At 46.3% G+C, this 72,089-nt stretch overlaps 1 protein-coding gene across 5 annotated transcripts; it reads right to left on the reverse strand.

The window, feature by feature from the left end:
- Nucleotides 1–552: 552 nt before the first annotated feature.
- On the reverse strand, nucleotides 553–43,774 carry PDGFB (platelet derived growth factor subunit B). Of its 5 annotated transcripts, none has more exons than XM_033161849.1 (8): nucleotides 43,605–43,774; nucleotides 31,108–32,145; nucleotides 14,252–14,348; nucleotides 7,086–7,175; nucleotides 5,259–5,464; nucleotides 3,052–3,187; nucleotides 2,765–2,897; nucleotides 556–1,219 (listed from the first exon to the last, which is right to left on the reverse strand). In XM_033161849.1, exons 2-7 carry the CDS (start codon nucleotides 31,195–31,197, stop codon nucleotides 2,797–2,799), a joined length of 720 nt encoding a protein of 239 aa, XP_033017740.1. In that variant the 5' UTR covers nucleotides 31,198–32,145; nucleotides 43,605–43,774; the 3' UTR covers nucleotides 556–1,219; nucleotides 2,765–2,796. The 5 variants fall into 5 exon arrangements, with proteins under 5 accessions (XP_033017741.1, XP_033017740.1, XP_033017736.1 ...); XM_033161845.1 differs by having other exon boundaries at nucleotides 2,765–2,936; XM_033161848.1 differs by having other exon boundaries at nucleotides 557–1,219; nucleotides 2,765–2,933; nucleotides 43,605–43,773.
- Between the last annotated feature and the right edge of the window lie 28,315 nt (nucleotides 43,775–72,089).

Consider the following 72,089-nt stretch of genomic DNA (forward strand, 5'->3'; position numbering starts at 1 on the left):
GTAATAACACTGCCTTGGAAATAAAGTCGCACACAAGGGACCTGTGATATTGGGCTGGGCTGGTGGTAATCACAGAGTCATACCAACGATCTGCTCAACCCGCAGCTGCTTGACCCCTGATGAGCAGCAGCTCTCCCAAGATCCCAAGCAAAGGTCTCTTTCTCGGTCTACACTGCCACTTGAGATCGCTTAAACAGAGGTGGCATTGATTGTCATTCAAAGAACATGCTATAATACGGTTATTATGACTAACCCACCCACCCCGTCCCATTAAAATATAATGCCTCTCTCATGGAAACGGGGACTGCAGGTCGGGTTGGGGCTCCAGTTTATCCAGTGGTGGTAATCCTCACTTTACTGAATGCAAATCCATTAAGAAAATATCATAGCGAGTCATTCAAAAGAAGGTGGGGGGGTTCAAATTCCAGCTGCAATAGGAGAGTAGCAACAGGACAAGTCAAGCCCTCCATAATCATGTGCAAAGAAGGCCTCTTTAACCCTAGCAGCTCCCTGGATGGGTGCGGGGGGGGACGGACACACCAGTAGTTCCCTACAGTACGGCTGCTCCATTCCTGTTGGCTTTCCCCACTCCCAGCTGGAAGCAGAAAGCGCTGTTGGACAAATGAAATTTGCTTTCATTGTTTCCATTCCCAGAGCATGGCATGTTTTAGTGGTTTTAAAAAATAAAACATATATATATATATACATATACATACATACATACACACACACATTAAAGATATCTAGTCAGACATCACGATAGAAGTCCTTAGTGCATTTGCTGTCACTGGTTGCCACTCTGACTGCCTTGACTTGCCATCAGTTGCGCTGTAAGCTGCCTGAGCCCAGCTAACAGTCTGGATGGGAGCACGGAGGAAGAAAGAGGGTGGAAATCAAGCCTCCTCCTTCAAAAGGAGATCAGGGCCACAAGTCTTTGCCCGTTTCCAGTGCGTTTGCTCCAGCAGGCAGTATATTGTCCATCCAGATGGCTGTGTTTTCTTTCTTCCATTTATTTCCCACCCCGGTTTCTTCCTTTGGGGAGAACGCTGAAATGCAATTAGGTGAGAAGTCGAAGGGTAAACTTTGGTGGGAGAACGTCCAGCGAGCAAGGGATCAGGAAGCACCATTGGCCGTCCAAAAGTAGCATTGAGGCGGATGGACGGAGAGAAACTCTGAGGACCCCATGGGGGTAATACAGCAAATATATTAAATAATAAACCTGGAAGAAAAGCAAACAGAAAAAGTAGGTTAAGAGTGCATCATGTGCTCAGTTCATCCTAGTTATTCTTTATGATGATGTGCTATGCCCTGCCTACATAACTGACAGGCTGCTACTCTTACACATTTATACAAACATACTTATCATCCAGTTTGCTTACTTTAGTCTCAATCTAAAGTTTTGGTTTCTATAGAATTTGGGGTTTTTGCTTTTTGGAGGGGAAAACAATGTGGTGGTAGGAAGAGTAGCTAGGGGCGATGGATGGAGTGCCATAGAATCATATAACTGAAGAGTTGGAATGGACCCAAGGGTCATCTAGTCCAACCCCCTGCAATGCAGGAATCTCAGCTTAAGCATCCATGACAGATGGCCATCCAACCTCTGCTTAAAAACCTCCAAAGAAAGAGCGTCCACAAACCTCCCTAGGGAGACTGTTCTAGGGCACAAATGGGCATGCTCTTATTACGCTCTATTTAATCTTAGAAAAGTCATTTTTGCTACACTTAAAGCCATTTTTGCACAACAACTCTCTCATCAGTCTCAGTTGGCATGGCCAATGGTCAGGGATGATGGAAACATCTGGAGGGCAGCCGATTCAGGAAGTGATCTATCCCATCTCAAGAAGTAAGCTGACAGACCAGTCCGTTTGTTCCTTGCCTTTGATTAGGTCTTCCCAATCAGCAGAACTATGTGTCTGCTACACCTATTACGCCTTCCTTCCTGGACAGGTGACAGACCGCTAAGCCTAATCAAAGCTGTGCACAGTCACAGTGCTCCTTGATAAGACAAATCCCAGTGGAGGAAATATTTATTCCTTGTCTCTTCCTCTCATTCTTTGGCTTCCTAACGTGAATGGCAAATTAAGTTTGATTTTTCTCGTGACTCACAATGGAACAGCGTTTTTAATGATTCTGAGCTACATGGGCTTGATGAGCCCAACCGTCTCCAACTGCTTGACAATGTTCGTTGTAAGAGGCAGATTTGCAAAGCTACTTGGGCACCTTCTGTTGGTAAACGTGTTGCCTGCTGGATGGCCTCACATTGAGACTACCACACCGTGTGCCTGATTGAAACTTATGCAGCAAAGTGGGTGGGTGGGTGAGTACACAGCGACAGGCATGGAAGCTGCAAGGAGGAAACTTCCAATGGGGACATTAGCTGAAGTAGGCTTCCTCATGAGTAAACATTGCAGCAGGACCTTTGTTACGGGACACGCAGGAAGTTGCCTTATACTAAGTCAGACCATTGACTCATCTAGCTCAGTGTTGTCAACACTGACTATTGGCTCTTCAGGGTCTCAGACAGGAGGACACCTGAGATTGAACATGGGATCTTTGGCCTACAAAGATGTGCTCTGTTGCTGAGCCACGGTCTCCCCTTGTGACAGAGCACAACTAATTTCTGCGTGAAACTGTTGTTTTAATTCTGCTTCCAGCCAACTGCCTGTGCAGGAGCAAAGGGCATCTGTGCAAAAGCACGCGTGGCATTCTTGTGATAGAGGTTCCTGTGCATTCACAACATGGCAGCTGTGTTTGTCGCAGTTACCTGACATTTGCACTTTTGCCCGCCGGCATCTTCTATGCTGGGAAGATTTCTTTCAGGGCCTTCTTATCGTGCACGTGCTTGAACTTCCGATGCTTCCTCTTTTGTGGCGGCAACCGGTGCGCTCGTGTCCTTGCTGGAAGAGAAGCCCGAGTGCTCAGTGGCGGCCCACCTGCTAGGAAAGGAAGGCGCATGACATACACACTGGCAGGCAGCAGCTCTTGGAGATATGCCTCCCCTGACGTTACTTCTGACTCTTCCCCACCCACCCAACCCTCTGCAATGCTCACCTCTATGCTCACGTGAGTTTGGCCGGCTGAACACTCTGGGTGATACTGCCTCACATCGACATTCCAGGTGGTCTTCCAAGGCCACAATGGCTTTATTAAAGACTGGTTTCTTCCGGACAATTTCAATCTTATTTACCTATTGGAAGAGATTAAAAACAACACAAATCTGTTGTGTGTATATATATAACATTAACTTCACATCAACCAGCACCATCGATGTTATCTATTTATATACATTTTGAAGCCCTTTGCAGCTTTTAGGTGAAATGCGGATATGGCAAAGTTCTTAACAAGTACCAAAATCACTTGCTCGGGCCTTCAGGATCATTTTTTTCTGAAACCAACCCAATAATCATGAAAGTGCATTGTGAGATGCACCATGATCTAGGAATTGTGAAGCTTGCCATGTCAGATCCTATAATCGGGATAAGTTGGCTCCATAGGAATGGAAGAGACGGAGAGTGCATTCAGCCCAACCTCTTTGAAAACAACGGTCACCCATCCATCTGTGCCTGCCCACCTACCACATTGTGTTTCACAAGTGCAGAGCAGGTGCGTTGCAAAATGATGTCTGCACAGCGAATAGGTCCATGTCACTCCAGATAGCTGTAGCATTGCTGCTGCTTGCAAGGACCAGAATGGGGCAGGGCGGCAGCAGTGTGCACAAGTGCAGGAGCATTCGCATCTGCAGCCGGAAACATGATACTTCCTTGCCCTCGCTGCCCCTCTGCAGCGCTCCATCACAGTCCTGGTGCATGGCAGCACCACTGCAGCCAGGAAGGTGGCACAGTGGTGGTACTCGTACTTTTTTTCTCTAGAAAAATAAGTACAGGTACTCACCATGTTATAGTAAGTGCCAAACTTTTTAACAACAACAACAAAAACCCATAAAACAGGTGCCGTTACTGCGTACCCTTGAGTGCCCCCTGGAGAGAAAAAAACCCAAGCACTGGTGGCACTCAGTTCATGTGCCACAACTGATTATAGGACGAGGGAGTCCAAGTAATAACTGCTGCTTACATCTGGAAAAGACGGTAACTCTGCTGAAGGCAATTGGAAGTTAACACTGAGCATAGAGCTGTTTCCTGCCTGAAGACTTCACCACAACCAATTTTTCTCTTTTTCTCTTAATGCACCGCTCTGCACACGTCAGGACACATGCTTCTGGCTAGACAAACATTTCCAACCAAACAATGCAGGCACCTCTATTTTCAGAGGAAGCATTTCCAGGTCACATTTTCTTGGCTGCCCTTTGACCTCTTGTTTGCTTTTTTTCCACGAAAACAACTCCCTCTCTTCTCCCTCCCCGCGGCCCCATTTCATTCCCTCTGTTCAATGTGGCTTTCTAGAGAAAGGAATTTCCTGGCAAATGGATGGTGTAATATCTTCCCACCCCCATGCCTTCTTACTATGGAAGACCCCCCGGAATCCTCCCTCGTGCATAGGTCAATCAAGGGGATTTGCATTGTATTTTTAAATGGTTTTTTAAAGTCATATGTCTGGGAGGAAGTGCAGAGATCACTTATTGGCTGGATATTTAGCAGGATCATAATGAGAGGTCAGCTGGCAGGTATCCGCTTACAGCACATCCAGACAGGAGAATGAGGAGTTGCTGCTGGCTTAATGGAGTATTTGCTGGGAGAGCAAGTGCACTGGCATGGTAAAGAAGAACAGGTCAGCATCTTCAGATCTCCAAGTGCTACCCTTAGCTGCGAGTTTTAAGGCTTTTTTCAATAGTCCTATTAAGTCATTCCCCCTCACGTGTTTTTAATCACATGATTAAAAACAAAGGCATGCAGTGCAATTCTACGTGTGCTGCTTACTCGGTAGGTACGTTCCACTTACTAACTCACAAAGTAAGTTCTATTGTGTCAAATGGTACCTTCTCCCAAATAAGTGTGCTCTAAGGTGGCAGCCTTAAAATCTACACTTCTGCCTTGATATAAAGGCCGTAGGAAGGAGCTTTTTGCATTATTACAAAGATGCATCATGTTACACGTTTTCCCGTCTTCATGGGATGAAAAGTTCCAGGGCCAGTGCTACTGGATTTAGTTTCCTTTAGCACTGCAGACTCACTTTAGTAAGAAATATGCAAGCAGAGCATAATGAAAGTACGAAGACAACACTTTTCAGCAGGCTGTTCCTTCCCCATATAAATTTCACTCCCCAGCCCCCGACTCCCAAAGCAGGCCTTTGTCTTTGTCTACCTGGATGTGGCGCTCACGGACCCGCGTGGCGCGGCACTGCATGTTTCGGGTATTGCAGCACCCTGTGCACCGCTGCACTTCCACACATGGCGGCCACACCAGGAAGTTGGCGTTGGTGGGATCCACCATGGTCCGGGAGATTTCAAAGACTTCTGTCCGTGTCTTGCACTCTGCAATTACTGCTGGCTCCACAGGTTCTCCTCCAACTGGAAAGATCCAAGAAAGAAAAGCTGTTGGCTTAATCAACAAGGACTATATTCTTCCCTATTCCATTCAACTGCCTGCCCAGTTTTAATGGGTATCTCATATTACCCACACCATCATCTGCGGAATCAAGAGCACTGTTGCATTGACATATTGGCCTTGTGTGAGATGGCAGGGCTATAGACAGATGAAAATCCAAATTCATGTTTATGGAGAAAAGTGTGGGGAAACAATGGTTAATTTCTCACACATCCTTAGAAGCTACTAGGAGCCTTGGTAAGTCTCTTGCAGTTGTCAAAGAGTGGAGGGTATTTCAGGCAACAAAGAACTGCGTCATTCTTCACCAGTGTGGTGTGAGAGCCAGTGTGGTGTAGTGGTTAAGAGCGGTAGACTAATAATCTGGTGAACCAGGTTCACTTCTCCGCTCCTCCACATGCAGCTGCTGGGTGACCTTGGGCTAGTCACACTTCTTTGAAGTCTCTCAGCCCCACTCACCTCACAGAGTGTTTGTTGTGGGGGAGGAAGGGAAAGGAGAATGTTAGCCGCTTTGAGACTCCTTCAGGTAGTGATAAAGCAGGATATCAAATCCAAACTCTTCTTCTTCAAGGCCCTGACATTTGCCCCTCTGCACTGAACACCTGGATCACTCAGTTGGTTAGAGCATGGTGCTAATAACACCAAGGTTGCAAGTTCAATCCCCATATGGGACAGCTGCATGTGCCTGCATTGCAGGGGGTTAGACTAGACTAGATGATCCTCAGGGTCCTTTCCAACTCTACAATTCTATGATTCTATTAAAACTCCTTAAAAACAACATCACCTATTTCTGTTTCACTCCAACTGCAGAACTTAAGGCTTTTCCATTGCAGAATCTGAGTGTTGAGTTTTCTTTTAAGGAATTAGAATCTCGGGGGTTGCATCCAACTCAGTTGCACTCAGAGCAGACCCATTGAAATTACTGGACCTAAGTTAATAATGCCCATTATTTATTATATTTCTTTCCTGCACTTCCTCCCAAAGCAGTTCAGAGCAACAAACAGTGTGTCTGCTCTGAGTGTGATGAATGCTGGACCCCCCCCCCCCCATATCTCTTGGCTAAATTGCCAAGGTCAGAGAAACAGGGTGGTAGTCAACTAAGTTTTACTCAGAGTAGACACATGGAAATTAATGGGCCTAACCCGACCATGTCCATCAATTTCAATGGTCTACTCTGAGTAAAGCTTTGTTGGCCCTCACCCACAACTTTAGGAGTTGAACTCAAGCATGCAGCCTTACCACTCCGGAAACGCAACACCAAATGAATACTATCCCATGTAAAAGGTATCTGTTTTATCTAACCACATTTGTAACCCTGTCCTTCTTCACAACAACCCTGTGAAGTAGGTGAGGCAGAAAGGGACTGAGAAGGGACTGGAACTCAACTTTTCCAGCTCCTAGTCCAACACAATCTACTACACCAAGCTGGCTTTGATGGGATGGCACCTAAAGTTATAAGAAAGTGCACAAAGCTGTCATTACCTGAAGAGAAAAACACAGTGATACACATGGTTTGTGGTCTCTACAGGGCCAACCTTGTGCTTAAATTCCCTCACATAGATTATATATGTCATGCCTGCAACTTACCTAGACTTCGTCTTCCTCGGAGAAAAGAAACAGGATTTTGACCAGGATGTATTCTGGTAGTATTCAGGTATGAAGTTGAGCTATCTTCTTCTGCAAAAGAAAACACACACACACACACACACACACACACACACTGTAATTGACAGTAATGCAGTGGAAAGGTTACATTATCAAAGTATGTACATGGAGATAAACATAATTTAAAAGGAGGAGACAGGAGAGACGCTAGTACAGGTAAATTACTACTGTGTCTCCTTAGGGTAATCATTAGGAAGGTCAATGAGGGTTAATTGCAATGAGTGTAGTTCTGGAAGTGTGTAGGATAGTTCATACCCTTTCCAGTAACACCTCCATAATCTGCAGCCTCTCTCCCAACCAACCAAATGTATATAAATTGGTTTATTTTCCGGGGACTTGCTCAGTCTCCATGCTTTATTCTGTATATTTGCCAATCACACACAAAGAGAAAGAGAAAGAACATGCAAGTGCAAGGAGCAAAGATAAATCTTAGAAAGGCAATAGAAATGTAAAGGAACTTGATCAAGGGCCACAAGGAAGACGCACAGTGATGCCAAGCAAGGAATCTCTACCTCTTCAATAATGGGATCCTTTTACAAATGTAACCCTGCAAATGTACCTTGCAATTGTCAGAATAACAAGAAACACTGCTTTAATAAATAAATAAAATAAAGGCAAAACTAGCTGTTGGATAGCTCAGTTGGTAGAGCACTAGACTTAATCTCAGGGTTGTGGGTTCAAGCCCCACATTGGGCAAAAGATTGCAGGGGGTTGGGCTAGATCACCACCATAGTGCCTTCCAACGCTACAATTCTATGATTCTGTTATTCTATTAGGAATCCACATTCTGTACCAGATGCCAACTTTCATAAAATTGGGTTTGTGGGAAATAAACAGCTTTTAAGAGTATGCATATCTCAGCAGCATAGCCTTGAATGGTTGAAATGGAAAATGCTACACATTTCATGTGAACATGGGTAATTCACAGAGCAGCAGTGAGCAAGCCCTGGGCGACTTCCATGGAATTCAGTAACAAGCAGTGTGCCAAAGACGTTCACTTTAAAATATATTTCTCTACATTCCAGGAAACATGTTTTTTAAAATATTTGGAGATGTTATCGGCTAGCAGAATTTTAATGTTACACCATATCTACCTCCCAAATTACTAAGATTTTTTCCTTCAGCATTCCAAAATACCATGCATGTTATTTGTTTTGTAAATTGTTCTAAGCAATTCCCCCAGTCTTTCTCTGCCTGGGAAAAAGGGGCTTTTGCACAAAATGGAGAGTGGAGAGTAGCTGGAGAGCAACCTGCAGACTGAATCACAACGAAGACCAGTCAAAGATTGCAGCCTCTAAATAAGGGAGCACCTATTGTGCCATCCGAAAGAGCAACAAGGGAACTTCAACAAACCTGTACATATAGTGGAAAAACCCTATTCCGCACCTACTGTACAGGTGCAGCCGGGACTATGCAAAGTATAGCACAACCCAGAATTGGGTTGACTGGCATCAACTCTCAAACTCTTAGGCACTGGTGCAGATCTTTTACATCATCTGCTATTTTATTCTTTTGAGTGGATAGGCTAGGGACTGAACCTGGGATCCTTTGCATGCTAAGCATGTGCTCCACAATTGAGGTATGCAGTTCCTTCCATCTCGCTGGCTCACAGGGTAAGAAAACCATATGTTAATTTAAATATATATATATATATATTCACAAAATATAGAACTGAAGAATAAAAGAAAAAATGGAAGAAAAGGGAATAATTGATACATTACATCCATCCATAATTCTATTCCATCAACTTCCTGTCCATCCTTCCATGACTCCCTAAAGTTTCCCATTCCTGCTGCATATTCCATTTTTCTAACTATTTAAACATTCAAATTCTTCTCATTATAAACTATAACTGCTGAGCTTACTCCATACTGACTGAAGTTCTAATATATTCACCATGTTTTTTAGGTAGTCTACAAATGGCTTCCATTCCTCTTTTAAAACTTTTCTCTTCTTGCTCTCTAATTTTGGTGGTTAAGCTTGCTAATTCTGGATATTCCATTAATTTCATCTGCTGCTCCTTCTTTGTAGGCACTAATCTCCTCTTTGTGCATATAGGATTCTCGCTGCTGTAGTGGCAAACATAAATAAACCTATTGGTTTACTTGGTACCGCGGACCTCATTATTCCTCACACAAGCATATGTTAAATTTTAGGCACTGAGGGTAGCCTGCAAGAGATGGAAAGGCCTGCCAGCTTTCAATTCAGTTCCCTATGAGCACACCCATGTGTTTTCCCATCGGAAATGCTGGATAGAGCAATTCCCGTCACACCTCCCTAGACTTTCCCTGGAGCTACCAGTCCCTCTAGACTAGTCTAGAACAATGGCAATTTTTGATGATAGATCCTGCTCAGCTGTAGGTCTTTCCTTGTTTGAACTACTCGCTTTGTAAGGGGAAGCAGGACAGGTGCCAATATTATGGGATTCATGCGGATTGGCAGGCTCAGGGAACTGATGGCCTGTGCTTGTCTATAGAACACAGAATGAAAACAAGCTTTATACACACACACACACACACACACACACACACCACCAGCAGCAGCAGACATCTTTATGGCCAAACAAACCACAGCCACAAATTTTCTACGTGGGATTCAATATCAGTATCCCGGGGGTGGCGTGAAGGGGCGTGAGATTAACCACCTTGCGGAAGCTAAGCAGGTCAGGGTCTGGTGAGTGCTTGAATGAGAAACCTGGGAACTACTTGCATACGGCTTTGGGTTATGTGACGTAAGAAAGGCAGGGGATATAAATAAAACAAATATTTCTCTCCCTCTCTCGCAACACTATAACTCTAGGACAGCCAATGAAATTAAATGTTGGGTGATGCAGGACAGACAGAAGAAAGTACTTTCACACAGCACATCCTTAAACTATGGAACTCGCTCCCACAAGAAATTTGGATGTCTTTAAAAGAGGGTTAGACAAATGCATAGGTTCTACTGCACTGTCAGAGGCAGTGCGGATCACAAGTGGGGCAAGTGCTGATGTGCTTTCGGGCTTCCCACAGGCAACACCCCACTTCCCAAGGATATGTGAAAGATTAGTCACTGGAACAAAACTGTTATCTCTTATTCGTGCGTTAGGGCCTGCTAGACTCTTCCCTGACCCTCTTCCATCCCCCATTCTCTGGAATTTTATCAGGCTAGGGTGGGGGTTGCATTTGCGCAAAGGTTAAACAGACAAGGAAAAAAATAGCCGTGCTGTTGACTTGAAACAAATCTTCTATTGAAAAACAGAGTTCTCCCCTCGACCCCACCCCCTTTCCCCCAAGGGTACCCTTCGCCTCAATATATGGGCAGCGCAGCTACTACTGACGGAGAGAGCACGCCCAGCCTTGGAAAAGCCAGTGCTGCTAATTTTGGAAGCCATGCTATTGTACGGCTTTGTGGAATCCAAAGGGGGGGGGGGGAGACCAGCCGCTTTTCTCTAAGGGGAACAATAGCAGAGCACAGCTGGTGCCCTCCCTCTGCCTTTCCCTCCTCCACTCACGGGCATTTTTGAAAGGGAGCGGGAATGCTTTTGAGAGCGCGCCAGTGGTCCGACTGGCATAGGAAACAAAAGCAGGAAATTCTGTTCCCCCGTAGATAGTGTCTCGGCAAAGATTACAAAGCTACAAACAGTCAAACACAAGAGAGAAGGCCGGGGGCTGGGGGGGGGGGCAGGGAGGGCAGGCGGGAGCAAAAAGGCTATAGTAGAATGGAATTCACTCTGAAGAAAACGTTTATAAATACATTCCAGGGCCAACCCGGTGGCCGTGACGTGTGCTCACATTCCTGCACGTGCCAACAAACCTCCTCGCTCCGGCCGCTGCTGGGTGACCTCAGTCATGTGGGCAGGTATCCCCAGAGCCCCACCACAAAGCCAGGAAAAAAAATCCATTATCCAGCCACCATGATAAAGCAGCAAATCTGCTCCCCTCCAGCATGTTGCTCATTTCTTCCTTTCCACAGGGGAGAAAAGAGCAGGATTCTAAAAATGAGACAGGCCAGCTCTAACTGCACTATGAATCATGGAAGGCTATAGATTTTTCTAGTGCAGAAACTGATGCAGTCCCCAGACTCCTGGAGACCTTTGCCCTAATCTAAAATAAACACAGCGTGGGGTTTGTTTGTATTGTTTTTAAGTGCTAATAATAATTCAGGAGGGAAAGGAGAAATCTTGTTAAAAATAAAAAAAACAGAGCTATTCATTAGCTAGCTAAGCCTTGAGGGTATTTCTTAATGTTCCTTTGCACCTCCTGTATCCACTTCATGCCTGCCACACCCTTGCAGTCACATCCCAGCTTGTATGTGAGTCTAGGTTTAAACTACAGTAGCCTTAAATGCATTTTGACCTAAGAGCGGTGCCTACTTACGCAGAATTGAAAGTACCGGTAATCATAATGCATGGGGAGCTATGCTAACCACGTCTATTCAGACTTAACAGAATTCAATGGGACTTGCTCCCAGATAAGTGAGGTTAAGACAACAAACTTACTCAGAAGTTCAGTAGGGCTCTCCCCTCCACATAAGAGTGCTTAGAACTGCAGCCTTCTCTGTCTGTATGCCAGATAGCACTTCATTAATCCTAGCAACCACCTTTATTATTCACAGATTACTGATGAGAAAAGTGAGGCAGGTCACATACGCACCACGCATATAAAGCACATGGCTTCCCGCAAAGAATCATGGGAACTGTAGTTTGTTAGGGGTGCTGGAAATTGCAGTCGTGTGAGGGGTAGCCTACGCTACAGTTCCCGGGGTTCTTTGGGGGAAGCCACTTGCTTTAAATGTGTGGTGTGGATGTGATCGTGATCAGGAGCAGTTGCTGGAAACTGCAGGAGTGGGTGAGGGCTATTGAACTTGGGTCTTGTTTGTGGGCTTCCCACAGGCATCTGGTTAGCCACTGTGAGAACAGGATGCTAGACTAGATGGGTCAGTGGCCTGATCCAGTAGGCTCTTCTTACATTCTTCAAAATACTTGGGTTTCCTAAGGCCCTTCTAGCAAGTCCACAGCTGAGGTGAATTTTAAATTTAAGATATCTTGGCTCACAGCTCATGCTCTTGGCTGCTCTCCTACGGCAACTATGAAGGCATGGAATGCCGGGTGGAGGTGGCATCTGTGTGGCATTTGTTCAAAAGAGCCATATAGCAACAGCTATATTTGTTAAGTCTGCATGAGCCATATTTCATTCAATAGGTTACATGTTAAGCTGTGTTTCAAAATGTTTATCTCTATGAGAGGTATGTTTTATTACACTTGCCGCCCTATTAAACGTTTCCTTCATCTAGATTTGCCTTTGGCAATTCCTAGTGAATACTGTTGAGCTAAAGTTTCTCAGAAAACAGAAGGAGGCGGGCTGGCGGTGGGGGGGGGGGAGGAGAGAGAAGAGTTCAGCAGCTAGGAGCCAGGACTCCTCTGCTGTTACATGCCACAATATTTCCATGTATAAACTACAGTCATCATGCAAAGTAAGTTCCCAGAGGATCTTTCTTTCTTTCTTTCTTTCTTTCTTTCTTTCTTTCCTTTTTTATTTTTTTGCAACCGTGCTAATCCTTTAGCAAAGGGCAGCTTCAAACATTACATAATTTACAGGTACGCTGCATTGGCACCATACATATGTGAGAGCTTAATGAATTTTTACTGCTGAGCACACATGTGGGAGGGAGCTGTGATGGGTCCCCACTCCTCATCTCTCATACACTTGGAGTACCTTGGGCATGTAGCCATCTCACATGATACATGAGGTATAATGGGCTGAAAAGGACATATATCCCATAGCGCCCTAGGTCCGGTTCCACCTCCTGCTCAGACTTGTCTGCCAGCAGTGGAGCTGTCTCCTCCACTGCTTTCCATATAGATTGTGCTGCAACCGGCATAATCTTGCTAGAGTTCCCAGGCTTCTTGCAGGACTTCCAGTTGGCAGAGTTAACATTCCTGCCACTATGGCAAGGGGGCTCCAGCTCATCCTCACTTGTGGCTCTGGACTGGGGGAATGCATGGCTCTGTGAAAGGACCACACGTGTATTCCTGTTTTATTTACTGTATTTCACCACTTGAGATGATGGACAAGCAGGATGAGGAAGCAGTGTCTGGATCAGTTGCATGGAAGGTAAGACTATGATCCCAGACGTTTATTTGCCCATACATTCAACCTTTCCATTTTTTGGCCCATGCACCCAACCTTAGGAGAAGGGCTGTAGCTCAGTGGTAGAGGATCTGCCTTGCATGCAGAAGCTCCCAAATTCAATCCCCAGCATCTCCAAATAGGGCTGGGAGATCCTCCTGCCTGAAACCCTGGGACCCACTGCCAGTCAGTGTAGACAATACTGAGCTAGATGGACTAACGTCCTGAGTCAGCTTCCCGTGTCCCCCATTTTTGTTGTTTCCATCATGCACATTTCCTAGGAGATCCACTGGGCATACCAAAGCTGCACTATTTGTCTCCGTGGAAGCAATTGCCCTTTCTGTATACTTTTAGATAAAAAGCCGCAAGCGTTTCCTCTCCTGTGGAACGTTTGCAAGGTAGTCTTTACAACAAAGCAGCACCATCTTCCTAAACACCTTGCACCCTCAGCCCACAATTGAGCTTGCGATTCAGAAACATACACCCTAGATCAGATGCCCAGGACAGAGATATAAGCAGGGTGCCTGACTGTCCTGTGGATAAGTTGCCACACACTCACTTTGTGAGCTGTGTGGAAAGGGATTCAGCAACCCAGATGGAGTTAGCAGTTTTAAATTAAGGTAGTGTAAATGACCCACAGACACACTGGGGGGGGGGGAATGTGAGCAGGAATTGGGAAGATGCATGGGATAGTCTTGTCCTCCAGTTCACAAACACATTTTGCAGTTCATTCACCCTCGTCCATTTGGTGGGCATGGGAAGGGGTTCAGGCTGTGGCCACAGCAGATGTGAGCAGGATGGCTTGATCTGAATGCCCTTATTTGTATACAAAACAATATTCTACAACAACACATTTCTTATCTGGAGTGAGTGCCCGCAGTGGCATCTTGTTGGGTGATATATACATTTGTTTTTGTCTTACTGTTGCTTTTGACTGGGGTTTAAGGAAGAGAAGCATTCAGTGTTGAGGAGATTTACCTACGGAGTCTATCCGGAGGACCTGCTGAAGGTCTCTGATGGAGCGCAATGAGCTGTCACTCAGCAATTCATATATCTCTTCAGGGATGGGGTCTCCCTGCCAAAGAATAAAGAGAAAGAGAGAGAATAACTGTTAGGGTACTGTAGGTGCCATGTGCCAGTATTGTACCAGCTACTTCACATGTATCGCAGAGAGAGGGACTAGCAGTAGCAACACGATGAGACAAAATGTGCACAAGATTGTTCTAAACGGTGGAATCAGAAACCTCAGAGGGTCCAGAATCCATGAAAAAAATCCCTCTCTTTCTACAGTATGACACTTGATATATTGTACAATCACATGCCAATGAATTCTGAGCAGTTTGTTAACAGGCAAATCATCTGGAAGAGCTTTTTGCAGTGCCATCCTATGCATATGCATGAAAGTCCACTTGTGTTCAGGGGAGCTTACTCTCTTGTAAGTAAGTTCAATTTTCCAGACTTATTGTACACCTTTCTAGTGTCTTTCAAAGGAAAAGCCTATTATATGCCCCCTTGCTATCACGTTAACTGTTTGAAGATGTTCTCCAGGTGTTTGTCAACCCTTGCTGATTTTATAGTGTTGACCCAGTATATGGAGGCTATGAGAACTGTTAAAACTTAAAGCGCAGAAACGGATGTTGGTTTTTCTTTGACAGCTTGATTTCTTCTTTTTGCTTCAAACAAACCATGAGTTTATAACCAAGGTTTGCTCTTGGTTTGCCTCTCATTGTTTGCCTGGGAGAAACAAAACACAAGCCCAGGTTTGTAACACCAAATGAAACCATAACTCCATTTCTCCTGGGCCGTGTCCAGAAAGTGGTGTTGGGGGATGAGTGTTCAGACCCCTGAGCTCTCACTTGTGGGGTGCCTCAGGGTTCTGTCCTCTCCCCCATGCTTTTTAATATCTATATGAAGCCACTGGGAGAGATCATCAGGGGGTTTGGGCTGGGTGTTCATCAGTATGCAGATGACACCCAGCTCTACCTCTCTTTTAAATCAGAACTGGTTGGAGGATGGATGGCAGCTAACAGATTGAGGTTGAATCCTGACAAGACAGAAATACTGTTTTTGGGGGACAGGGGATGGGTGGGTGTGGGGGACTCCCTGGTCCTGAATGGGGTAACTGTGCCCCTGAAGGACCAGGTGTGCAGCCTGGGAGTCATTTTGGACTCACAGCTGTCCACGGAAGCGCAGGTTAATTCTGTGTCCAGGGCAGCTGTCTACCAGCTCCATCTGGTATGCAGGCTGAGACCCTACCTGCCTGAGGACTGTCTCGCCAGTGGTGCATGCTCTAGTTATCTCCTGCTTGGACTACTGCAATGTGCTCTACATGGGGCTACCTTTGATGGTGACCCAGAAACTGCAATTAATGCAGAATGTGGCAGCTAGACTGGTGACTGGGAGTGGCCGCCGGGACCACCTAACACTGGTTCTGAGGGATCTGCATTGGCTCCCAGTACGTTTCTGAGCACAATTCAAAGTGTTGGTGCTGACCTTTAAAGCCCAAATGGCCTTGGTCCTATGTACCTGAAGGAGCGTCTCCACCCCCATCGTTCAGCCCGGACACTGAGATCCAGCGCCGAGAGCCTTCTGGCTGTTCCCTCATTGCGAGAAGTGAGGTTACAGTGAACCAGAAGAGGGCCTTCTCGGTAGTGGCACCCACCCTGTGGAACGCCCTCCCATCAGATGTCAAGGAAATAAGCAGCTATCCTATTTTGAAAAGACATCTGAAGGCAGCCCTGTTTAGGGAAGTTTTTAATATTTAATGCTGTATTGTTTTTAACACTCGATTGGGAGCCGCCCAGAGTGGCTGGGGAAACTCAGCCAGATGGGCAGGGTATAAACAATATTATTATTATTATTATTATTATTATTATTATTATTATTATTATTATTAGCACGGGAGGAGTGCAGTCGCCACAATCTTTGACCTTGAAGCTTGCATTTTGTTTGTTCATGCAAAGCCATAGTTTGGTTTAGCATTAGATATGAACTGGGCAACAGCCTATAGGTGTTTCTAGATATTGGATCTCCCTATAGAACAGATATGTTCTGTAGAACAAATGTTATGTGTGGGGCAGACACCAATCAGCATATGGGTCACATTCATATCTTGAGATAGTTCACATAGCACAAAACGGAAATCCGCATGAGGCCAACATGAGATATGCTAATTTTGTACTTTGTGTATTCAGTAACTTTGCAGGAGGCATTAGGCAAGAAGGAGATTAAGCAGGGGATGGACACGGGCAATTGATCTAGGTTTTCAAGGAGAGATTGCCTACATCGATCCAATATTCAGTTACAATTGCGCCAAGTGTTTGCCAAGATGTTGTTACACACACACACACACACACACACACAAAATCTCCAGGGCAGACTTTTGGAATCCATGAATTGAAACACAAGTAAAGTTATGATGAATGGGGGGCAATTCAGCCCCCCTCATATTTGTGTGTACACGCAGCCTCTTCAAATACACTGGACACAATTCACCATGAGGTTCTCCTGCACAAGCCCAAACTGAAATAAACAGGAGCTATGCAAGAACATGGAAGTGCTTTTCACTGGCTCCCATTAATTTCAGTTAGGGCTTGTACTGGTGGATTGTGGCAATTGTGAAATAAAACGCTCTGGGTTGTATCTGTATTCAGAGTGAACCCATTGAAATGAATAGATTTTTGTTATGACTAGCTTATTCCAGTGTTTCTACTCTGAGTATCATTCAGTCAGATATAACCCTCTGTATCCATAGAAACTTTCCTTATATAGAGCCAGACCATTAACCGCTCATGTCTGTACATTGACTGGCAGCAGCTATCCAAAGTTTCAGACAGGTGTCTTTTTGGGAATTGATCCCAAGACCTTTTGCACGACATGCCTGTGCTTTTCCATTGAACTGAACTCTTCTTTTCGCTATCAAAGTAACAGTTTTTCATTAAAATATGCAGTAAATTAATTGCAACCTTTTATTAAATGATAGGGTCGCCGTCCGTCCGTCCGTCAACCCCCCCCCCCCGCTTTTCAATATATAATCCCCCTAAAGTCAAAAGCCCAACCCTGGCTGCCTAATATTGCATCAGCTCTAGTTAAAGCCTAACTGCAGAAACAATAAGGAAAAATACTGCTCCATAAATGTTTCTTCATGGCTCATTGTGCTCCCTATTGTCTTTTGTGACCGGGGGGGGGGGGGGTTGTGCTTCAACTGTTGAACTGGGATGTGAATTGCAATGATTTGTTGCTGCAGCCTGGAGGGACATACCATGTGGATTAAACAGATTTTGCACAGTACTTTGCAGTTCAAAATTGGGCTCCACAGAATCATGAAATACAACAATTGTATGGTGTTTATTTTGATACAACCATATTCCCATCCCACAACTACTTTTCCATGGCTTGCCTGTATGATCAGGGATATACCGGTATATAACATCAGGTCTGGAAGAGAACAGAAATCATGTATCAGGCACGATCCTTCACAGACCTGTTCCAACTTCACAGAGACCAGAAGTCTTCCAAATAACAAGCCTGGGTCAACAAACACTTGTTTGCATGTGCAAGGTACCCCAGGGTCTTTCACCAACATTGAACTTTACACTTCTCTATGCTACGCAAGCACACACACACACAACTTCTGACCACATTCAAGTAATGGTTGGATTGCCAAGCATTTGAGACTGCATATTCTTCTATGTACCAGTTATGCAGACTGCACTATTATGCAGCTTTAAGGTGCAACAGAAGTATGTTAAGGGCTTCACATTAGCTGGAAGGGCGGCGGCAGCGGGTTCTCTCTTTCCAGTGGGATCAGGGGACTTTTGGTCAACAGTGACAGCAGACTGTCACTGAGTTTGAAAAAGGATCAGGTACTATTGAGATACTATCGAGGGCCAGTGTGGTGTAGCAGTTCGAAAGCACACCAGTGCAAGTAGATAAATAGGTACTGTTGCAGCAGGAAGGTAAACGATGTTTCCGTGCGCTCTGGTTTCTGTTGCAGTGTCCCGTTGCGCCAGAAGCGGTTTAGTCATGCTGGCCACATGACCCAGAAAGCTGTCTGTGGACAAACACTGGCTCCCTCGGGCTGAAAAGCGAGAGGAGTGCAGCACCCTAGTCGCCTTTGACTGGACTTAACTGTCCAGGGGTCATTTACCTTTTATTTACCTAGCAGAGTGTTGGACTAGGACCTGGGAGATCAGGGATCAAATCCTCACACAGCCATGAAGCTCACTGGGTAACCTTGGGCTAGTCACCATCTCTTAGCCTAACCTACATCACAGGGTCATAAGAGGGGATTAAATGAGGAAGTGGTAGAACCATGGATGCTATCTTGAGCTCCTTGGAGGAAAAGGTGGGCTAAAAATGCAACAAATAAATAAAAGTCATTTAGGCAGTATTTTGTTCATATAAGGGACAGCAAAAACACAAGGGGAAAGTAAAAGTGTCACGGTGTTTCCCCCTCCCTCTAGCTCAAGGTCAGCCTAAAAATGACACACACACAAACACACAAAACAACAAGTATATGGCAGGCTGACACACAAGGTGATGGAGGACAACCATCGCCTGAACAACTTAGGAGATATTTGGACCCTAGGACTAGGAAGCTTTGTAATGGTGAGGAGATAGAGGTATGACTGTATATTTGTGCGTTTGTTTGTGTTACCTATATCTGCAGGGCGATTGTGGCAATGAAGAGCCAGTCCTCACTTACAAGCAAGTTAAACCATCCTGCCTTCCCCCAAAGAACACAGAGAGTAAGGTACTGAGAATTTTCTGTAGCAAATCTCTGGTCCTGCAGAAAAACCCACAGTTCCTAAGATTCCCCAGGGGAAAGAGAATAATTGTTAAGCCAGTTGGCAGTGGGGTAGATATGTCCAGAGAACACACATCTCCCTCCGGAATAAGTAGCTGGGGGAAATAGCATGAGTGATGCCATGGTGAAATACTGCATATCCTGCTCTCAACACCCCAAGAACTGTATTGGTGTGCTTAACCAGGGAAAACAGATAAACAGAAACATGTAGAAAGTGTTGCACCTGCCAGGAAAAGCAGTTGTGACTCAATAGAGCAATTACTTGGATGACTCTGGCGCTTCCTGATACTTAATACATGGAATATAGAACTTTATTTTAAACTCAGGAACCTCCGAGACATGAGCAAATGCTGAAGGGCTACTGAGAAGTGCAATATGCTCCTGTGAGAACAGGGGAGGAAGGAAAATTGGGTGGATGTTTATGGATCAATGCTCTCCTGGAGGAATTGCAAAAGAAGATCATGCGAGGCCAACATGCAAAAGAACTGATTACATGAATTAGAGCTCCACTCCCTGTTCAGAGAGGTGGGTTTAGGTGCCAAGTTTTCCTTGTCAGAGATGTTATCAGTAGGACCAAAGCATGTCAACACACCCAGCTTGTAAAGTACATTATCCTCTGTCTCACAGAGGGGCTTGGGCCACAAAGACTCTTTATTCTCTCTTTGGATCATTTCTGAAGGCTGAAGCTCTATGAAGACTTGCTTAGCAAAAAGTACCATTGAGCTCAGATGTACTTTACCAGTAAACATGCTTCGGATTGGGCTGCAAGGGTGTGCGTCTGCACAGAAGGGCTTCATGTGTGAATTAAGGTGCTTCTTTTACTGCTTTCTACACTTATCAACAGGAAACTGGATTATTTCAAACTGTCCCAGAAAGCTGATGTCACAGAGCCCAGTTTAGAAGAGGCGTTGTGGGCAGGCAATTATACAGTACATACAGGTTCCAGACAAGCAGACATTCATAAGCCTGATAAGGAAAGGTGCCCAGTGCAAACAATGAACAATCCACTCATGCACATGAGTCTGTGAATTAGCTGGGAGAAAGGTGGAATGGCAACAAGGAGGCAGAGCCTGTCCACGAGCCAATCAGGATAGCTGGAGTTACTTTCTTCTCTGCTTTTGGAAAGGTATATGCCCAGAACAGGTTAATGATCTCCTTTTAACTGCTCTGTGGATCAAAGAAGACTCTTGCCTGGCTGGCTATCAAGTGCCTAAAGGCTGGCCTTGCATTGCTGCAAGGCTGCAAATTCCTAGCCCAGTGATTTTTATATCTCTTTGTCTGCCTTGCCTTCCCTTCTTATGGTTTCCCCAGTGGACAGTATGTACTGGCAGGCACAGCCTTATTATGGCCGGTAGTCACAAGGCAGCAGCCACACAGCCAGTACAAGAGCGCACACACACACACACACTTTTTCAACAGCGGCTCATGGACTTTGCTTGTGAGGGCTGGGCTGGGTGGAAGACAATGCCAGGAACCAGATGCGGAGCGTGTGTTCTACAACCCAGGGTAGTCCCTGCAGTAAACTTCTTGATATGAGCATTTGAGCCAGGAATGGAGTCTTGAAAGGGGGTTTCTGTTCTGCTGCCCTGGCTAGAGCATCAGGCAGTGCTGGTCCAAGCCATTCTGCTGTCTGAAGCAAAGCCCACATGCCCCCAGCCATGCTGAAGGCAACACTTTGAAAAGTCTTACTGCACCATTTGGACACCAGTTCCCACCTTCATCTATCACTCCTTTCTCCCTCTCACTACAGTGCATGGCCTCCCCAAGCCACCCCCCTAACAACACTCTAAATTCAGCTTTAAAATATTATAAAGTCTGCATTGGGGGTGTTGTCAGCAGGTGGCTCAGGGAGGCGGACCACTGGGTCTTTTGGATCTGGACCCCAGCTCTTCTGCCTCTTTCCTTCCCTTTTTTTTAAAAAACCATGGGCCTGCCTAGGATTATGCTGCCTATACTTTCACCGACCCACATCTTCTATTCGCTGCCCCCTCCCAAAGCATATCTTTAGGGAAGTTTTTAAACTGTGATATTTTAAATGTATTTTAATATTTGATGGAAGCCGCCCAGAGTGGCTGGGGAGACCCAGCCAGATGGGCGGGGTACAAATAAATTGTTGTTGTTGTTGTTGTTGTTGTTGTTGTTGTTGTTGTTGTTGTTGTTGTTGTTGTTAATCTGTTTCCCTTGAAGCCTGCCTGAGACACTTGCCAGCCCTGATCCCTGCCATTCCTGCTTTCCCATTGCCAGCACCATTCATCAGCCTGCTTAAATTCAGCAACCGTGTGCCTGCTGCTGCCTGCATCACCTCACCTAGCACAAGAGAACAGTGGCAGGAAGTTTTAGGAGTGCGTCTCAAGTGTTTTTCCTGGTCCTACCTGGAGCTGTTTGGGATTGAACCTGAGACCTTCTGCATGCAAAACAAATGCTCTACCGCTGAACTGTTGTCTTGCCTCTGCAACCCTTGACAATGGTGCTTACCAGAAGTAGATCTATTACCGTAACCCTCCTTCATGGCAAGACCGGTCCTTACAGCAGGTCAGATTCATAGTATTGATCTTTATCCAGGCCAATCCAAAAGTTTGCAATGTCTGCCAATCGCAGCGGACACATTGCATATTCCCTTCTGTTTCTTGGGGACTCTGGAGCCATGCACTTTTGGACTGCTTAGCAGCTAAGTTCCAAATTTGGACTATTTTCCTTCCCTCTTTGTTGCCAACTAATCTGTGCAATTCAGTCTAACTAAAATCATAATAAGAGATTATCTTAGTTTCCCAAGTTCTAAAAGAGTCACATAGTTTTGGATTATTTCAACCACTTCTGTTCTACAACATCTACTGCTCTTTTAGCCTTAAGAGTAGTTCCCCCCCCCCAAGGTGACTAGTACCCAAGGCCACCCAAAATATTTTGGCACTCAAGGCAGAAAATCTTCCAAGCATCTCCCTTCCTGGCAGTAAAATACAGCAATAATAAATTTGCTGCCTTTTCATGGCATCCAAAATCAGCTGCCCAAGGCACCTGCTTCATTCTGTCAAATAGTAGGGCCAGCACAGAATCGTTTTCCTCCCTCCTTGACATTTTTAGTGTCATGGACCATATATAATGAAATATGTGAAGGTAGGAACGGGAAAAGGCAGCCAGTTTAGTACCCTGCAGGCATGATATAATAGACTGTGATCAAGGGAAGGCTTAGGAGCCACACCTTTTTGCCAGATCCATATGAATGTGGGAGTGCTGCAAAGTCCTGGGAAGTTCCCATGAAAAAAGGCAGGCATGAGCTGTGCAGCTCTACAACGTTCCCCATAGCATCCCCATTACAGCTCAGTAGTTCCTCGTGGTTATTCTGAGGTTCCAGCCGGAAATATATTTCATCCTGACATCATGGCCCCAAGGAAACAAAGATTGTGAAACTGGAGTCTGGGGGTGGTAGCAGAAGGAAGAAGTTCTCAAGGCTCAGAGAGGAACACCAAGTGCATTTCTGCGTTCCGTTTTATTTGAAAAGTCATTCTGAGTATCTAGAGTGTCAGGCCAGTGTCATGGAAGATGAGATGGAAAAGGACGCCTTCTGGTTTGCAAACTGCAGGGAAAAGCTCTAACACTTTACCTTGCTCCCAGTTTGTTTCTCTTGTTCCAAGAAATAAGAGCAATTCAAGGAACTCCTGGCCTACCTCATTAAGGAACTGAAAGAGAGACAAAAGCCATACATGCCCTCTTGGCATTGGCTCCTCTCCTCCCTTAAGGCAGTTTAGTTCATCTCTAAACAGATCCAAGCTCCCAACTTTGCAGTTCAACCTGTCCCTTGAGCTACTATATCTTCCTGCTATATTTTTGGAAAGGAGTGGATTCTGTTTAAGCCAAAACAGTTCCTTTCCGCATAGGAAACAAAATGATAGCGTGAAGCGAGTAGGAGGGGGAACCCTAAACTGACAACCCGGAAAATGCGACCCAGGCAATGCCAGGTTGAAACCCTCACTTTTGCCAACCTGAAAGCCCACCCACAAGGTCCCAGCCGAGCCTTTGGAAACCTGTGCCTTACAAGTGATTAACTGCTGCAGCTCTGTGCTATACCAGGGTGGGGTGCATTCTGCACACCTGGAGGAATGGAAGAGCAAAGCAGATTTTTAAACTTTTTTTTGAAGATGTTATTTCTCAAAATTGTGCTTGGGGTGGTGGTGGGGAAGCACCGTGACATTCCTCAGCATGGAGTAACATCAACGAGTCCCAGCAGAACCTAGCAAGAGATACACAAGCTGACTTAACCCCCAAAGGCCATGGGTTCATCATTTGGGGGAAATGCCTTTTAACCCTTCTGTTGCCACACTCAGCAATGGGTGGTCACCTCTGGGAACCTGGCAAACTATCTCCCTTTCATATGTCAGTGAAATCCTCTCCCTGAAGTAGTCTGTTCTTCATGAAGAGAGAAGTGTCATTTTAACCAATGTCTTGTAAAACAAGAATTCTTCCGTTTGGATTTCCAATCTCTCTCTCTCTAGTATTGCTTCACCTTTGACATTCTAACCCTCCGTCCTCGCCAACCAAGATGACCAGAGGACCTTTACTCCCAGCTATCCTTCATGCAAATGGCAGGTCTTCAAACAAAAGCAAACTGGAGGGATTTCCCCCCCCCCATCAGCATGATGCACTTTTGGCGAGTCCTGGAAACGTCACTCTCTCCTAGTCCCGCACATCAGCTGATGGAGAGGAACACACACGTACACTCTGCTTTGCTGTTTCGGGTGCCGCATCATCTGAGCAAGCTTCACACGCTCTTAATTGCTCTGCTCCTCTAGCATACAGGGATTTCCTAGCAGGCAGGTGCTGTCTTCTGCAAGGGGATACATGTCTGGTCAGGGGATGGAATTCCTGCAATCTAATCCCAGATCCAAGTGACAATGCGTATGCGCGAGCATGTGCCTGTACGTGCCGGGGGATGAGTACGCAAAGTAGGATTGGGCCAAATGGCACGGGGGACACGTTTCCTTTCAAACCTAGATTACGCGATCCATCAAGGAAAGACAAATGTTTACTGCTTTGGGAAGAAATACAATCGGCTGCGTCTATACAACTGCAGTGCAGCCCGCATCTCCAACTGCTTCCCTTTAGGCCCGGATAACAATGGGACAGCCAGGGGAAGGAAGGCTTCACACCCACTCACTCCCTTTCCATCACATGGGGGCTGACTCTAATGAAGAAGGAGGATTTATATCAGTTTGGTGGGAGTTTTAAAGAGAGGGGCTTTCCCACATCCACTACCTCACTTGAATCTATCCCACCAGACTCCTACTGAGGAGTCACTGGGTAAATTCTAAAGATTTTTGCATCCCCTCCTATCTTTGCAGGATTGCCAGTTGCTGTTTGTGCCATAGATGCAAAAACAGGGTGTGTTCTTAGGATTTATTGAGCCCAGCGCAAGGGAGTGGAGGAAAACATCCAAAACTGAACAACACTGAGCTGGCACAGACCTAGTCCCAGTACACCAGGGGTGGGGAACCTCGGGCCTGGGGTCAACTGTCGGCAGCCCTCCAGGCCTTGCTATTTGACCACACCCTTCACTACCCTTTCACTGCACCTTCCTCCAGTTCTTTTGCTTGGCTGGAATGTGTGTTTGAACTGTAATCATGCCATTTGCTTACCTGGATGAGGAGTTGTACATGCAGATACCTCTGACTTTTGCATGACTGGACTGTAGCCTACTGTACAGAGCTACTAAGTCACAGGAAACTAGGCAGAGGGCCTTCTCAGTAGTGGCACCCACCCTGTGGAATGCCCTCACATCAAATGCAAACAGATAAACAACTACACAACTCTCCAAAGACATCTCTGTGTGGAGAAGTTTTTAATGCTCAACGTTTTGCTGTGTTTTTATGATGTTTGAAGCTGCCCAGAGTGGCTGGGGCAACCCAGGCAGATGGGCAGGCTAATAATAATAATAATAATAATAATAATAATAATAATAATAATAATAAATATAATTATAATAATTTGTTGCCCCAGCCACCACTGACATGTGCCTCCAAGAAGGTTGCCCATGAGAAAATGTGGCCTTCAGGCTGAAAAATGTTATCTCCCCCACTATTCCCTGCAGAGCGCCAAGTCAAATAAAAAAAGTAGGGATAAGGTGTCACAGAAATAATTGGCTGATTAGTGAATGGCTGGGAATTGGGCTACATTGGGAAAGGAGGGGTGCTGTGTTGGGGCTCTACAACCAATGTGCTGCCCCAGTGACTACCACTGTCGGAACAGTAGCTTGCAAAAGAAGTGTGGTAGATTGCAGGACATGCAGAGAAGCTGAAAAAAATGTAAAGTTGTTCTGTGATAGTAATGCTCCAGATGAGGACAGCAAGGGCCTGCAGCATGCACTTGGTTCACTTCATGGACTTCTGCAAGTAAGTCTATGAGGCAGCAACCCAGCTTTACCGTGTAGATGGAGCTAACCTGGTACCCTACAGATTTTGTTGGACTCCTGTTCTCATCATCCCTAGAGAGTATTGCAAAGGTCAGTGATAATGGGAGTCATTGTCCAACAACTCTGAGGACACCAAGTTGTGGAAGGCTGCCATTTGTTTAATTTGGAGGACAAGTTTTGAGTCATTCAGATATGGTGGTGGCCAAACCAATCCTAGACCATATATATATAAATTGTGCATTTGGAAATAACGTGAAACAGATCTGAACATATTTGAGCTCTTGTCACATGATTGAATAAACTGTGCCTATCTCTGCTCCAAGCTGATTTGTGTACAAATTGTTTTATTAAATTTATATCCCACATCTTCCTCTAAAGGAGACCACAATTTGTGTGTGTGAGCAAATGTGTTCTCCCTGAAGATTACCTGCAGGCATGTCTATGGGCTGCTCGGAGATCCATGTCTCACCTTAATTTAGGTGAACCCTTGAAGTGAGTGTGCATCACACTATGCAAGCTTACAGTGTGAATGGTGTACTGATGATGTCTCAGAAAGACTTATTTTGCTCCATAGCAGACCCCATTCTGTTGGTGTATTCCTTGCTATACCATGTTTCAATGGCAGAGACTGTGCCTTTACTTGCCTTCATTAACCATCCTGCATACTTTTGGATGCTTAAAAACAATATATTCATGGTGCTCACTTGCAGGTGCTTTCTCAGTTCATACATGTTTGCTTGAATAGGACCGGAATAGCCATGAAGCTTAATGAATGGTTCACAAAGTGATTGTAAACAATAGTAGTATATGTCTTGGCATAAAAAGGGGAGGCAACATTTGAAAGGTTTATTCTTCCCATTACGCTTTAGCCACAGTGGGACAAATTATCTCTTGCCATTAACTAACCTAGACATTTTTACTTAGATACCAACCTATAAAGCAAATAAATGAATAGCACTTATTATGTTTGTATTCAGATACAGAACTCTTTGGAATATATATGCAATAAGAACTGGCCTCAGCTCACATTTTTTAAAGGAGAATTTATATCCACCATAGTTCACTGATAATGCAACATGTACATGTCATGCACTTTGATATCTATAACCTGAGATCAAAGTAGACTGCAAGATGTAGCCTGGTTTACAGCCGACTAGCCCCAAGCCAGAGAAGCGGATCTCTGCATGGTCTAAGAAAAAAAAGTATAAAGGCAACTCTCCATTTACCCAGGAGTTACATTCCGAGGCACCACACGTTTAAGTGAAAATGTGTATACTTGAAACAGCATTGGGGGAAACCTGCAAGCACCCTCTATTAAACTTCTAGAAACCCTTGAAAACCCCTTTAAAAAAAAAACAGTAGCACTTATCAGACACCAAATTTCACCACAATCGCTCCCTCCAAACCTCCTTGCTCAAACATCAACTCTCCCCAGGCCTCAACAATTGGTGCAAGGGCTCCTGGGATTGCACTTACAAAGACTCGTGGGATTGCTAGGTGCTTTTTGTGCCCTTTGGGGCTCTTTTAGGGCCATTTTTGCCATTTTTAAAGTCGCTTCCAGGTTCGGGTGCATAAATTGGTTGTTGCCTGTACTACAGAATTGCCTAAATTACATCATCTCTTCATCGGTAGGATACAAAGGAAAGCTAACATTCTGACGAAGAAAGTAAGGTACCTTATAACCCAATCCTATGCCATGGAATCCAATGGAGCTCTTTCCTTTCTTTCTAGGTGTGGTCAGAATTGCAATTTTAGTGTAGTATATTATAACATTTTTAAAAATGTAATTACAACAAAATAAAATATACTGCACTAAACAAATGTTTATGATGGGTGTACAAAGTGATGGTGTAGGTTGGCACTGTAAACTTGCAGCCACTCTTATTGCAGGGATACTTCCCTGGAGTTACAGGTATAACTATACCAGTGCAATAATGTTGAAGCATTGTGTAGGTGTGTGAAGATTGACTTATTAATATACCATCCTTCCTCACTGGAGTTCAAGCCAGGATACATAGAGTTCACCCATTTTATTGCTGCTACTTTGTGACTAGGATAAATACTGACTAGCCCAAGGTCACTTAAGAGAACGTCATGGCTCAACGGGAACTTAACTTAGACCTTCTCAAATTTGGAATCAAACCTTCTCAAATCCAAACCCAACACTCTCCAGTACTGGCCTTCATTTATTTTTGCAGATGCACCACAGGCAAAACCAACTTGCCAGGTACAACCTTTTCCTACCCCCCACACCTTCATGCTGAGAAAAGCTTCACAAGTTGAATTTCTTCCATGACACTGTTGGAATGCTGGAGCTTCTTTGGTGGGGTAGGGAAATAACTAAAAACCACCCAGATCGGCCTGCAGAGCAAAAATGAACACACTCACAAGCAGCAGGAGAGCAAGGAGAGGCAGGCTCACCCCTACCATTCCACAGAAGACTCTACCTTTTTGGTGTCATGAAAAGGCAGCAAATTGTTAGTTATTATTGCTTGCTTGCTTTCTCCTAAGAAATGCTGTTGGGGCATTTCCCCGTCTTGAGTATAATATGGGTGCCTATTTGTGTCACAATTTGCTGTGCCACCTCAGGCAATTGCTGGTGCCAATTTTGCACCCTGGGCAAGCCTAACCACTTCCACACGTAACCCCCCCCCCCCGAAAATGCTAATTGCAATGTCACAAGGAGATGTCGAAATAGAAAAGTAAGATATTATTGGAAACTTATAAGATGCAACCAAAATGTATAAAACTGTGCACCTCCAAAGGTCAGTACCGCGCTCCTGTGAGGTCTGTGCAAAAGGCCTAGCTGGGACTCAGGATAGCACCGGCCCCCTTGGCCTCAGGCAACAAAACGCCTTCCAGCAGGTCCCGAGAACAGCGGGAAAGCAAGGAGCGTGCAGGACACACGGGCCGCCCCGGCTACCGTTGCCTCGCGAAGACCTCCCTGTGCAGGGAAAGCCCTTCCCCTCCCACGGCGTGTTGCTTTGGGTCGGGAAAGCAAGAAGGATCCTGGCGTAGCAGGAGCAGGGCGCGCGCCGCCCTCTTCAGACAAAGGTGAGCTGCCGGGGGGGGGGGCGCGCTCCTGATTCCCCTGCTTCTCGCGACCCCCTCGGGGCGGGAATGGGAGGCCCGGACGACGGGGGGAGGGCGGGGGGAACGCGTGACGCGCCTCCTCCTCCTCCCTCCCTTGCGCGCTCTCCCAGAGAGAACAAAAGGAGAATTCTTCGCGCAGGTTTGTGGGCACAACAACCTGAGGCTTGGCTGCTTCCCAAGCCTTGGCTCCCAAACGCCACACTCCTCCCCACCCCACCCCCCTCCAGAGGAGCAAGCACTTAATGTTATTTACTTAAAATATAAAATGAGCGGCGCTGATAAGCCAAGGCCATCTGGGGTGGGAAGTCGAGGCTGCAGCCCTGAAATGAAGAGGCGCGCCGTGGTGGCTTAGGGGGAAGGCAACTCTGCCCATGCCCAGAGCTGCTTTTGTTTTCCGGGTTTGTTTGTTTTGTTTTGTTTGTTTGTTTGTTTTTTAAGCTCTCGGGCGCTGCCTTCCTCGGCTGGTGAGCCTTGGCACAAATTAAGCTCTGGTATGACCCCCTAACCCCTTTGACCCCCCCCCCTTTCCTGCTTCCTATTTGGAAAGGGCGGCGTGGAACCGCGTACAGTTTGCTGATGCTTGCCCGTGCCATGCTCCGGCTTCCTCTGCAAATAACATGACTGCAGGATTAGGACGCCCCCTGCTCCTGTTCCTGCTCTTTTCCTTCTCTGGCTCCAGATCGAAGCAGGAGGCGCCCCAAAGTCCAATAGTCCTGCCTCCCGGGCAGCGATGCAATGCATTCCCCTAACAACCTGCTGCGTGTTTCCAGACCCCTCTGGATATATTACTCTGCACATGCTCGCTAAAACAAGGGCCTTAAGTTACCTCTGTAGGTTGACTAACGAGCACATGCTTGAGATCGCAACAGCCTTGCGCCCTGCATTAATTAACCTGGAATATTTTACCGCGCCGGGTTCTTTTGTATTCACAACCGGAAACCTCACTTTGCCATTTATCCCGGAGGGTGAAACTGTTGAGAAAATCGAACCCCTTTTCTCTCTTGAGCTGTCAGGGTTGTGAGAGGTAACTCACCAGTGCTAAATGAGCCTGAATATGCCTCAGCCTGAGAGCTGAGTTCAAGTTGGGGTGCCATACACCACCTCCTGGTGGTGGCCCTCAAAACAAACGACTTGGGGTCCCACCTGGTGTAAATCTGGTGTTTGTTTTGCAGTGTCCAATGCATGGAATGTAGATCTGTTTTTTAAGTTGTTTTAATCATTGTCTTATATTTGTTGTTAGCCGCCCTGAGCCCGGTTTCTGGATCGGGAAGGGCGGGGTAGAAATAAAACGTATTATTATTATTATTATTATTATCTCTTCAAAGTGAAAATGAAATAAAGCAGCACTGGCCCTTTAATAACTGCTCCCTAGCTCAAGTCTCTGCATTCCCTCTCTTTCCTCTTGGGCATTTCTTTGGAACTGATACAGGATCCCTCGGCAGTTTCCAACTTGGAACAGCTGGAAAACCGTGCCCTCCGCTAGTAAACCTCAGTTGGAATTCAGCTGCCAGCCAAAACTGCAATATCCAACTCCCTTAAGTCTGACCTCTTATCCTGGGAGAGAGAGAAATTCTCTGCGCTTTCCAATTCAGTCTGACTCCCCCAGGCAGTATGATAATATTCTGCCGACTCCTATAAACTACCAGAGACTTTCCCACCCTCATTGCAGCAGCAGGTACCTGGGCAGAATTCCCAGGTAGAAATGCCTGATTTCATCAAAGGCCTATCTCACTGATCCTCTGGGGCTATCTGATATGGTTTCTTTGTGGAAGAGCTGCTTTACCTTTGAGGAGCCTGTAAAAATCCCTAAGATGCCAATTCATGAGCCACCAAGGCAGAGGGGCTGGTACAGTGCCCTGCAAATAAGAACTCTTACTCCCTAAAACTATTGGAAGAACTCTCAAAACGTTGGAACAATGATAAGTATTCGTAGATGTGTGTTATCTTACATGATAATATCAGTGTTGGGACATAGAATGAACTGGATAATCTGAAGATTTGGTCTGCATAATCAGGGCTCTACAATGCCTAAACACCAGAGGGAAAGCAGTGAAGAGCAAACTACTTTTTCAAGCAGGTTGCTCAAGTAATTAAAAGTTTGCATGGAATGAAACCCACAAGCCTCCTTCAATAATACACTTTCTGTTTGGCTACTGATTAGATTAAGGCTGCAATTTAATTCACATCTGCTGAGGCATATATCACATTGAATTTGTGGGAACTTAAGAGGCATAGGATTGTGCTGCAATGCTGTAATCCTAAACATTGGGTTCGAAAACGTATTTCTTAGCAAATAGGGTTTCTTCCAATGAGGCTTTCTTTCAAGTTAAAAGAGATTAGTTTCCTTGATCTTGGGGGGGGGGAGGGAAAGACCCCCTCCATGCGTTAAACACTTTTGTACACATACATTGCTGATAATCACCTGTGCAGAGTGATCTCCCTCACTTGCTTTCACACTTTTATCACAAGTCTGAAGTTCACCAGGTAGGTGTTCCTTTCTCATTTCTTAAGGAAATACAATAAATTACTCACCTCGCTGCTGACGAGTGGCAGGTAGCAGAAACACACGAAGAGCACTCCGAAATTCATGCCGACTCCAATTCCCAGAAGTTCCAGACACATTGAAGGAGAGGTGGGTTATTTTTTAAGAAAAGAAAAGAAATAAGGTTCCTAGAGTTCAGGCACAGAGGTGAGAAAGGGATACAGTCTGTGGTATCATGCACAGGGGGTCCTGCGCTTTCTCATTTCTCCTGTGCAAACGTTTGTCCTCCAAAAAAAAATAACATGCACTCTTACTTAGGTAAGATATCTCTGAAAGGCTCTGAGGAAAAAATAATAATTACTGGTTACCTTTCTGCCTCCTCCTTAGGGGAGAGAAAGCATAGGTATGAATGTAGAAGGAATAAAATGGGGGAAATGTCCCCATTAAAACTTGCACATCCAGAGTTGGTCTCTTGCATACCCCATAACTTTTCTACAAGAAGTCTCTCAACATTTCCCTTGAATTGGCAGTTCGCATGAAATCAGGGACTTTTTTTAAGGACAAAAGTGTCTGCTGGCAAAAGCAAAATTATTTGCAGTATTCCTTCAAAATCTTTTAAGCTTCAAAAGGTTAAAAACTTCCCTCATTCTTTCTTGTTTGACTTCTTGAAACAGTTCCGGCTCCCTTCGGTTTGAATCTCTTCTTTGCTGTTAAATTTCTGCTGGAGGCTTCTTTCCAAAGAGCACTGGTAGCTTTGGTCTGGTGAGAGTTTGAGGCTTGAGTTGTTATGTTTGCAGACAGCCAGGTGAAGAAATAGCTCTGGAGAAGCAGCCCCTCTGTGTGTTAAGTCTTGCTAAGTCTCCAGACTGGAATTGCTGCTGCTGATCTCTTGTACTGTATTCTTGTTGCAGCAAGAAAGAAAAAGGTAAGCTCTGGTGGGAGGAGAGACAGCACCAGGGAGAGAGCTAGCATGAATCTGGATTTTAGCCTGTGAGAAAATAAGGTGCTAGCAGTTCAGTTGTTCCTTCTTTTATAAGAGAAGAGCAAGAAAGGGGTGGAGACGGGTCTTGCAGGAACTCCTCTCTTGGCTGTGAATCAAAGAGAGAGGGGTGTGGAAATTCAGCACTCCAGATTTTTAAAAGATCTTCAATAACAAACACAGCAAATGTTGAACACTGTTGTTTTCAAAGAGGTGAACCTGGGGAAATTGTGATAAAGAGAGGGTGGGTAGCTCTCATCAGAACATGGTTGTGTTAAATGCTCTTGGCACCTAGTATTCTCTCTTGAAGCTCCTACTTTTTTTTTAAGACAAGATTAATTTGTGTTCTTTCAGCTCTGCCACCTCAGTGGTTCTGAAAGAAGAGAGAATTTTTAATATCTTTGATCTGCATACTAATGGAGAAGAGAGCCAAAGAAATCTTTAAAAGTTGTTACAACAAGATCCCTGCAAAGGTTGGCACTTGGCATTACTTTCAGTGCTGGAAGGCAGTTTGTTGCATAGTAATTTCCACAATGTAATAAACATCCAAGCTTTGGAAAGTTGAGCCAGCAGATATTTGCTGAGGGAAGTAGGGGCAATTAGTTAATAGGTGAGAGCAAGACAGAGTCATCATTTTCTTTTGAAATTATAACACCATTTCCCCCACTTAAACCAGGGCATGTTTAATGTTATATTTTCTCTACTCTAGTTGTGCATCCGTGTATAGAAAAGTCGTACCAGTCACATCTCTTTAAATCTATACCCCATTTGGCAAAGCATCAAGACCCTCCTCTGCTAATCCTGTGTCTCAGACAAATGAAGTTGCCTTTTTACTGAGTCGGACCATTGGTCCATCTAGCTGAGCATTGTGTGCTCTGATTGGCAGTTGCTTCTCAAGCAAAGGTCTTTCCTAGCCTTACTGTTTAGAATCCTTGCCCAAAGGAAAGGCTGTTTTCAGAGCCGACCTCATCTACACATAACTTCGATGATTACAGTGTAATGACTACATTAGGTGATCAAGGTAGGAATTTGGAGTGGGAAGGTCAAAGGCTGATTTGGAGTGGGAAGGTCAAAGGCTGATTAAGGCCAAGGAGAGTAAGGACATCAGAGAGACAGGAGAAGAATATGCAGTGGAGAAATCAGATGTAGATCATCCACAGTCAGATGCACTAGTCTGAACACTTTCTGCATGTTCAGCCACCCTCAACTCAGCACACTTAAGCAAATGTAATCACATGGCTTCTGACTGAGCCAGGGGTTTCCTGCAGGTTATTGACATTTCAGGGGTGGTCTAGTGTATGTCCCATATGTGGAATTTGCAGTGCATGCATAGACATAAACACACAAAGGATCCTGCATTTGGGGAGGGGCACAGTGTCAGTGCTGCAGGGGATGAGTTGGAAGCCGCATGCATCTGTGGTGGTTGCTGCCAGCCACTTCATTTCTCTCTTGAAGCAGAATCATTCCTTGCCCTGCCATTCCCCACCCTCCTGAAGACCACCTCTTGAGTCTTTAACATGCCTTGCCTTGCAGAAGTTTTCTAGGCTTTGCACAAATGGCCCATGAGACTGAGTGACGTTTGAAATCCAGGATGGGGAACCTGTGGTGCTCCAGATGTTTGACCACAACACCCCTCACTCCTGGCCGCAGGTTCTCCATTCCTGATGTAAAGCCACCTTGTGGCTCCTTTGCCCTGGTGTTGGGTTGTGTACACATTACTGGCTTAAAACACAGTGAAGTCATTTCCCCTGCCCTCCGTGCTTCAAATCACATTTCCACATCGTCGTATGTAACAGTACAGTTGGATGAGTTTCCAAGTCGCTGTCTGTGCACACCAGTGAGCAGAGGGTGTGTGTGGATGTCTTCAAATGGCTTATGTTTTCAAACTGAATCAAAGATGGTTGGGGGGGGGGCGGGAATGCATAAGAAAGCAGTATTTCTCAAGACACTATGGGATAGATGTGGATTGGGTCTCATGTCTATGCACATGGCTTCAGAAACCAGCAACTGGAGCGCACTGGGTGCAGAGTCATCAGGAGTGTGTGCACAGCCTTAGTGTTTGAGTGCTTTTTTGCAGAAAAAGTTGGGTAAGATGCTATCTTGATACAGGTGCAGGAGACAAGGGGTCATGATTACACCTCCCCTGGCTTTGAGGAAACCTCACTGTAAGCATAGGGGTTTGCTCCCACACTTCCCTTTCTCTCTTGAGTCATTTCACTGTTATCATTTCTTCACCCCTTTTGGGGTTGATGTAATCAAGGATTCAACAAGGAAGTGTTTTTTGCTGGGAGGAAATGGGTTGTGTGGTGGTTGCAGGCAGGGTTGGTGGTTTTTTTTTTTAGTCCAATAGTGCCTCCTCAGTTCTGTTTTAAATAAAAGCACCATAAAGCTCTATAGATGCACCAACATCCTCTTAGCCAGAAAAGCCCACACTTACCCTATCCAGACAGCTCACACATGTTAAGAGAATGACACAGCTACCTCATTCTCTTTTTCTGTCACAGAGATATAGTCAGACACATGTTGGATTATAGAGCATGCTCTAATTTCAGCTTTATACCTCTGGGATTTAGAAATACTTTACAGTGCAAAAATTAAGCGGAGCACAGACATCTCATGCTAAAGCTGACAGCCTGCCTCTGTATCAGCTGTGACAGGCACTCAACCACCAACACCAGAATTTCATTACAGTCAGAACACTGAGTCTGCTATCTGTGTGGTGCCCCAAGACCCATCAAGGCATTCCCTGAGGCTCTGCCATTGTCTGGCAGACTGGCTTAGCCATTCATTTCCTTAAAGGCTCCATTGTGATTCCACCTAATCCAGTACAGCCTCAGGATTCAGAGATTTACATTACCATGCATAGCTGAACTGGATACATGCATCCCCAGGCCCTCTTTTATATGGATTATCTAACAGAGCCATGGCTCAGCAGTGCAGCATTTGCTGTTGCATGCAGAAGGTCCCAGGTTCAATACCCAGGGAGACCTAGAGAGACTCCTGCCTGAAACCCTGGAGAACTACTGCCAGTCAATGTAGACAAATGCTCAGCTCGATGGTCCAATGATGTGACTCAGTGCAAGGTCGCTTCCTGTGTTCCTAGTAGTGCTGGAGAACTAAGTCACAAGGCTATGTTCTGCCTCTGCAGTTGGAGGCAGCAATGCTGCTGAATACCAGTTGTGGGAAACCACAGGCAGGGAGAGGGCTCTTGTGCCTAAATCTTGCTTGCTGGTTCCCCACTGGACTAGATGGGCCATTGGCCTGATCAGCAGGCTCTTCTTGTGTTCTTAGATGCTTGGGAAAGGCTAGAGGGGATAAGGGTTGATGAGTGCTTTTTCCTTGAACACATGAAGCCAACTTTCATGGAGTCAGACCACTGGTCCGTCCAGCCCAGTGCTGCCTATTCTGACTAGCTGTGATTCTCCAAGGCCTTGATAAGTCTTAACCCTGCTGGCATTAAGATCCTCCAGGTGGGTTCATGAAGAGGTACCTAATCCACCAAGTCCTCTTGTGGGATAAAACCATCCAGCTCTTGATTCTACCATTCTATCCTGCTCATTGTCACCTTTTGACAAGTTAACCCAACTTGGGAGAGGAAGATTGCTAGGGAATAATTAGCTGCAGTCCTTAGCATACTTGTTAGGAAAAAAGTCTCAATCTAACTTTCCTAACAAGTTCTGAAGGCCAAACTACACAGTCTGCAACCCTTCAGGCCCCTCTAGACGACCTGTTTGTCCAGCATTCATCCCAATATACTGGTAGAAAGCTCATGTACAAGTTAGTTTATGTCTGGTCTTTGTTTTTTATTTTCCAATTAAATCATAATCCACAGAAATTAACATAAATCATTAATTGCCAAAATAAATGTCTCTGGTGCTGGTTATCTCCCAAATTCATGTGGCAGTGATTTACAAAACATGTACCAGTATATCTCTCAGCAAATTTTGCATTATAGCCAGTTAAATTATATCCAGTCTTTATTGAGCATTTGTTCTGATTTGTTTGTAAGCCAGGTTTATGACAATGAGCATTCTTCTGTAAGAACACAAGAAGAGCCTGCTGGATCAGGCCACTGGCCCCTCTAGTCCACCATCCTGTTCTCACAGTGGCCAACGAAATGCCTGTGGGCAGTCTGCAAGCTGCGCACGAGTGCAACAGTACTCCACCCACCTGTGATTATCAGAGAGATATTGCCTCTGACAAAGGTGTCCTGATCTGCTTGTCGCTTACCATTACAGTGGTACCTTGGTTCTCGAATTTAATCCATTCCAGGAGTCCGTTCAACTCCCGAAACCATTTGAAAACCAAGGCACGACTTCCGATTGGCTGCAGGAGCTTCCTGCACTCAATCTGAAGCCATGTCAGACATTCGGCTTCCAAAAAACGTTCGCAAACCGGAACACTTACTTCCGGGTTTGCGGCATTCGGGAGCCGATTTGTTCAACGACTAAGCCCTTCAGGAGCCAAGGTACCACTGTGTTCATTCACCCCACACTTTTCAATTCATTTCCCCATTATTTTCCAAAACTCAAAAAGCCTGTGTGTGTGTGTGTGTGTGTGTGTGTGTGTGTGTGTTTAAAGTGGTGTTTTTTCACTAGGGAAATGGAGCACCTTAATCCACTTTAAATGTGGAAACTTAAATTTTGAATACTGTACATACTTGCATCCCTCCAGCAAAATACTGATAGTCTGAAGAAGCTTTTATGTATCTTTTAACACTGGTATAACAGGGTCTCTGGATCTAAAATATACTTTACAGATTACCGGTAGATATGAGAAGAAACATTATTAAATTTGAATGCCTGTTGGAGCAACTGTGGTAGGTGTTGTTTTCTTTTTGGAGATTTTAGTAATGCTGTTTGTATTGTACTGTTTTATTACATGTTTACTGGCTGGTTTTCTATAAGCAGTGTTGATTATATATTTTACAGAAAAGGCAGGATATACCGGTAAATAAAATTACAGTTTTGAGGAATGTAAAAATGAGTGTGCACGCCAATTCTTTTTATATGGACTTTGAAAAATAAACCTGTGGACTTCGATGTTTTTATTACTGAATTTATTTTTTATTATTATTGTATACTGCCTTGTGCATCCTGAAGGAAAAGTAGTATATTGTGCAGTGCTTTTTTTTCTTAAAAAAATGTTTAGAGGTACTCTCATTTTGACTCAAGAAAATCACCATTTCATAGTTAAAAATGGGGGAAATAAATACAGTAAATGGACAAAAGTACAAAGCTTAATAAATTGTTTAGGGGTTTGCGAACCCTTGTGTACCGCCAGAAAAATAGCACTGATATTGTGTATATTTTAATAATCCGCTGTGTAATTCAGTGGGAGCACTGCCTAAAGAGCTTTACCCTTATTAATATATGCTAATGACGCATGTAGCTGAAAGTCAAGGCAATATGCCTTTCACATGTATGTACAATTGGTATATTTTGCTTTGTTCATTTGGTTAATTTCTTGGCCAAATCAATTATCATAGTGGCTACATTACTTGTACTTTAAAAGGTGCTTATAGCCCTTCGCAGCATCTTAAAAAGCAGAGACATAACCTTGCCGACAAAGGTCCGTATAGTTAAAGCTATGGTTTTCCCAGTAGTAATGTATGGAAGTGAGAGCTGGACCATAAAGAAGACTGATCGCCGAAGAATTGATGCTTTTGAATTATGGTGCTGGAGGAGAATCTTGAGAGTCCCATGGACTGCAAAAAGATCAAAATTATCCATCCTTAAAGAAATCAGCCCTGAGTGCTCACTGGAAGGACAGATCCTGAAGTTGAGGCTCCAGTACTTTGGCCACCTCTTGAGAAGAGAAGACTCCCTGGAAAAGACCCTGGTGTTGGGAAAGATGGAGGGCACAAGGAGAAGGGGACAACAGAGGATGAGATGGTTGGACAGTGTTCTCGAAGCGACTGGCATGAGTTTGGCCAAACTGCGGGAGGCAGTGGAGGATAGGGGTGCCTGGCGTGCTCTGGTCCATGGGGTCATGAAGAGTCGGACACGACTGAACGACTGAACAACAACAACAACAACAACAACAGCCCTTCCATTTTAGACTAGGCCCCCTTTGACTGGACCTAACCATCCAGGGGTCATTTACCTATACCTTTACTGTTCCTTTAGGCTGCAGTTCCATGTGCACTTGCCATTGAGTAAACCCTGTTGAATTTCGTGGGACTTACTAGGCATGCGTAGGTTTGTGCTGTTGGATCATCAATTGTTGGCATCCGTCTGTCTTGAGAGACAATGGAGTGCGCTTCCGGGAGTGAAACCAAACCACTGCGTTAGCAGCACTGAAGTGACCTCTCTGGGTCGCAAGCCTGGGCTGTGTTTATGGAGGTCCTGGGCTGCTCAGACGTCAAGACCCCCTTTCGGCCTCACTGATGTGGTCCAAAAGAAAGCAGAGCAATACATTTGGCACCAGCTTGGCTTGTAGGAGTTGTTGGAAGGAGGCGTACAAGGTGCCACCCAACAGTCTTAGAGACTCCACTCTGGATTTGTGTAAGGTTTACTTCTTAGCCTTTTCTTCTCCCAAAGATATCCTGCAAGACAGCTGAGGTTAAGGATCAGAGTTTTCCTTCTCCTAGATGGGCTGCCTTCCCAGATCTGCCCCATCTGCTCCTCACTTCCCTCTACAGCTTGTGCAGAAACCGCCTTCTTATCTGTTGGACTCACTATTGGTCTTATTCGCTCAATCCCCCAATCCTGTCTTCGCACAGGGGGGAAGTCCCTAACTCCACTACCATCACCTCGTTTAGCTGGCCAGTCGAAGCCACTTCTAGGAGCCACAGGTGAGAGCTGAGTGCATGCTGGAGACCAAAGGTGGACCAACTACCCCAAAAGAATCATGATTTGTCCCGTCCCCCCACCAGAGGTACTACCCCTCTCCTAACACCCCATACACCCTTGGATCATCTAGGCATGTTTTTTTTCCAACTATCATTAGTTCACAATTGGCCGTCTCCTTATCCTGGGGTTAGGGAACTTGTACCCCTCCATACTTGGTTGAACTACAACTCCCATCATCCCTGGCCAATGGTCATGCTAACTAGAGCTGTTGGGGGCTGAAGTCCAACAACACATGGAGGCCCTCAGGCTCCTGCACCAGTCTTAGCCCTAAGGGCAAAGTATGTTCTGTGGTAGGACGTCCTCTGAAGTTCCTTTTATGTATGTATCACATGGAGCATGTGTAGAGAGTCCAGGACATAAAAGTGGCACTTGTGACACAAGAATATAGGAAATCTCAGGTTACGTTTTTGAGCCCTTGGCACACTGTCTTTTCCAAATCCGGTTTAATTACGTGGGAGCTGAGATGGGAAGAAGGTTATTTATTTACACGTGGATGATGCTGTGAGGAATTTTTAGAAGCATGGCTGTAGAGAAGCTAATTCTTACTGATTCTTCAGACAATGAGGAAAAGGATGTTTGGAAACAAGACTGTCCACCTATAGCACTGGATGGGGCCAGAAGTAAATAATATTCAAAGCCTTTTAAGGATTTCAGTAACTATTTATTTAACATGGGAAGGGAACGGATTGTCTTTCCCTGAGAAATCTTTAGAAGGGTTCCAGGCCAGATTTGGACAAGGTGGAGGGAGGGAGGCAGCCAGATAATGTATAGTAGTGTCTCTCTTGGAGGACACCTTGTGGAGTGCCACAGAGCTGGGCCTTTTATGGGAAGACCAAGTTCAAATCCTTGCTCAGCTGCCATCTCATTGGGTGTCCTTAGGCAGGTCAGTGCCTCTCACCATCTCCTATTTTGCAGGCACCAAACCACTGGACACTCGCTTGGTTCTCCCCCATCATCATTCTCCAACTAAGGTTGGTTTTCACTGACAACTTAAAATGTTCTTGCATGCTTGTTTTGATCTATTTCCCCCCAAACTAAAAGTGAATACTTCAAGCTGCTTGAACTTGTGTGCAGAGCATGTTTGCTATGAGAAAAGAGCATTTATTTAGTGTGTGGTTTTTTAATGGTGCTGCTTTACATTCAGTAAACATTACATTGAGAGCCAATGTGGTGTAGTGGATAAGAGCGGTGGACTTGTAATCTGGTGAAGCGGGTTTGCTTCCCTGCTCCTCCACATGCAGCTGCTGGGTGACCTTGGGCTAGTCATACTTCTCTGAAGTCTCTCAGCCTCACTCACCTCACAGAGGATTTGTTGTGGAGGAGGAAGGGAAAGGAGATTGTTAGCCACTTTGAGACTCCTTAGGGTAGTGATAAAGCGGGATATCAAATCCAAACTCTTCTTCTTCTCTTCTTCAGTGCCTCAGTAATCCTTACAATGGGGGGTGGGGAACCTGGGTCTCTCTAGATGCTGTTGGACTATGACCCCATCTCCCCAGGCCATTGGCCCTGTGGACTGGGGCTGCTGGGAGCTGGGGTCCAACAACATACAGGTGAAACTCGAAAAATTAGAATATCGTGGAAAGGTTCATTTCTTTCAGTAATTCAACTTAAAAGGTGAAACAAATATATGAGATAGACTCATGATATGCAAAGCAAGATATGTCAAGTCTTTATTTGTTATAATTGTGATGATTATGGCATACAGCTGATGAGAACCCCAAATTAACAATTTCAACTTTGGGGTTTTCATCAGCTGTGTGCCATAATCATCACTATTATAACAAACAAAGGCTTGACATATCTCGCTTTGCATGTCTTGAGTCTATCTCATATATTAAACTCCAGTAGCCAATGAAAACAATTGCTTACATAAATGGACTTTTCCATGATATTCTAATTATTTCGAGTTTCACCTGTATGGAGGGCTACATCCCTGTATTGCAAATTGAGAGATGAGGTGGAGAAAGAGGAGCTTGCTGGTGCATAAAGCCAGTTCTTATGAATGCAGTCCTAATGCATCCTGTTCTCACAGTGGCCAACCAGATGCCCATGGGAAACCTGCAAGCAGGACATGAGCACCACAGCACGCTGCCTACCTGTGATTCGCAGCAGCTGGGATTCAGAGACACACTGGCTCTGAAGGTGAAGGTAGAACATAGCCGTTGTGTGGCTTGTAGCTGTTGATAGCCTTATCCTCCTTGAATTTGTCTACTCCTTTTTTAAAGCCATCCATTTTAAAGCATAATCCTCTTTTTGAAGCTAATGGCACCATAAGCTGCAGTGGCTTCCTCTGCCTTTCAATTAGGGGAGAACCACAGCTCCTCTGCCAGAAAGTAAAATTTAAGAAATCCATAGAACTTACTTTGCTTGCATGCTTTGTTTGAGCTACTTGATGCCTCATAAGGCATCAAGGGAGGGACTGGAGGCCAGCGGTTTGAACACTCTGTGAAACAGGATGCTAGACTAGTGGGTGGGTTCTTCCAGTAGCTTTGGGGGCAAGTCCTATGGTTCCACATCTATGGCTCATTGTAGCAGAGTGGCTGGTCTACAAATCAGGAAGATCCTGCTGCTTTAAAACTCCCCTCTGTCATAAACTCATTAGGTGGCTGTAGGCAAGCCAATCTCTTGCAGCTTCGGCCCCCACCTCCCTTTGCAACATATGAAGAATTGCAGGATTGTTGCAAGAATTATACCCAAATGATGCATTGCAAACCATTTTTTTTTTTGTGGAAATGATTGCTCAGTTAGCCTAGGCCAGGGTGACCCGTGTTTGGGAAATTGTAGCCCAAAGGCAGCATTTTAGGCATAAAGCAGGGGCGTGTTGACATAGTGGATTAGAGAATTAAAGGGTGCTTTGCATTTGAATAGACTATGATGAATTCTAGGAACTGGAAGCATAAAAAAGACATTTGAGCTCAGGTCTTTTCAGGTATCAAAGGATTATAAAGCTACTGAGCAAGATGCCACCTAGGTGGAGATTTGCTGCATAAGAACATCAGAAGAGCCCTGGCCAATGACCCATCTAGCCCAGCTTCCTGTTATCACAGTGGCCAGATGCCTATGGAAAGCCCAAAAGCAGGACCTGAGTGCATGACATGCCACCAGCAGAGTTGTCACACCTTTGAACTCTGTATTTATTGACCTAGAAATACCATCCTCTGGTTGCATATAGTCACTAAAGTGGATGAGAATCCCTGCTTTATACTGGAATGCACTGGAAGTAATGAAAAGCTGCACTTTTTAGCAGCTTTGATTACTAGACCCCTTGGATGGCTGAAGAGTTCTCTAAGGAGCACCTGGTCCATGATGGGTCAACTTGACTCTTCTGCTTTACCATGCAGTTTTATGAATAGCTACTCAGAGGTAAGCCCTATTAAGTATAATGAGACTTCCAGATAGGTGTGTATAGCATTGCAACCTAAGGACATAATATTCAAGTTATTCCAGCTGGGGGGGGGGACACATCAGGTTAGGTGGCAGCCTTGCGACTCCCACAAAACTGCCACCAGCACAACAGATAAAGCCTGTAGGTTTGCATATCACTCTGGCAGAATGATCAAAACAGGATATGTTGACCCCAACCTGCAAAGCCAGACTCCAAAATTAAATCAGGTAGGAATTTTTTAAAGTTTCTTTAGAAAAAAAACAACCAAACTTCTAAATATTATAGGAAAATAAAGTACAGCTTTACAATCAAAGCAAAAATAGAAATGTGGTCAAAATAGATAAAATTACAAAGATGATGCAACAAAAAAATTGACTTGTTATTTGAATCAAAGCCTGACCAAAATAATTATATGACAACAGATAACAAAAGTGTTGAAGACCACATGCATTTCAACCCAATTGGTCATCTTCAGTGGTCGGAAGATAATTATGGAGGTGACAGAGTGGGGGCATTGTTTTGTGATGCCATGGCGTGCAGGGGGTGTGTCCCCTTGCCCTGATGGCGGGCTTTGGCGGTGTTTCAAGGTAGGGGTGCCTGCTCTTTCTATCCCCTTGGGGGGACAGGGTTAGTGGTGCATTTTCCCCCTTCTTTTCCAAGCTGAACATGCATAGGAGATGGCAGTCATTCAACGGGCAAAACAGTAAATTATTTCCCCACCCCCTTCGACAAAACTGGAACGTAGGATTGCTTCGTAAGTCTCCTTCGTAAGTGAAAGCATAGGGGAAATGAAGGCTGTCACTGGAGGGGTGTGGGGTGAGCTGATATACACTGATGCCTGTGTATTTTTATGAGCTGGGGATTAAAAAAAAACCCTTCCCCTGTATGAAGACACACATGCACATCATTCCATTCCATTCATTTCTCTCTCTCTCTCTGGCTTCAGGACATTATAGAACTCTTTTCCTGCAGCAGGAGGAGCATTTGATGATGGGTACACCCCCCTTCTCCCCCCTCCATCACCTCTTTCCTGTTTTGATGGAAGGGGGGAGGGGAGAATGTTCTGTTTTCCTCCTTCATTTTTCCAAAGTACCAAATAGCATCGGAAAAGGAATATCTCCCCCTACTCACTTCCATGCTACCACCAATATAACAATATATATGTCTATTTATGACATATAACACATCACACCCTGTTCTTTGGGGATAATAAACACATCCCCCTCCCTAACTTGAGGTGGATGGGAAACACCTTCAACTCTCCCCCCCCCCGTTTCCACCCACCACCCAACCCCATCTCTTATAACCCGCCCGTTTCCCCCAACTCACCATTCTCCTGTCCTTCACCTCTTCACGCAGCAGCCGCTGAGGAAAGGAAGCCTGCTGAACAAGAGTAAAAATAGACCCGGCAGTTACTCAGCGCCTGAGAACATGATGACATGACTCATGAGGTAAAATAAAGAGATGTGAAAATCAAAAGCCCGTTGCATTCCCACCACCATCCATCCATCCATCCATCCTTGCACATAGCGAAGCCCACTTCCATCCAGGCCTGTCTTGCATCTCGGATCTAAGGAAGGGGGGACATAAATTGCTTTGAATTTTGGAAGTCGCCAAGCACTCGGGTAAATACTCAGGTAAAAGGGAACTAACAGGCTGCCTCCCCCCAAGCTGATTTTTGACCAAGCACCAGTTTGCATACTACATCTGATGGGGTCACTTTCCAGGGTTCTTCTCCCCCCACCCTTTTCAGGGGCTTCTTCAGGGTTTTAACCACCGGCTGGCAGGGAGGGCTGTGCATTTGCTGGGGGCCCACTTTGCTGGGCTTCATTTAGCCCGCACTGCGTTCTGTGTTTCTGTTCTGCAGGGGGCACTGGGACGTCGGAGGCAACATGTACCGCCCCAGGTCCACGAAGGCTTTGCACTGCCTTCGTGTGCACTTCTGCAGGCTGAAGCACTCTCAGTTTGCACATCCTGTGTCACACCACATGTGGCTCATGCTGTAACAAGCCTTTTAGTGCTTCAAGTGTCGCAGCTTGATTGATCTTGCTCCTTTCACTTTTAGCTCTCGCCACGTACTGGGGACTCAGCGTTCAATCATTTAGGGCCAGTTTTATACATCATCATTGCCGCCATTAAACCAAGGTAGTTCCACATATATCAGCAGGGGGACTGGCCATCAGTCAGGCGAGCCATTCATGTACATCAGACTGGGTGATTTTCAGCATCTGGTTATGAGCAAACATTGGGCCACGGAGGAAATCACCTAATTCATGTAATGAGCCATTGCACATCAACAGCTTGCCACGTGGAACAGTTTCATGTGATTTTCATATGGTGGTCGTAATGTGTAAGGTAAAAGGTAAAGATAAAGGACCCCTGGATGGTTAAGTCCAGTGAAAGGTGACTATGGGGTGTGGTGCTCATTTCGCTTTTCAGGCCGAGGGAGCTGGCATTTGCCACAGACAGCTTTCGGGGTCCTGTGGCCAGCATAACTAAACGACTTGTGGTGCAACAGGACACCGTGACGGAAACCAGATCGCATGGAAACGCCGTTTCCCACAGCAGCAGTACCTATTTATCTACTTGCACTGGTGTGCTTTCAAACTGCTAGGTTGGCAGGAGCTGGGACAGATCAACAGGAGCTCACCCGTCGTGGGGATTTGAACTGCCAACCTCCTGATCAGCAAGCCCAAGAGGCTCAGTGGTTTAGACCACAGCGCCACCCGCATCCCACATAATGTGTAAACCTGTGGTAAGAGGGAGGCTGGGGCAGGGGGTGGGGTGTCGGGCAGCAGGGGAAGAGCCCAGTTCGAGAGTGTTTGAACCGAGCTACACAGAACAGTGTGGTGCAGCTGTTGCTGAACTTTACCAGTATGGACTCAGTTGGGGATTGTTTGAATGCTTCCCCATATTTTAAAACTAGGAGGGAAGCACCCTTCCTGCAACATAACAAATCAATGTGATAGAAGGAAAAAGGTTTTCCCTTCTATGTATGGGGAAGGTGTCCTCCCACAAATAAATACAGGCTCTGCATTTATGGGACGCGGGTGGTGCTGTGGTCTAAACCACAGAGCCTAGGGCTTGCCAATCAGAAGGTCGGCGGGGTGAGCTCCCGTTGTTCGGTCCCAGTTCCTGCCAACCTAGCAGTTCGAAAGCAAATCAAGTGCAAGTAGATAAATAGGTACCGCTCCGGCAGGAAGGTAAACAGCGTTTCCGTGCACTGCTCTGGTTTGCCAGAAGCGGATTAGTCATGCTGGCCACATGACCCAGAAGCTGTCTGCGGACAAACACCGGCTCCCTCGGCCTATAGAGCGAGATGAGCGTTCAACACCAGAGTCGTCCGCGACTGGACCTAATGGTCAGGGGTGCCTTTACCTTTACCTGCATTTAAAGATATGGCCCCCTCACAACCTGGCAAATGAACCTTCAAAAGATGCATCTCTTGGTTTTCTTGCTCTTGCAGCTTGTCTGTTATAAGAGCAAAATCTTGTGCTCACCCACCAGGAAAGATGGTTTGCAAGTTTGCATGGGTCAAGGCAGAGACAGATTCAGCACTTTTTACCATTGCAATAGGGACCCAGGTGGCGCTGTGAGTTAAACCACAGAGTCTAGGGCTTGCTGATCAGAAGGTTGGCGGTTCGAATCCCTGCCACAGGGTGAGCTCCCCTTGCTTGGTCCCTGCTCCTGCCCACCTAGCAGTTTGAAAGCACGTCAAAGTGCAAGTAGGTAAATAGGGACCGCTCTGGCGGGAAGGTAAATGGCATTTCTGTGTGCTGCTCTGGTTTGCCAGAAGCAGCTTTGTCATGCTGGCCACATGATCCGGAAGCTGTCTGTGGACAAACGCCAGCTCCCTCAGCCTATAGAGCGAGATGAGCGCTGCAACCCCAGAGTCGGACACGACTGGACCTGATGGTCAGGGGTCCCTTTACCTTTATCTTACCATTGCAATAATTTCCCCTCTGTTACCTTTTGTGAGAAATCGGGTAAGAACTGCACTGGGCATTCTCCAGTGTTGGTATAATAGCTGCATATAAACTGGAGGGTGGGATATGCTGAATGATGCTTGGCCTTATACTCTGTATTGGCGAGCCGTGTGTTTTACCAGCCTGGCATTAAAGTCCTCATACTTTGATAAGGTCATTTTGGGAGAGTGGCTCTGCATGCACAGTTAGCCCAATATCGTCACTGCTCTGTAGGGCAGGGGGTTGGAGTGGAGAATGGCTATTGACTTCTTAGGATTAAGCCCTGCCTACAAGTCCTGAAGCTGGAATGATGCCCTCAAATCCCTCTGCACCAGCTTATTGAGTGCTACACAGGTGCAGACCATGCTCATGCAATACACACCACTCTCCCACAATCCCTACTCCAACCATGCGCCTGAAATCTATATGGGCAAACAGAGAAAGGAGTCAGGCAAGCCGTCACAATGACTTGTACCCATTGAGAGCCATGTGGCTCCAGCTATGAAGTGGGCCTCTCTCTCTCTCTGGAAGCAGGGCAGCCTCTTCACCAACCTGGTGCCCTCCAGCTATTTTGGACTACAATTTCCTGGCTGGGGCAGATGAGAATTGCAGTCCAAAACAGCTGGACGGCACTAGGCTGATGAAAGCTGTGCTGGGGCATTTGTGGTTTTCCACTGACTCTTCTCAGCACCATTTTCTGTGCAGCCTTTTGCTTCCTTCCCTTGAGTGAACAGTTGAGGGAGATCCTGTTGCTCTGCCTTCTGTTTTTCATGGTGTTTAAATTCTCCAGCTTTCTTTTTGCATGCCGTGAGCTGAGGTGGCCACTGGCCACACAGTTCCTGTGGCATCTCCTGAGGCTCCCCCCCCCCATTTCCCCCATCTTTTAAAGGCATGCTTTTTATTTGGGGGCATTTTGGCCCCATATAACCCATGTTGCGATTTTACATGGTTGAATGAGCCGTCATAGGCTGCATCTCCTGGAGCAAAATATTAAATGAAGACTGTTCACACCTCCAATTGAGAATTGTCTGGTGGTGATGAACATAGAGCCTACAAATCAGTCCACGTGCTAACTTTTTTGCTGTGAGATATTGCCTGTGGAAAATCCCAGTGACTGGGACTTTTCTTGTATTTGCTTCCAGACATCCTTGCACAATGTCATAACCCCAGCAGCATTTGTCATGCTGTATTCAGCCTACATCTGAACACCTCTGCTGATGGTTCCCCCCCCCCCGCCGCCCCGCTGAAAGGTAATAACAATTAACCTTAGCCATATAAGTGACAGGAGGTGGTTCTTATTGATTCCGCACTTGAAAATGGAGATCAGTGTGTCAGCTGTCTCCAGACAGGTACCACATCACCATCACCCATGCAATATTTCTCTGCCCCTCCGGCACCCAGACTAGGACATCTTCTCTAACAAAACAAAACAAAAGCTCCCGCGTCTGAGCAGGTTAACAAGTCCCACCCCCGCCCCCCCTCAACGGACCCAGACAAAGTGGCATCTCTGAAGACAAAGGGTTTCAATAGCGCTCCTGCCCTCTGCCCTCTCCTAAACAATGTGAAATCAAGGAATATTGTCCTCAGCTGAATAAAAGCCTCTAAATATAGTGCGTCTGATGTGTTCTTGGTTTCCTGCCCGTCATTCCCCTCCCCTCCCCCTCTGCCGGCCCACTTTGCCACTAACCCAACACGTTAACACAAAAGAGGGTGAGATCACACTAGGAAGACCACCTCCTCCCCACATGATGAGGCAGAGGGGATTTCCAGTGTTTTGTGCCTCTTGTTTGCCAGCTAGAGGTGGGCTGGCTTGGAGGGGGTGGGTAAATGTCAGGAGGCACCAGTGCTGCATGTGGGGTAGGTTGCTGTCAAACAAACAGAGCCTTTCACTCCGGCTTCCGCCTGCGCCCACTTCTAATTCTAGACCGTGCGCATGACCCTGCCAGTGCACAGTAGCCTCTAATATCATAGTCCTAGGTTGCTGCTCCAGTCTGTGAAGCTATGTTTGCCCCTGTGCATTTCTACACATCTGCTTTTTGCATGATGCAAGTGCACCAGACTTGCTCGACCGATGCATTGAACTGCTCCCGCAACATTGTTTCCCCCTAGGACCAAAGCAGGGTCTTCTGTGCGTGGTATCAGATGGGGGACCACCTTTGCAATGATGAAGGGGACGGAGCAACTCCTCTAAGAGGAAAAGTGGCGGCATTAAGGACCTTTTAGTATAGAGAAAGGGCAAGTCAAAGGGGACATGACAGAGATGTGCAAATCTGAAGAAGTATGCATGCACACGAAAGCTCATACCAAGAACAAACTCGGTTGGTCTCTAAGGTGCTACTGGAAAGAATTTTCTATTTTGTTTTGACTATGGCAGACCAACACGGCTACCCACCTGTAACTAAAACAATGCATGTTATGGAGAAAGCAGGTGGAGAGAGGTTTGTCTCCCTCCCATATAGTATTTTAACTCTGGGATGTAATTTACGATCTGGTCTCATTTTGGCATCACTCTTCTTGCTGCAGATTGTGAAATCCACTCAGACCTTCCTCTTGAAGGATTGAAATAAGAGTTCTTTAATTTTAGGGACACTTCTCCACGTTCATATTTCCTCCTTGGCTATGAAAATAAATTACAGGTTGAAAGCTAATTAAAGGACCTGCTGCGACCTCTATAAGCAAATCCCCAAGTGACGATACCTTGTGTGAAGCTATGCAATGGCTGGGAGTTTCTCACCAGCCCAGGTTCCTTCCTGAAAAGAAAAGAAAAAAGCAAGTCCACTAACTCAGAGATTTGGCAAGGGGCAACTGAGACCACCACTTTCCTTCTTCCTCTTCCCTTCTATTTCATTTTTAATGTTGTGGCTAAGTAAGTTTTCCTGTGCCTTCTCATTTCCTTTCTTTAATATTCTTTATTTTATTTTATTTTATTTTATTTTATTTTATTTTTTGGGCCAATTATCTGGGGGCAGCTTCTGTGGAATGTTGTTTTTATTTGCCATGGCTGATGTGCCAAAAGTGGCAGAGGCGTGGGGGGGGGGGACACCGGATCCCCACAAGGAGCGGGGGAGGAAGCAGGAGAACAGCAGCTACAATCTGAATCACAGACAGAGAAGCAAGGAAGGGTGAGGAGAAGTGGGGAGGAGGGTGCTTTCTCTTAAGTCACAAAAAGTCTTTGTCAGCAGGTAAAGAGATGAAGAGTGAACTGTGGAACCCTGTTGTCCTGTGAGTCACTTGCTCCTAATCTCATCCCAGACAGGGAGGGTTGGGGATACCCAGGAAAGCAGCGATGGGGAATGACTGATGTCACAGTGATGGATAATAAAACAATTGTTTTCCAAAGTGTGGCAGGTCTCCATGAAGTGAGCCAGCCAGCATCATACCAGAGATGAACAGGATCCCAAGGCAGGGTGGTATCTTCCACTCATACCAGCCAAGAGTTGCTTGTCCCCTGGCATGGGATGTCACTGATTCACACTGGATTTGTGGGCATGGCTGGACCCTAGGTGCTCCATCATCCCAATCATATGGATCAATAATGGCAAGGAAACGTGCTTCACCCTGCTGTGACGTGGTTGGGATGGCCTCACACGCAATGCGGTAATGCCAGTGTTGCTTGTTACGCCATTCTGCGAAGACTCCAAACTCAGCATCAGGATAAAGCACACGGAATAAAGCATCCCAATTCATTGCAGAGGAAACACATTCTTGCTGCCCACAAGCCCTACCATTAAAGCACATTTAAAGCACTTGACTTCCCCAAAGAATCCTGAGCACCATAGTTCACTGCCACAGACTTTCAGTTCCCAGCACCGTTAACTATAGTTTCCAGAATTCTTTGGGGAAAGCCATATGCTTAAATGGGTTTTGAATGCATGGTGCGTGGACAGCCATGCATATATAAATAAATATATATATATATATATATTGCGTGCAGAGTATGGACCTTTCGGAGTACCCCTCTTTCATCTTCCCTACGTTTACATGGTTTGATTGGTCACATCCACACCATACATTTAAAGCACTCTTCTGCCACTGTTAATAGCCATGGCTTCCTCCAAAGAGCCCTGGGAAATGTAGTTTAACAAAGGATGCTTTGGAAGTGCTGTGTGGGTGTCTGCTCTGTCTTGCCAGCAAAGTGCCTGCTCAGTTTTTCGAGATCTGGAAAGGAAAATGCATGAATGCAAAGACCCAGCTATGAACATGTACTTGAATTAGCTGCTTTCTTGCCATGCTTTCCTACCCCTTAGCAGGATGCTGGGCTGCCTCCACCTCCCAGACCCCATGCCAAGAAGCCTTTATTTTTAAAATCGCAAACAATGAATGAGCAGCTGTTATGATCCTGGAGGAAAATTATATATACATTTTAATTAGCTGCTTTGAGTCAATTTCCCTTCCCATCATTCATTACCCAGGGCAGGTGCCAAAATGACCCCCTAACCCCTTATCTATAGGGTGGAGAACCTTATTTATTCCCTGGCACACCTGGCATTTATTTTTGGTATTTACTATTTAGGGTGCCCAAGCCTACCATCTCAAACCCACCCCACCCCACCCCTTTGGCCTTGCTGTGATCTTGCACATCAGTATAAACACATCAGGGATTTGATATGTGTATGTGTCCGAGGAACACAATCCCAACACCATACTTGTGACCTGTCGTGTTTTGGACGCATGAGCTATTTCTTCGGGCACATCTACACTACAGATTGGAACTGGCTTACTTGGTCATTCTCCCCTTGGGAACACTGGAAACTGAGGTTATTGGGCGTGAGCTACTGAAACCTAGCAGAATGTTTGCACCCTCATTGTTCTATAATCCCCATGATTCTTTTGGAGGAAGGCATGGGAGTTAAAATGGCATAAGAATGATATTAGAAAGATTGTTGCGTGTAGATGCACCACTTGGCTTTCCCCAACTAACAGACTTAAAAAAAGAGCTAATGACACATTTTGCCAGGTGCAAAAAGTCCAACCTTTAATAGTTGTCTTTGAAGAGGGAATTTCAGCAAATCCCCTCCTTTACAGAACTATTAAAGGTGCAGCAGCCCAGCCCCCGTTTGCATCTGGCCACCTTACACACATGAGTCAAGGTGAGAGACAACAGGCACCAAGAAAGTACAACAACACGGTGTATAGACAGATCTGCACACTTGAAATGGGATGCTGGGTTGTGACAGACGTCCTTCGATTCACTCCACCTTGGAATCACACCTTGGAATCCATGATCCTTCAGTTTCCCTGTTGATTAACATAAGAAGATCCTGCTGGATCAGCCAATGGCCCATCCGGTCCAGCATCCTGTTCTCACAGTGGCCAACCAGATGCCTGTGGGAAACTACAAGCAGGATCCAAGCACAAGAGCCCTGTCCCCTCCTGCAGTTCCCAGCAACTGGTATTCAGAAGCATAACTGTCTCTAACTGTGGAAGCAGAATATAATTATAATGGTTGCACATGCTGAAGTCAGCTTTGCCTAGGATTCGATGCCCTATTGCAGCAGCAGCTTTTCAGGTGTTGTGATTGCATATGGAAAGATGGCCCGTGTGCATTTCAGTGCATGGTGCAGGTGTAATCACCACCTGCTATGTCCATGGCATTGCTAAATTGCAGGACATGGATAAAGAACTGCTGCTGACTCACACTTTGCTCTGGAGGGCTCCAGATTACCCGGCCTAGAGGACTCCAAAGTCAAACCAGCAGTGAATGTTGTCTGGCACAAGAGGAGGCCAACGGGCTTGAAAGGGTTTGCTGCCCACTGGCCTGGTTGTTCCTTTGCTTCCATTCTGCAAAAAGAAGCTACAGGACATGTACCAAACTTAAACAGAGCAGTGTGTCCACCCTGAAACTTCCACAGGGAAAGCTGGATCACACAGATCCATCCTGTTAACCTTCATGAGCACAAATCACCATGAATGCACAATTTTTTTTAATATTAAAAGAAGTTATGGGGAGCTGTTGTGGGAAAGGTTGGATCACTGCACTCCATCGTCTGCTAGCGTCGCCAAGCTACAATGGAAGGTCAAGTCAGACGCAAAGTTTCGGCTGCTGCCTCAGCTATGGAGCGAGCGTGAATAGGTCGCCCTTATCTCAAGAAAACACTGCCATAGCCAAGGCATGGCGCCTGGCCCCCTGTGCCCTCAGCTTGCCAGCCCTTCCAGCCTTCCTCTCCACCTGTGCTCTTGGAGGTTCCCTTCTCCTGCAGCTCTTGCCATGTTGCCAAGCCCACTGGAATGCCAGCAACGCCACTGAGATGAAACACTTCCAAGTCCCTCAGAGTCTGGTTCCCAAAGGGTCCCTTTAGCAAAAATTATTCCACTCCCACCCCTGTGTTGCCGTTTGGGACAAAGGTGGAAGGCTAGCTGATGAGGTAATGCAAATGAACGTGCTTTTGCACCCCTGTTGAGCAAACATGTATACACTGTAGGCATGTTAGGACCTTCCTGTGATTGTCTTGCTCTGCATTCCTGCCAGTGCCCTTGTGAGGATGTTCTTCCTAACTGTGTGTCTGCATTTGCTGTTATTGTTCATCTTGTTTATTTCAGCTGCCTCTTCTCCAGGGGTGGCGGGGAGGGAGAGGTACTCATTAACACTGCATGTTAATTAATTAATTTTTTTGAACCTATGCAAGCCTTCAAACCTTCACCCTGTCAGAAACAAACAAAAACCAGGTAAATAAGGGCCAGCCAAGGCAGGGCAGCAGTGATGTGTCTCCCAAAACTCTTCGGCGACTGTGGATAAAAGGTTTTGATTGTAGTTTTCTTAGAACACCCATTGGTTCTTTGGTAAAGTGCCATGTCTGTTAATGGTATTGTGCTGCTGCTACCAGTAGCAATGGTACTTATCCTGTATTTTTCAAGGCTTTGTAATGTTTTGTCGGTACTGTCTGCTTATGCCTGCCACTGTCGCCAACCTTACACATTTAGCTCCACTGGATAGGAGTCTGGTTCTGGACCTGCATAGTCTGCGCATCTGCTCTTATTTTCACATGGTGAGCCTCATGTTGCAGCCCAGAAATTCATCTAGTTGAGCATCCTGCTTCTCACAGTTGCCATCCACATGCCTCTGGAAAGTGCACAAGCCGGATAAGATCCTCAGCAACTGGTCTTCTACAGTACAATCCTACTATGCATGTCTACTCAGGAATAAGTCTGGATTTAGTCAAAATGGACTTGCTCCTTGGTACTTGGATATGAGATTGCAGCCTTAGGGTGCAATCCTAAGGCTGGGAGAGTGCAAGAGGAAACTAAGGTAGTTTAAGTACCTACGCAACATAGGTTAAAAAGGCAAAGGACCCCTGGGCAGTTAAGCCCAGTCAAAGGCGACTATGGGTTTGTGGCGCTCATCTCGCTTTCAGGCCAAGGGAGCTGGCATGTGTCTGCAGACAGCTTTCTGAGTGATGTGACCAGCATGACTAAACTGCTTCTGGTGCAACGGAACACCGTGATGGAAACCAGAGCACACAGAAACGCTGTTTAACTTCCCGGCACAGTGGTACCTACTTATCTACTTGCACTGGCATGCTTTCGAATTGCTGGGTTGGCAGGTGCTGGGACAGAGCAACAGGAGCTCACCCCGTTGTGGGGATTCGAACCACCGACCTTCTGATCAGCAAGTTGAAGAGGCTTAGTGTTTTAGACCACAGTGCCACCCGCGTCCCAACATATTGCTGGGATCACAACAGCAGAGTGGAAGCAAGATCAGAGGAGTGCCCTTAAACTCCTGCACCCTTTTAACATGTTTTTCCAAAAGACTTTTCATCCTGTTGAAAACAACATGAGGGAAATTAATGGGATAGCCTAAGGCCAGCTGCTGCATTGTCAGCACAATCCTGGTAGGGTGCCATCGTGGCTGCTCCTCTGCCCGCTCTGGGTGCCACGCCCCTGCAGGCAATGTGTTCCCGCCCCCAGGATGCGCTATGGCCCTGCGGGAGGAGCACCATGCCCCTGGGACGTGCACCAGCCCCGTCCCCGCCTGCTCTTCACCCCCCTCTCCCCGGTGCCGCAGCATAAAGCTCCGCCACTGAGCTGCTGAACTAGTTTAAATCACAGAATCATAGAGTTGGAAGGGACCCTGAGGGGCCTCTGGTCCAACCCACTTCAATGCAGGGGTATTTGGCTTGAGGGCTGAGGAGGATACAGATCCTTCAACTCCTTGCGCTTTCCTGATCTGCCCTCAGCATGCCGCTGACATGCCAAATAGCTGATGTCAGTAAGGCCAGGGCCACAGAAATTGCATCAACAGGGTTGACAAATACTGAGTCAGCCCGGGAGACACTGGGTAGCTTTAGGGCTCCCTGGATTCCACCATCCCAGAGGTACAGCTCCTCCAGAGAAAGGAGGGTTGTGCAACAGGTATTCCTCTAGGCCAGCACAGAGCAATGAAGGGGTGGCAGGGAGAAGAGGAGATAAAGAGACTTCTTAATGGGTGACAGCATGCAAAAGGCATTCCCTGCATTCCAGGGCTAGTAACCCCCCAGACCAGCCAAGCTTTTATAGTTCACTGGCATGCTGCAGGGTGGTCTCTCTCTCTGCCTCTGCAGAAGCCCTTGAACACTGGGAAGAAATGCATCTCTCTCCCAATGAGAGCCTTTTGCTTAATTGCTCCTCAGGCTGTAGCTGGCGGGCCACCTGCTGCCAGCAGAGCCTTTTGATGTGGTTACCAGACTCTTAGATTAAGAGGAGTCAGGGCTCAGAGGAGACCAGCAGTGTATGAAGGAACTTTCACCCACCTCCCCTGAGCTCCGGCTGGAAAGTGGTGCACTGGAGGCTGGAGTGGGCAATCCTGCAATCCTTTGCATGCTTATAGCACAATTCCATGCATCATGCCTATTCAGAAGACCAATGCAACTCCCACTGAGTTCAATGGGGCTCGCTCCCAGATAAGGGTATAGGAATAGGATAGGCACAGGAATTTCATGCAGGGTGTGCTTCCTAAAATCTTCCGTTCACAACTTGTGAAGGTGCAGGAGCCCAGCTCTCTACATGTATGTGAAGTGATTTGAACACTTGAACCACACTTTAATACCCAGACCCATAATTTCGTTTCTGAGATACAGTATGCATTTTTGGTTCCCATCAGTTTGACGGGACTTTCAAAGAACAGCGCTGCCTTCAAGAAATAACATGGGGGCTGCTTGGCAGCACAATCCTATGCATTTCTACTCAGAAATTAGGCTGCAATCCCAACCCCCACTTACCTGGGAGTACGCCCCATTGAATTCAATAAGACTTCTGAGTAGTCATGGTTACTGTGTAATGCATGTCAGGATGCCAAGACATTCATCCTTGCTATGGCTAACTATCCATGAGGATAACCTGCTAAATATTTACTGGGTGTGATATGTACTCTTGTGAATCCCTTGGCACAATGGAGCTTGGCCCTGAGATGGCAATCTCCAGAGGAGGCTGGAACCCCTCATTCTGTCAGGTTCTGTTGTGGGTATAGGACTTCTAGCTTCTAGCTCACATCACAACAAACTCTAAAACTCAGGAGAGACGCCACCCATTTTTCATTTTGTACAGAAAAATGTACCATTCCCTCGTTCTCTTAATGGCCCATCACCCAGGCAATCGCCTGACTCATCTTTTGTTCAGTGGTTTCCTTAAAAAAAAAAAAAGCTCAACAATTCTGAGGTCTTCCTTTAAAGAGCTCAATAACTTTCGGGGTGTCCTGGTTTTTACTTTTGGAAACCCTAAGTAGATCCAAAACAAAATATCACACTCACATACTTGCAGTTACAGGTGGGTAGCCGTGTTGGTCTGCCATAGTCAAAACAAAATCGAAAATTCTTTCTAGTAGCACCTTAGAGACCAACTGAGTTTGTTCCTGGTATGAGCTTTCGTGTGCATGCACACTTATACCTTTAGCTGCTGCACAACAGGGAGAAATTTCCCCTGGCGCTGTCTCTCAAAGCATAGGAGTAGCAGAACCTGCTTACTTTCTGCCCATTGTGGAGCATTGTAAAATGCACAGGTGTATTCCAGAAAATGAGATGGCAGGCTTGAGGGTTTTTCAAAATAATCGTGTTGCTTAACTCCTGCTGCCACTGTGTTCCCTTTCCTTTCCTTAACTTCCTAGTGCATCTTTGCCTCCCACCTTTCTTTCATCCTCTGCTGTTTCCAAGCAACTAACACACATGCCCACCTCAAACACAGCAACAGGCAAAGAAGCTGTGTACACATTGCCGGCTTAAAACACAGCCAGGTCTTTCCCCCTCTTGATTCAAGTCAAAGCTGATGGGGGCAGAAACGCATCAAAATGCAGTATTTCTTAAGAAACAACAGGATAGGTAGGCATGGATTGCAGCATTGTGTGTACACATTGCATGTACACCATTTCCCAAACCAGCAGTAGGAGCACATTTAAAGGTAAAGGTAAAGGGGCCCCTGACCATTAGGTCCAGTCGTGTCCGACTCTGGGGTTGCGGCGCTCATCTCGCTCTATAGGCCAAGGGAGCCAGTGTTTGTCTGCAGACAGCTTCCGGGTCATGTGGCCAGCATGACAAAGCTGCTTTCTGGCGAACCAGAGCAGCACACGGAAACACCGTTTACCTTCCCGCCGGAGCGGTCCCTATTTATCTACTTGCACTTTGACGTGCTTTCGAACTGCTAGGTGGGCAGGAGCTGGGACCGAACAACAGGAGCTCACCCCGTCACAGGGATTCGAACCGCCGACCTTCTGATCGGCAAGCCCTAGACTCTGTGGTTTAACCCACAGCGCCACCTGCGTCCTGGGGAGCACATTTAATGCAGAGTAAATGAGTGTGTGGTCACCTTACCTGCACGAAATTAGTCTGATGACCATAGGTGACTGCTTTATTATCCTGCTTTTAACCTCCAAGGACAACATTCACTTAGTCTTGTGACTAATGTTACTACAAACATGCAGTGTCAGAGCATGGGTCCCGAAATTGGGATTCCCCCTACTCTGTCAGGGATGGGCAGGGCTCCAAATAGTGTGCGGCGCAGGCAGGGGATCAGAGAAGGGACCCAGGAGAGGGACCAGTGAGTTATGGGGTGCCACACCACCCACAAGACAGGAGCCAGGGGAGAAGGGAGAGTCAGGGCAGTCTGAGGCAGAGGAAGAAGGTCCGGTTCAGGTGAGGGATGGGTCAGCAGATTCCCCACCTTTTCCTGCCCCACTGTCTTGTAGAACCAGGAGGGGCATGAAAAGGGAAAAACAGCTATGCTTTCTGTGCTGGAGAAGTCTCATTTTGCAGGCATGCCACCCATCAGAGGAGGGTATATAAGCCAGACGAGGGGAGGGCCCCACTGTTGCTGCAACTGCACCCTAGGGCCCAGACCCATGCACAGCTGCCTAGAGACTAGAAGCATGTGAGCATGTGTATCCAGAGCACCATGGAAGTTGCTGTAAGTGCTTCTCTTGCCCATCAACAGTTAAATATCAGACGTGTGCCTTCCTCATCTGGGACAGGCTGTGACATGCTGCTTCTTAAGTTCCCATTTTACACATTCATTTTGTTTACACGTTCATTTTGTTCTCTGCCTTTTGAGGAAATCCTCCACAAAGTGGCTAACAATATTTTGAAATACAAATCCATTCCATAAAGCCTTTTAAAACATATAGACGGAAACAATAACAACACTGGAATCGTCATCGTAAAGGAATATTAACTTAGCCATTTCCCCATTGGCTGCCCTCATTCATAACCCCCACCGAAAGTTTTTTAAGAAAATGGGGCTTGTGAAGCGAGAAAGCTGTTACAGGGGTTGCCAGCCTTTTTGAGTCGCTAGGCACATCTGGGATTTTAAGAAAGTGTTTGGCAGCTGGAAAATGGCTGCTGTGAGGGGGGCAAGGCATATCACAAAAGGGTTGCCGTGGTGTCATAGAATAACACAAAATGGCTGCCGTAGGAGGGTGAGGAATGATGGCTGCCACTTCTAGAAGAGCAGAACAAGCCACAGGGCCACAAAACGATGCAGGCATACTTTCCATCAATGGGGATAAGTCGCTTATATCATCTCCATTGCCACACTGAGTCACTCACAGAGAGAAGCCCTTTGCATCTTTACTCTGCTCAGAAAGGAAAGGAGGGAGGGTGTCCAGTCCTGGTACTCAATGAAATGTGGGCAAGAGAAGCTGAGCCAGTGCAAAGTGGAACAGAGCAAAGAGAGGAGATATTCAGTGCAACCATTTGTGGGCACCAGGAGAGCCGCTGGTGGGCACACTGGCATCTGTGGGCACCACCTTGGCAACCCCTGCTCTGTTACATAGGATTGCGAGCCTAATTGTGAGCAGTCCTTATGGTCTGGGTAGGACTCTGTGGGTGCAGGTAGAACCTTAAGCAACCGGATCACAAGCTGTTCATGGCTTTAATAACCAGCACATTTTGGGTGGGCGGGGGATGCCGCTGTCACATTGGTCTCCTATTGACACTCGTCTTAGAAAGGAAACTAAAGACCCACTCAACCATGGGGGCTGAACTCTCCTCCGACCTCTGAAAGTGGTCCCGCTCCAGCAGAGCAGCTCCAGGGTCACATGTTGTAGGAAGAAGGAAGTCTCCTTGCCCTCTGTCACAGCCCATGTTGTTATGGATAAACAGCCGACTGGTGCTAAGTTGCTGGGGGAAGGGAGGAAGCAGAACTGAGTGGCGAGACTTGTCTGTTTGACCTCCAAAGCCTTTGGCACTCCAGAGGGAGGAGCAGAGGGGGGGAAATTGGGCGCAACTGAAAGGCAAACTGCTGCTTCTCCTTCACCTTCCCGCCAACAGCTCCATCCCCCGCTCCCAGCTGTGAAGTGGAACCTCTTCGCCTTGACATATCCATATCCGAGACCAATGGCTTTGCCTTGGAAGTCACATTTGGCATTCCCGACCAGTTTCAATAGCGGCCATTGTCCTTAGGAAAGGTCACCACCGCCAGACACTTTGCTGCACCCCAGGCTACAGAGAGAAAGCCCGCCTTAGGAGCAAATCAGGACGAAGGGGACTGGAAAGAAATACATCAAAACAGATCCATTAACCCCAGGCGGTGGAGTCCCGTGTTGCTGGGTTCTTCTAAGACTCACACTGCACACTGGATTTAGGTTTCATGAGGCCCTAAGCTACTGAAGGTGATGGGGCCCTTTATATGTCCAGCTGTCCTTTGTCAACAACAAATTGTCGCTGTTTTTTGTGTTGAATATATGCTATATTGTAATTTATGGACCTAATAGGTATCTAATGCCATTTGCACATAACAAAATATGTATTTTCTCAAAGTAATTGTTGAACTGAAATACTATTAAAAAGAAGTATATTAATAGTAAAAAAAAAAAAATGGGGGCCCCCCAAAGAGAGTGGGGCCCTAAACTATAGCTTGTTTAGCTTATACATAAATCTGGCACTGGCTGCACAAGCTCATGACACACATTTGTCTCTGGCAGGTGGCTGCGGTCCTGCCAGCATTGCATTTTGCAGCAATGTAAGCAGAGTTAAAACACAAAATTATGGTTAAAAATGTGGGAGATCGTAGGCCCACTGCAAAAGATTTGCAGCTAGCCACTCCCTAACAGCACCCCTGCTGGAGCAAAGCACAGAATCTCACCTAGAATTGGCAAGGTCTGTCTACTTGCCTCTGGGATCGTAGAGCAGTTAAAGAAACTCTCAGAAGATTTAGCCTTTTTCATCTCCACGACTTAGAAATCTGCCTTCATAACAGGAGAGCATAGGGGACGGGGGCCTAGCTCACTGGCACAGCATTTAAGAATGTAAGGAGAGCCTGCTGGATCAGGCCAATCGCCCCTCTATTACAGCAACCTGTTCTCACAGTGGCCAACCAGTTGCCTGCTGCAGCAATTGTAGAGGCATGGATCTGATTGTTTTAATTTTTAAAATGAAGGGGGAAAAGGAGAAAGGCAGGGGATTTGGGGGCCACATCTAAAGGGGTGCTGCTCAAGACCTCAGGGACACCCTTGAACACTGCATCCACATATTTCTATTAAATAAGAAAGAAGTATTTCTGCAATCCCTTTCAGAGGTCTGTGTTTTCTCTACTCTGTGCACTCTGCCTCTCCCCCTATTTCCAGTGATCTGTTTCTTCAATTCCTCCACACAAAATGTATTCATAAAAAGCTATTCACAGCAGTTGCCAACATTTTTTCCATCTTATCATAGTTCTCCTGCATTCACCCTCCCCGGTTCCCAGCCTGTATTTTGGGAGGGTAGGCCTGGGGTGATCATCTTACTAAGGCTACTCTTCAGCATCTGAGTTGCCCTCAACTAACTCTCTTCAATTCTCAAAGTCTGGCTTTTTCCTTCTGAATATTTTGAATGACCCAGGTGACCTTGTTTTTTTGCTTTTGGGTCAATGCAGACTTCTGCTGGCTATGGGAGACCACCACCCTTCCAGTCACATCAGTCCAGTGACTGGCATCCCCAAAACCTCCCTGGGTTGAATTCTGTAAATGCTGGAGGCTTCACACAACTGGAATAAAATCGCAGTTAAAAAGTTATAGCACCAACAACCCAATCAGGCTGTGGATTGTGATTGAACACTTCAAATTGACCAATAGCAATACTTTACCCTGCTGCCAGAATATCTTATTTACTACACAACACTCCCCCGCACCTAGTTGAGACTATACACGTAATCTTTCAGGTATTGCGGAGGTCTTCGAGTCCTACCGGATCGCCTAACCCCCGGTGTGTCACTCCTTGGACTATCCGTGGTCAGACTTCTCTCTCCAATTCGGCCTCTATTTTAGGCTGTAGCGCAAATGGAACCCGCCTGGGTTTGAGGCGCATTGGCGCAACCCCCGGGTCCAGTTCTAAGTCAATTGGAGGCCCCTTATAACATCCTAACTCTCCATTAAATAGCTCCCCAAATTCCGTGTACAGGGTGTTAAATGTCTCCGAAGCTATCTGGACCGTGTTGAGCCCTGAGATTCCCAACCCTAAGGCCGGGAACCAGTCTGTGCCCAGCAGGCTAGTGCGCTTCCCTTTTGCGATCACAAGCTTTAATACGGCCTCCCTCTCGCGGAACTGTACGTTCACTGCGCACATTCCCAAAATGTCTATGCGGCCAGCGGAATAGGATTGCAGAGTAGCCGGGAAGGGCTCCAATCTCGGAAGCTTACCTCTAGGAAATAACGATCTGGCCGTGTCCTCCGATACGATGGAGAATCCGGATCCGGAGTCCACCTCCATATTACACGGCTTCCCTTCGATTAGGACCCGCACAGCTGGTTTCCCTTGGGCTGGAAATGGCACAGTTCTGCCCTCGATTTGCGTGAGGTAGTTGCAATCGTCGAGTTGGTGCGTCGCTGTGGATGTCCTCTGACCTCTTGATTTCGCGGACCGCGACGTGCCACTCGACTTGCAGACCCTGGCTATGTGCCCCGTTTTCCCACAAGCATGACACGTAGCTTCTCGGAACCGGCACTTCCTTCTCTCATGTGATCCGCCGCAGCCAGGGCAGACCCCCTGCCGACCTTTATTTGCTGTGCTCTCCTGTCGCACCATCTCTATTCCCCGCACAGGGCTTTGGTTGGGGCTGACATCCTTGTCGTCCACGGTGTGGGTTGACGCTCCAGCTCTCTTTTCGGCTCGCTGGTTCGAGTCTTGCTCCTCTCTCTCAGCGCTTTCTGTCGCAATGGCCTCACGGAGCGCTGTCGACAGATCCATATCGGGTTTTGCCGCAATCCGCCTGCGGCCCTTGCTGCTGCGAAGGCCGCACACAAACCGATCCAGCAGGGCCTCCTCCAAGTTGGCGAATTTGCAGTGTCTCGCCAGCTTCCTCAGTTCGGTGAGGAAAACTGCTACCGTCTCTCCAGGTCGTTGTTGCCTCTTGTGGAATTCGATGCGCCATGTCATCTTCGACGCTGTCGGATTAAGGTGACTGGAGAGGTGTTCCGTAATGCTCGCGAACGACGCCTCCCGCAGTGTCGTGGGGGCCAGAATTGCCCGAGCCAACTCAAAGGTCTCTGCCCCACAGCAACTCAGGAACAACGCCTTTTTCCTTTCCTCGTCAGTGACCCCTTTTGCTGCCACGCTGAATTCAAAGCGCTCGAGGTAAGCATCCCAGGCCTCAGTTGCTCCGGGATGAAATGGTTCCATGAACCGTGACGTAGCCATCTTAGTGGACTGATCTGTCCTGTCAGTCACAGGGAGTCTTGTCGCCAGAATCAGGTCGCTAGGGTCATCAGCCCTCAGCCGGCCTAATTCAATCCCATCCTCGTCGCCAGTATGTTGTGTCGTGGGTTCTGATAGCAAGAAGTCCAGCAACACTTCTTAGTGAAAACAGCTCTTTATTGTAAGGGATAAGACAAGACTGGGGATAGGGGGTAGGGAAAGCTCTATTTATAGACACATTGGGACTGAGGGAAAAGATACATTTAAGCGGGAACCAATAATATTCAAACTTTCCGGCGGGACCCAATCAGGCTGTGGATTGTGATTGAACACTTCAAATTGACCAATAGCAATACTTTACCCTGCTGCCAGAATATCTTATTTACTACACAACAGGCAGGGGACAGAATTTCAAAGGGAAGTGTGTTTGTTGCTCAATATCCCCATGAATTCTGGGTGTTTGTGAAGGGTGGGGATAAACAATACATGATGTCTGTTTCTTACACACCCTCTTTGTAGACTTCCAGAAAAATCTGCTTGACTGCTGTGGGAATTTAATTTATTTATTTATTTATTACTGTGTGTGTGTGTGTGTGTGTGTGTGTGTGTGTGTGTGTGTTTTATATTATTGCACCTTTCAGAATACCGATCCTTCCAAGGTGGCTTGCCTTACAAATAACACTAGTATACATTCAACAACTAACATGAGTTTGGCCAAACTGCGAGAGGCAGTGAAGGATAAGCGTGCCTGGCGTGCTCTGGTCCATGGGGTCACGAAGAGTCGGACACGACTGAACGACTGAAGAACAACAACATTCAACAACAGGGCCGGCCTGTCCATGAGGCAAACTGAGGCAGCCACCGCAGGAATAGGAATCCAAAGGGCATAGGAATAGATTCCTAAAAAAATCAATTTTCCCCAGATTCATTATGCCAACCAGTTCCTGATGGAGTCCTTCATTACCCTTCCGTCAGCCAGCTCAACACCCACCCGCATCTCCCCTCTTCACTAGAAGATCACTGCAACCAAGAGGCAAACCAGAGAACCAGCATGTACAATTCGGAGTGGAGCCAAACATTTGGTTTCTGGGCAAGACTGCTTGCACATTCTCACATTTCCCTCGTTCCCCATGAGGGCCAGAAACTTTCTCTTTGAAGTTCGTTTGTTTGCTTGCTTGCTTTTGTTTCGTTTCGTTAAGCTGAAATTCTTAGGAAGTCAACATCTTCCCAGATACCAGATTCTGCAGGCCCTGTAAACTCACAGACTATACACGTCTCCGACACTGGTGCCCTGTACAGCGTAGTAATGCTTTGGCAGGGAGGGGGTTTCTGGGAGGAGGTGGTGCTACTGTAAGCCAGAATGTGGTTTCAGGTGACTACACAGTCGCTGTAGGTGAGAAGAGGGGAGGAGGGAGAGCTCTCTGGGGAACAACAGTGCATTGAGGCCTCTGTATCTCTCTGGAGCAAAGGAAACGGAAAAGAGATAAGGAACCCTTTTGGATCAGGAATTCCTTCTCACTTTCCCCTTTCTGTTTGTCTTTCACTAGAGATAACACGAGACCTTGTACAATTTACCTGTATCCAGGGCTGCCAATAGGCCATGGGACACTTTCTGTTTCCACACAAGCTCCCTGCTTTCTAACCGAGGAATAACAGTGCGTTGGCTCAAGAGGGAAGTGTTTTGAGCTCCCCCTCTGCAGCTGCCCCGTGTTCTCTGCATCACGCAAAGCTGACTTATCTCGAATGGCTGTAACTCGAGGAGCAACTCGGAAAAACAGAAGCAAGATTGCAGACAATGAAATGGAGAGAATTTGAAAGCCAAGGGGCCTGATAAAGAAGCGGGGAGGGACGTGTGTATAGTGTTTCATTCATCGCTTCTGCTTCTTGCCGGGGAAAGGATATGGGGGGGGGGAGGTTATGCGGGAAACCCTGCTAGAGACCCCTCTTTTTTTGGATATGGATTATTCAATGAAGAGGCCGAAAAGCAAACTGCAGGAGGTATGCTTACAGGACAGGTCTGCACAAGCCAATGTTCGTGCTTTGCATAGAAAAGGTCCCAAGTTCAATCCCTGTCATCTGCAGGCAGGGATAGGAAGAGATCCTGCCTGAAATCCTGGAGAGATGCTGTCATTCAATAGACAATACTGGGCTAGATGGCCCAATGGTCTGGCTCGGTATAAGGCAGCTTCCAGTGTCCACCAGTGATACAGCATGGACTGTGAAGCATTCAGCAACACCCTTCCTGGCTTTTTATAGGTGACCACAGCAGGAGGTTTATCAAGCCATTGGCAGGTCGTCCTATGTGCCACTATTGTATAGTGTGCACTCCAGATGTTTTGAATGGCAACTCCCATGAGCATGGCCAATGACTAGGGAGGGTGGGAGTTGTCCAAAACATCTGGATGGTACCAGGTAGTTCATGACCCTAGAATCCAGTAGGGACCAACGCTCTGAGTCAGAGGCTACAGTGTCACTGGTTAAGGACCCAGGCTCAGCCCCTGGTTTTGATGGTGGCAATCAGTGGACCACTGAATATGAGCCAGCAGGCAGGAGCCTACTGAACTGGATGCCACAGCACCAGAGCCTGGAGCCAAGGTTCTTACAGGTGCCTTTCCCTAAGCTTGAACTGAATGCTTGCCACACTGGGCGTATGTTTACTGCCTTCCATGCATCCCGTACTCTCCCGCTGCTAGTTTTTGAAGCTGCATACAATGTTAACCACAATCCATACTTATCCTGTAGTTTCTTGACAAATTGCAATGGACTGGTTACAATAGTGGGAGGGACCAGCTGGGGAACCCCCAAGGGAAGAAGGCTCAAAGTCAGGGGAGTGGGCAGAGGGAGAAGAAGGAGACTGGGAAGGGGAGGTGTTGGAAGCTGAAGGGGTAACAGGACTTAGTGAGCTGGGAGAGCCTGTGGCAGAGAGAAGTCAAGAATCAGAGGCAGAAGCTGAAGCAGGTGAGTGGGAAGAGGGAGGCCAAGAGGCAGAGATGAACTGGGTTGATGAAGAGTCACAGACGTCCCCTCTCTCCTGCTGTGACAGGCTCCCCTCCCCCTCTGACTCCCCAAACCAGAAGAGGTATGAAACAGGAGAAGCAAAGACAGGCTGCACGCAGGCAGTGTCTGATTGCTTGGAAGAAGCCTGGAGAGGAGGAGACATAGACGGGTGTGGGTAGGTGGGGACTTTTAGTCTCGGTAACTGGTTTCATAGAGAAGGGCCTACAGAGAATGAGCTGCAGTACTTATTAGGCCTGAAACTCAGCCAAGGCCATGAAGAATATATTTTGCTAATAAATAGTTATCTCCAGTTTGAACTGTGTGATTTACTGACTGCCTTGCTCTGTGACACAGATACTGTACAGTTCTTTGATGCATTTTTCTCTCTCAAGCCATTTCAATCTGACTAGAAAACTAAGGCACATTCACTTCATACTTAAGAATTTTATGAGCCTTTGAGACAGATGAGTCTGCATGAGCAGATGACAGCTTCATGAGTAGGAATTCCAGGGGGGGTTGCAGGGGTGGGGAGAGGGCATGCACGGCAGGTGAGAACATAAGAGGGGCACTGCTGGATGAGGCCAATGGCCCATCTAGTCCAGCATCCTGTTCTCACAATGGCCACTCAGATGCCTGTGGGAAGCCTGTAAGTTGGACATAAGTGCAGCAGAATTCAGACCACCTGCAATTCCTACAAGTGGTTTTCAGAGGCATATTGCCCCTGACAGTGGAGGCAAACCATAGCCATTGTGGCCACTAGCCATTGATGAAGACATAGCCTAGCTCAGTGTTTTTCAACCACTGTTCCGTGGCACACTAGTGTGCCGTGAGATGTTGCCTGGTGTGCCGTGGGAAAAATTGTGTTTATTTGATTCCTGTTCAAGAGAATTACTTTATATATAGTCAATATAGGCACAGAGTTAATTTTTTTTAACATTTTCTAATGGTGGTGTGCCTCGTGATTTTTTTCATGAAACAAGTGTGCCTTTGCCCAAAAAAGGTTGAAAAACACTGGCCTAGCTTGCTCATCCAAAGTGCAGTTGTCTTGGAGAGGAAGCATCTCAAAAGGCTTCCGTTCCCTTCCGACCCTTGTTAGAGCAAGTTGCTCACTAGGAGCTATCCCTGGTGCTGAAATAACCAATATACCTTGCTGCCATGTCCCGTGGTCTACTCTCTGGGATCAGGACAAACTGAGGAAGGCTGGCGCAATGGCTAGTGTTGGACTGTGGTCAGAGTGTTGGACCAAGATTGGAGAGATGCAGGTTCACATCCCCCCACTTACCCATGAAACTCTTTGGAAGACCTTCAGATAGTCATTTCCTCTCAGCCTAACTCTATACATAATTGTTCACTTCATTCCATCTGATCACCACAGTCTGCAAGGGTGTCCACTCTCCTTCTGGTCCTGCCATGCCTTCACTGCAGATATTGAGAAATCATAATGGCAGTCCCTTGAAGGAAATGCAGTCCTGAGCCCACAGGAGCTCTGGTTCATTCATTTATTACGGCAGACTAATGATTCTCCTGCAGCATACCATTAAGGAATTGCTGGACAACTTCATTTGCTGACTCCTCCTTAATACTGGAGAACATAAATTCGAGCCAATGCCGCATCTGATGCAATAAGAGGAGATGCTAATGAGACGCAGCTCCGCTTTCAGCTCAACAACTTTTGGCAAAGACCCCTTCCTTTTATTTTTGGCTTGTTTGCCACAGCTCCGGTTGACGTAGAGGATCTAGAAGGTAAGGAACACAGGAAGACAGATGAGTCAGCCCAAGAAGCCAGATGGTGGTTCTAGCTAAGGGACACCTGAAAAGCACTGGAGTGGCAGGAAAGAGATCGGAAGGGTGAACATACCCAAGGGATGGATTTTGGAATTCCAAATAATAAGGGTTTCCCTGCCTTATTGTTCAGCTGTACATCTGGGAATCTCATTAGGCAAATGCTCAGGGTGAAGTCATAGGGAAAGAGGCCTATAGGAGGCTTGACACTAAAGCTGAGGATGTCCTGCTATAAGCTACCACTAAGAGTGAACATGATTGTGTTTTTCTGCACAGTCAAAGCAGAAGATAATCCTTAGGGTTACCGTGCTTCTCCACCCACCTCCGACTCTGTTCTTGTGCAGTGTGATGCACATAAATTTGGCAGATGAAGCTTTTCCTGGCTTGGACAGAAGTGACAAGAAAATATTCACCAGCTAAATTTCTATGGAGCAGATTACTGTCAAGAAATACAAGATGAGCCTGCTGGATCAGGCCAATGGCCCATCTAGTTCAGCATCCCAGATGCCTGTAGGAAGCCTGCAAAACTTGACATTAGTGTAACAGCACTCTGACTACCTGCAATTCCCAGGAACTGGTATTCAGAGGCACAAAGTCTCTGACAATGGCTCTCCTAACCCATCTCCCAGTGGCCTGATCATCCCCATCTTAGACTGGAGGCAGTAGGCAATGGCTCCCAGACCACCTGGGAGCCTGTGCCCATCCCATATAAAATGGCAAGAAGGGCAGGACTCAATAGAACATCAGACCCAATGGGTCTTCCTACACTATTTACCCTGACTGGCTGCAACTGTCCAGGGTTTCAGGCAGGAAATCTTTCTCAGTCCTACCTGCAGTTGCCAGGGATTGAACCTGATGTTTTCTGCATGCAAAGCAGATGCTCAAACGCTGAGCTATGGTCAACTTTAAACTGTCCAGTAAAATGCATGTTTGACCAGGCATTGAGACAGCTGCAGTGTTGCATATTACCCCAGTTAAACTAGCTAAGATGTATAAGTTGGACAATAAGTGTTGGAAATGTAAAGAAAATGCCGGTACTTTTTATCATGTGTGGTGGGAATGCAAAAAGGTGAGAATGTATTGGGATATGATATACCATGAGTTAAGAAAAATGTTGAAATATAATTTTGTTAAGAAACCTGAAGCTTTTTTGTTAGGTATTGTAGGTACAGACATTGAAAAGAAGGATATTAAACTTTTCCAATACGCAGTGGCTGCAGCTAGAATTCTTCTAGCACAAAAATGGAAACAAGAAGAATTACCGACAAAAGAAGAATGGACAGTGAAACTGACTGAATATGCAGAAATGGACAAATTAACGGGAAGAATCCGAGAGCAGCGGGACCAGAAATTCATCAAAGACTGGTTAAAATTTACAAATTATTTGAAAGACAATTTACATTTGAATACGTTAATAGGATTTCAAGAAGTTTTGTAGTGAATGTGTAGAACTATTATTGTAAGTAGGATAGTAAAAGTAAGAAAAATCTTTTTTGATAATGTAAGCAATGGTTGATTAAAGAAGTATAATGCTAAGTTAAAATTTAGAAAGCCATGTGAAGGGATTGATGGAAGTCACGGCTTGTTAGCCAAATGGAAAATGTATGAAAATGTTTGTTTAAATAATATTGTAGTAGTTTAGTATAAAAAATAATAAAAATTATATATATATATTAAAAAAAAGAGAGACAGCTGCAGTGTTGAGGCCAGTCCCACTCTTCTGGAGTGGGTACTCCACGGACAGGGTACCACCACAGAGAAGTTCTTCTCCTTTGTGGTCACATAACGAATGTCCCCTGGTGTCAGGACATGGAAAAGAGCCTGATGGAGCAGGACACCATCCTTCTTTGCCTACTTCCTGTCCTGATTTAATTTTAGGCAGAGTCCTAAAATCTATTTAGAAATAATAATCAGAACCCTTCCAGATGGTTGCTTTTTGCAAGGAGGGTTCAATCACATACTTGCCAGCGCAATTTTATTAGGTTCTCTTGCATAACAAACCCAATTCCTTGACTTTTGCTGTAAGGAAAGTGATGGAGAAATGTACTGGAAAGTGTACAGTAACCGCTATTTAACATCACGGTCATATAGCTCCTTGTAATCAAATCAGAATTAATTCTCAATAAACAGCAGGTGTCATATAACTTCCCCCTCAAGCTTTATGCAAGGAAATCAAGATGAATACTCAATAAACAGGTCATTTGAAAGCCTCCTAAACAAGGCAAGTACAGGAGGATGTGAAGTGTATGGGAGAATGGATTAAAGAAGGCTGCAGATGTTTTTGTGGCTATACACTGCAGGAGCACCTGTTGTCACTTTGCCTGCCAGGGACCCCGTGCTTCTGGGGCTCACAGAGGTATCACCATCACTTCTTGGCTCAAGGAAGAGAGGGGATATCCTTAGCATCTCATCTTTAAGTGTGGCATCCGGCCTCATGCTGCCCTTGCTTGAGTTCCTGTCCTCTGGAATGTGAGTGATCTAATACGAGTGGTCTCATCTTTCACAATACCACACTAAGACCCATCTTTAAATCAGGTCCATCCCATTGGGTTGTTTCCTAGGCTAGAAATAAATCTATTACATCAGAGGATCCTTCCTTTTCTTTGGGTTATTCTCTTCAAGGACCCCCAGTGGCTTCCCCTGTTTGAATTCTGATTGAGCTCTATTTTTAAACAGAACCTGATTACTATAGTTCAAAACAGCACCCATATCCTAACTGGGAGTGTTGGGTGCTGCTGGGATGACCCAGATCACACCAATATGCCTCTCACCGTAACTCTATCTCCCAGCCAGGGCACCTCCATCCGAACTCCCATCCCACCATTCAACGTCTAACATGCAACACAGGCTCATTGCAATGCAAGCCCCAGTTCTCTGCTCTGTATTCCTCTTTATTCCTGTTCCATATGTGAGTGTGCACCAGATCTTCACAGAGGACACACTACAAAGTAGAGCCAACATGCTGCTCTCTGGAGGCTATTGGATTCCAACTCCCATCATCCCTGACCATTGGTCCTGCTTCCTGGGGCTGATGGGAGTTGAGTCTGGGCACTGCCACATACACCCAAGAACACTCTGTACTGTAGATGCCTGCCATCCCCCAGTGCTGATTTCTCCAATGTGTCTCTTGGTTCTTATTACCTCCAATCCACTGGTACCTCCCAATGCCATTCCTGTCGCATCCTGGCTGCCTTTTTTGCACACCCAAGGCTCCAGCCCTGAGGGAGACAGTAGCATATGCAGATTGTTTTTCTCACTAATTGCTTCTCTAATAATGCTAATAGAAGCAAAGAACACTCGGCACACATCGTGTTGGGTAGCAGAAGACTGCTCTGTCATCTCAGGCAGAGAAAGTGAGGCACACCAAGACTGCCAAAGGGGTTTTGTTCCAGCTCAGTGTCTTAGGAGGACAGAGGTGGCGTTCAGGCTCTGGACATCTTGAGCACATAGCTGCTCCACTTGCTAGCCTAAATAATTAAGGGCACATTAACATTACAGCTTACTCCACACCCAGTGTGCTCCCGTGGCTAGTTTTTGAAGCTACATTCACAGAACATGAGCCACGATCCATATCGATCCTGTTCTGCTGCTTGATTTCTCAAACTGGCTTCAATACAACTACAGAACTGGACAAAGAGTAAATGGCAAAGTGAATAGGCCCTAATAGCCATCATGCATGTTCAAATGAGTAAAGGCAAAGGTAAAGGTGACTATGGGGTTGCAGCACTCATCTTGCTTTCAGGCCAAGGGAGCCAGCATTTGTCCACAGACAACGTTCCAGGTCATGTGGCTTCTGGTGCATGGAGGACCATGACGAGTGCCAGAGTACATGTAAACACCATTTACCTTCCCACCACAGCCAGTACCTATTTATCTACTTGCACTGGGGTGCTTTTGAACTGCTAGATTGGCAGGAGCTGCAATGGGAGCTCACCCTGTCGTGCGGATTCAAACCGCCAACCTTCTGAACACCAAACCCAAGAGGCTTGGTGGTTTAGCCCACAGCGCCACCCACTCCCCTGTGCAAATAAGTGCACAAGTGTAGATGAATAGGGGTTGGGGGCAGTCCAGATGTAGAAGGAACAAAAACCTTCATGCCCATCAGATGAAGACATCCCTGCCTCCTCTCTGATGCAATTGCAGCTGGAAATGCAGTATGAAAGAAATGACTGACTGGAACCCTATACAGTGCAACATTTTAATGCAGCTCTCACTCATATGACTAAGATGCAAAGCGTACGTGAAGAATATACGAGTGTGAAAACTATGCAGACAAAATGTTAGCAGCACACTTGCTCTAAGATCTCAGAATAAAGCCTGAGAGAGAACGTGGATTCTCAGGGTAGCAGCAGGAGGTCAGAAAAGCCGGAAGCTGCTCTTTGGGCTAAAGGAAACCAGCTGCGGCTGCTCTTAGTTCCAGGCAGGAGGCTGGGCAACGGAAGGAGCTCTCTTGAAGGAACAGCCCACCAGCTAACAGATATCTGTTTCATTAAGCCACAGCCAAGGTGAGGTCAGAGTAGAGCAGCTGGAACTGTTCCAGAGGCCAGGGACATCCTCATATGGAAATTGCTGGGGCTTCCTTGAGACTGCCAAAGGGAATAGTTCTTTTGGCCATTTTTAATGCTCTTTCCACCAGCTCTTTGTTGGGAAATAGGGAAGTCCAAGGGGCAAAAGCTTCTACCTGGGTTATCCATGGTACCTAGCAGGAGAATGACCACTGGTTTGCCTCCCCAATGGAACAACCATGTCTGCTGAGCATACATGAACCTATGAAGCAGCCTTATACAGAGGCACACCATTCTTTGATCTCACTCAATATTGGCTGGCAGCAACTCTCCAGGATTTCAGGCAGGAGTCTCTCCCAGCCCTACCTGAAAGTGACAGGAATTGAATGTGGGACCTTCTGCTTGCAAGGCAGTTGCTCTGTGCCACTGAGCTATGGTGTTAAAGCAAGCTGCCAATGGGTTGAGCTAAAGACAGAGGTGAATTGCTTCAGTGGTGTG

This window comes from Lacerta agilis, chromosome 10 (genome assembly GCF_009819535.1).
Source record: "Lacerta agilis isolate rLacAgi1 chromosome 10, rLacAgi1.pri, whole genome shotgun sequence".
Lineage (NCBI taxonomy): Eukaryota > Metazoa > Chordata > Lepidosauria > Squamata > Lacertidae > Lacerta > Lacerta agilis.

Excerpts from the sequence above, each read along its gene's own strand:
- PDGFB (XM_033161845.1), bottom strand. The coding sequence starts at position 31,197 with ATGTGTCTGGAACTTCTGGGAATTGGAGTCGGCATGAATTTCGGAGTG. Across the intron at positions 7,176-14,251 it reads CCTCCGGATAGACTCCGTAG|AAGAAGATAGCTCAACTTCA; the intron begins GTAAATCTCCTC and ends TTTCTTTTGCAG. Across the intron at positions 3,188-5,258 it reads TCCGTGAGCGCCACATCCAG|GTAAATAAGATTGAAATTGT; the intron begins GTAGACAAAGAC and ends CTCTTCCAATAG.